At 40.3% G+C, this 72089-nt stretch overlaps 4 protein-coding genes and 3 pseudogenes across 4 annotated transcripts; 5 read left to right on the top strand and 2 right to left on the bottom strand.

The window, feature by feature from the left end:
• Nucleotides 1–3819: 3819 nt before the first annotated feature.
• On the top strand, nt 3820–4763 carry LOC133261516 (olfactory receptor 5B2-like; annotated as a pseudogene).
• A 7372-nt stretch (nt 4764–12135) lies between these two features.
• On the top strand, nt 12136–13092 carry LOC133261572 (olfactory receptor 5B2-like). The gene has a single exon (XM_061440025.1). It carries the CDS (start codon nt 12139–12141, stop codon nt 13090–13092), a length of 954 nt encoding a protein of 317 aa, XP_061296009.1. The 5' UTR covers nt 12136–12138.
• Nucleotides 13093–23719: 10627 nt separating this feature from the next.
• Nucleotides 23720–24701, top strand: LOC133261515 (olfactory receptor 5B3-like; annotated as a pseudogene).
• An 11214-nt stretch (nt 24702–35915) lies between these two features.
• LOC133261513 (olfactory receptor 5B3-like) lies at nt 35916–36863 on the top strand. The gene has a single exon (XM_061439986.1). It carries the CDS (start codon nt 35919–35921, stop codon nt 36861–36863), a length of 945 nt encoding a protein of 314 aa, XP_061295970.1. The 5' UTR covers nt 35916–35918.
• Nucleotides 36864–43963: 7100 nt separating this feature from the next.
• Nucleotides 43964–45055, bottom strand: LOC133261130 (olfactory receptor 1S1-like). Its single transcript, XM_061439682.1, has one exon. It carries the CDS (start codon nt 44909–44911, stop codon nt 43964–43966), a length of 948 nt encoding a protein of 315 aa, XP_061295666.1. The 5' UTR covers nt 44912–45055.
• Nucleotides 45056–46359: 1304 nt separating this feature from the next.
• On the top strand, nt 46360–57053 carry LOC133261129 (olfactory receptor 5B3-like; annotated as a pseudogene).
• A 12836-nt stretch (nt 57054–69889) lies between these two features.
• On the bottom strand, nt 69890–70946 carry LOC133261512 (olfactory receptor 5B12-like). The gene has a single exon (XM_061439985.1). It carries the CDS (start codon nt 70871–70873, stop codon nt 69932–69934), a length of 942 nt encoding a protein of 313 aa, XP_061295969.1. The 5' UTR covers nt 70874–70946; the 3' UTR covers nt 69890–69931.
• Between the last annotated feature and the right edge of the window lie 1143 nt (nt 70947–72089).

Here is a 72089-nt window from a genome sequence, read left to right as displayed (position 1 = left end):
ACAGGCCCATCTATTATTCTTCTCTACCATTGTACTTCTAATTGTCAGATATATATTTAATTTATTTATTCATGTGTTTATATGTATATATACAAATACATACCTCTTTTCATTTAGTCCTCAGTCATGTTGTAAGGTAGGTATTATTATTCCTATTCTACCATTAAGAGAACTGAGGATTTGAGAATTACATGAAGCTGTACAATTACATAGTTAGTATGAGGAAAGTTAAAGATTCAAAATTCAAACTCAGCTGTGATCAAATCAAAAGCCTTATTTTTTAGCCCCCTCTCTATTGGCCTTTATAAATGTGCTAGTAATAATCATGAGGATGAGGTTATTGGGGAAAGATTACAATGGAATATTGATCTTGCTAATTCAATTATAACATTTCTGTGGTCTAAAGAAGAATTATTTCACTCTGTTCTGGTGTTTTAGTGTTTTTTATTTAAGTTTCTTTTTTAGCTTCCAATAAAAGGACAAGAAATAGTAAATAAAATGAAGTAAGACTTACAGCATCACTTACATTTTTTTGCTAATTTTTTTTTTTTTAGGAAGGCAGTATAATGGATATTCCTTGTGTCACTAAATTTCCTATTGATGGAAGTTTTGACATTTAAACTGCAGTCTCAACTTACTGTTTTAGGGAAGAAAATTGTCAAAATATCTATTTCTATGCTCAAATAGTTCATAGTAGCTAAAGTTGCCCCACAGATTTTTGCATGAATTACACTCACCAAAAATTTATATGAAACATAAAGTCTTACCTTACTGCTGGAAAAAACAGTCAGTCCCAAATAGTGAGTCTAGAGTCAGCATTTAACCATGGAATAATGCATGTATATAGCGAGAGATGGATGTTCTCTGTCAGGCACTGGTCAAAAGATTCTAAGACCTCTAAGACAAATAAAGATGGAGGAAAGAACCCAGCAGTTAGAAACTTGGGAGAAAGTCCTGAACACTTCACTAATTCTTTGCTCTTGGCAGAGTCACTGTCTTCTGCTTATTTGAAAAAGAAATAATAAAATGACCTCTTCCATATATTTCACAGAATTGGGCCTATGATTAGCAAATGAAGGAAGTTCTATAAAGTGCCTTGCTGAAGTGCTATCATTTTAAAGTCAATCAATATATATTTTAAACATTTTTTTTAATTGGAGGATAATTGCCTTACAATGTTGTGTTAGTTTCTGCCGTAATCAGCATGAACCAGCCACGGGCATACATACGTCCCCTCCCCCTTAAACCTCCCACCTCCCACCTCCCACCCCATCCCACCCCGCTAGGTTAACACAGAGCACCAGGATGTTTTCTCTGGACATGATTGCAGCATCACAGCAAATCCTCAGGTTGGGGGTTCGGGAGGAGAATGCCTGCATGTACTTACAACTGCTAACAATCAGAGGAATAGATGACAGCCAAGGGACCTCAGCTAAAATGATGTCATACTGAGTCAGATGGGGATTTCAGAGACTAGCTCGTAGGAATCATGAAGGAGTTATAGATACATGGAGCTCTTCGGGGATATTCCCCATGAGGGCATATATAGCTCTCATCTCTTTCTTAGGGAAGAAAGAATTGAATTACCTGTGTGATCTAGCTGGATATGTTGATGGTTCACACATTATCATATCGCTTGTTATTTCTTTTTCTTTCTCCATTTTCTAATTAAAATATATGTGCACTCAGTTGCTCAGTCATGTCCAGCTCTTTGCGACCCCATTCAATGTAGCCCCACAGGCTCCTCTGTCCATGGGATTTCCCAGGCAAGAATACTGGGGAGAGTTGCCAGTCCCTTCTCCAGGGGACCTTCCCGACCCAGGGATTGAACCCTTTCTCTTGTGTCTCCTGCACTGGCAGGCGAATTCTTTACCACTAGCAACAACAAACACTTAATAGCCACAGTTTTTGTGGTGTGCTAAGTCACTTCAGTCATGCCCAACTCTTGGCCACTCCATTAACTGCAGCCTACAGGCTCCTCTGTCTGTGGGATTCTCCAGGCAAGAATCCTGGAGTGGGTAACCATTCCCTTTTCCAGGGGATCTTCGAAACCCAGGGATAGAACCCAGGTCTCCTGAGTTGCAGGCGGATTCTTTACCATCTGAGCCACCAGGGAAGCCCAAAACTCATAGCTTTTAGTGTGTGATTCTAATTGTTCAAATTAGAATTTCATAGATCAAATCTCATAGGTCAACTTCACCCACATGTTGACACCCTACATGCCACCACCCACATTTCCTAAACCAAGATGGAGACTGCCGTTTTATCATAATGAGAACACACAGTAAATCACTAGGATTGCGGTGCACATCCGTTTGTGGTTTTTTAAAAATGTATTCTCTCATTTAACTATTATAATAATCCAACTTTAAATGTCCTATTAGACTTTTCATTTTGTATATAGAGAAAGAAAGGCTCTAAGAAGTTATTTTATGGATAATGTCTCCCAAATAGTAAACGGTGGGGCTGCTTTTTTAATATATATGTACTTTTTTCCAGAGTCCAAGCTCTGCCTTTGATTCAAAGCTTCACTCTGTCATGTGTAAAGGTCCACAAAACACTTAACTGTTTGTATGACTGTTAAGAGGATTAAGTAGTTTTTAACATCAACCCCATGGACTGTAGCCCTCCAGGATCCTCTGCCCACAGGATTCTTCAGGCAAGAATATTGGAGTGAGTTGCCATTTCTGTCTCCAGGTAATCTTCCTGACCTAGGGATTGAACCCAGGTCTCCTGCATTATAAGCAGATACTTTTCCATCTGAGCCACTAGGGAAACCCAACATATTAAATGTAAATGTGTACTGAGAATGAGCACTATATAAATGTAAATTGTTAACAGATTCAAGTTATCGGACTTGGGAGATGAGTTTATGTAAATATGTGATTAGACAGATTATAACCTCTTTCTGCCCTTAGTTTGCTCATCTGCACAAGTGGGAAGTTGTGCAGTGCATGTACTCTGTATGGATCTTGCAGCTTCAACAGGACGTAACTATCAGTTCAGTTCAGTTCATTTCAGTCACTTAGTCATGTCTGATTCTTTGCGACCACGGACTGCAGGACCCCAGGCCTCTCTGTCCATCACCAACTCCCGGAGCTTACTCAAACTCATCTCCATGGAGTCAGTGATGTCAGCCAATCATTTCATTCTCTGTCATCTCCTTCTCCACCCAGCCTTCAATCTTGCCCAACATCAGGGTTTTTTCAGATGAGTCAGTTCTTTGCATCAGGTGGGCAAAGTATTGGAGTTTCAGCTTCAGCATCAGTCTTTCCAACGAATATTCAGGACTGATTTCCTTTAGGATTGACTTGTTGGATCTACTTGCTGTCCAAGGGACTCTCAAGAGTCTTCTCCAACACCATGGTTCAAAAGCATCAATTCTTCAGCACTCAGCTTTCTTTATAATCCGACTCTCACATCCATACATGACTGCTGGAACCATAGCTTTGACTAGACAAACCTTAGTTGGCAAAGTAATGTCTCTACTTTTTAATATGCTGTCTATGTTGGTCATAACTTTTCTTCCAAAGAGCAAGTGTCTTTTAATTTCATGGCCACAGTCACCATCTACAGTGACTTTGGAGCCCAAAAACGCAAAGTATGTAGCTGTAAGATAAATCAGTATGTAACTATAACATATTTGCTAGGTTTTTTGCTTCAAACCTATGCTCTAGATCAGAGAATTGTGAAGAATAATTTATTGCCATCATAAAGTGATAAAATAACAGGGTGTTTATATAATTCCAGTGCAAACTCTTTGCTGTTTACCAGATGCTCTTTGCTTTCTCATTACTACAGAGAATTTAGAAAATTCCCATGAAGAATGGTATAGAGGTGATGGATTTCACCTGGTGGGTCTAACCAATGCTCCAGAACTTCAGATCCCCCTCTTTATTGTGTTCACCCTCATTTACCTCATCAGTGTTTTGGGAAACCTGGGGATGATCACACTGATCCTGTTGGACTCCTGTCTCCACACCCCAATGTACTTTCTCATCATTAATCTGTCTTTGGTGGACTTTGGCTACTCCTCAGCTGTCACACCGAAAGTGATGGCTGGGTTTCTTAGAGCAGACAAGGTCATCTCATACAATGCCTGTGCTACTCAGATATTCTTTTTTGCAGCCTTTGCCAGTGTGGAAATTTTCCTCTTAGCTGCAATGGCCTGTGATCGCCACGCTGCAGTGTGTGAACACCTACATTACACCATCACCATGAAGAAGAGTGTGTGTGCCCATCTGGCCATAGGCTCCTCCATCTGTGGATTCATGAATGCCTCCATCCACGTTGGGGGCACGTTCAGCCTTTCTCTGTGTGAGTCCAAGCTGGTCCATCACTTTTTCTGTGATATCCCAGCTGTCATGGCTCTCTCTTGCTCTGATAAACATGTTAGAGAGGTGGTTCTGGTTTTAATTTCAAGCTTTAATGTCTTTTTTGCTCTTCTGGTAATATTTATTTCCTACCTTCTCATATTTATCACTGTCTTGAAGATGCACTCAGCTAAGGGATACCAAAAAGCTTTGTCCACCTGCGCTAGTCACCTTTCAGCCGTCAGCATCTTCTATGGGACAATCATCTTCATGTACTTAGAACCCAGCTCCAATCACTCCATGGACACAGACAAAGTGGCCTCCGTGTTCTATGCTATGGTCATCCCCATGCTGATCCCTATAGTCTACAGCCTGAGGAACAAAGAGGTGAAAAGTGCATTCAAGAAGGTTTGGGGGAAGGAAAAATTCTCTCTAGGATTTGCATTTTAATGTATTATACAAAATAATGTAGTTTCATTTGTCTCAGGTCATTCTATTCTCTCTTTTTAGCCATACAATGCATTTAATTCCTAAAGTTATAGCCTAACCACTTCAAAAATATGTTGTTTAGGGATAATAAAATATGTCTGGAAATGTAATACTTGAAATAGTATAGCTCAGGGAAAGAATAAGATGTTTTGGGTCTTGCTTCTCAAAAACCTTAGTCATGGATTTGATTTATTCACTTGTTACACAGGCTTTTTCTCTACCACATGTCAGTGCAAATGTACATGTAAATCAGTGAGACAAGCAAGGCTATGATGAGAAACACATACGTGCGCTCTATGTGGGCATGAGACATGTGGTCACATACATGGCAGTGGTGTAGACGTCAGTGATACAGCGTAGGTAGCTTTTAATAAAATAAGTTAGGATAACTTTGGGGTATTAGACTGTAACCTTATGTTTAATTTATTTATTTAGCTGAATATCTCTTCTACGTGTCTTAATTAGAGAAATATTTTGTAACTCTAAATGAAAGTATGTGCCTTATTGGCATACATTATTGCTGCTGCTGCTGCTGCTGCTGCTAAGTCCCTTCAGTCATGTCCGACTCTGTGCGACCCCATAGACAGCAGCCCACCAGGCTCCTCTGTCCCTGGGATTCTCCAGGCAAGAACACTGGAGTGGGTTGCCATTTCCTTCTCCAAGGCATGCATGCATGCTAAGTTGCTTCAGTTGTGTCCAACTCTGTGTGACCCTATGGACAGCAGCCCACCAGGCTCCTCTGTCAACAGGATTCTCTAAGCAAGAATACTGGTGTGGGTTGCCATTTCCTTCTCCAACACATTATTGAAAGACACATAAATATCACATTTAAATGGAGCTATATTTCTGTCTTGACTGAGTCATTTTGAAGAACCAAAAACCAAACATTTGGTTTTATGAAAGGATGAAAACCCTAGAAGAAAAATGGAGGAAAATAAAAGCATGTTCAGTTCTTCACAGATGAAGAATTTTTCATCTGTGATATTCACCACACATTTTCACAATGTTTAAAAATGTCCTGAGAGTTGTTGTTCAGTAGCAAAGACGTGTCTGACTCTTTGTGATCCCATGGACTGTAGCATGGCAGGTAGCCTACTAGGCTCCTCTGCCCACAGGATTTCCCAGGCAAAAATACTGGAGTGGGTTGTCACTTCCTTCTCCAGGGGATCTTTCCAACCCAGGGATCAAGCCCGCGTCTCCTGCATCGGCAGGTGGATTCTTTACCACTGAGCCACCAGCGAAGCCCAGTCAGTACATTTTTCTGCCTACAAATGCTGTGAAATGGTTAATGTTCATACTTTGGCTGAATTAGGTCATCTCTTGTCACTCCCAATGTCTGCTTCCCCACTCCATTCATTCTGTGATCCTCTTGCTGTTTCCTGACAAGTCTACACATGCTTCTGTTTCATTGCTTTTGTGCCTGAGGTTCCTTCTGAATGGAATCTCCACTTTAAGTGTCTTTAAGTGTTATCCTAACATGGAGAGCTTCCCTGATCATTGTTAAAAGTAGTCACTCTCTCCTCCCTATGCACACATACTCCTCATCCTGTTGAAGGAGGAAACAGAACAGGCTGTATCTTGAAAGTAGGACTCCATCTTGGGTTGGACTGTGGGCTTTGAGCTCTATGCCAAGTATCTATGGAAATGACAAACCAACTGGAAAACCAGGCCCCTGAAGGAAGAGCCCCAGGGCTCGTACCTAGACTCTCCCTGGCCTAAAAGAATACCCTAATTATTTGTGTAACCAAATAGAATCATACATTCTATTAAGCTCGTTAGGGTATGACCACAGGCCTATTGATAATTGTCCACGGTTAACTACCTAGGCTTAAGGCATATGAATCACGGGTTAACTTTGATTGTCAGGGAATTTGGGGAGGTGAGTTTGGGCACCGTACACTTAGGGTGTATAAGGTTTTCACAAAAACTGGTCGGAGTCCTTGGCTAAGAGGAGACTGCCTTGGGCCCGCCTGTGTAATAAACTGCACTCCACTATCTGCATTGTCCTTCTGAGTGAGTTTGTTTCCGAGAACGCGTGGCTACAACAATGCCTTGTACAACAGCAAGTAAGCACCAAACGAATTCTATTTGGTAAATCATAAAAATACATTAATAAGATCATATAAAAGTTTACTCAGTTAATTTGGAAAATTACTTCATACATACTGATTATACTTCTAACTGAAATGCTTCATAATATTCATATAAAAATACCTGTCAGTAATAAACATAACATACATTCTATATCATTATGCATTTAATTTGATCCTCAGGGAACTCGGTTCTATACTAAAACTTCAAAGGGAACATGCACCAGTGGCTCCTTTTTCTGTCTCTATCTGATTGTAGACTTCACCATCTCAGCATTGGTAAGATCCTACTGGAACGTAGGAAGACGATCATGCTGCTACGTGTAGGCAGTGAAGTATATCATAAGGTTCACATCTGTCTTTATTATGATGTTTCTCTGTTGAAACTTATTTAATGTTAGAGCTATTTTTGAGTTATAGCCAGTTTTTGAAGATCATGTAGAATGTTCCCATGTGAACTTGTATAGGCTGGGAACCGTGCAGCTGTGGTTATGTTAAGGGTTTCAGACTGAGCAACTGTCCTGGATTATACATGTGGGCCCTAAAGGAAATCACCTGTATCCCTGTAAGAAGTCAGAGAGAGATTGGCTCACAGAGGAGGGGAAGGCGGTGTAGCTATGGAGACAGAGATCGGAGTGGTGCAATTAGCAGAAGTGGAACAAGCAATAATGGATCCGATCCTACAGCCTCCAAAGGGATCACCACTAATTTGGCACGGTGAAACTGACTTTGGATGCCCAGCATTTGGAACTGTGAGAGAATAACTTTCTGTTCTTTTAAGCCGCCAAGTTTTTAAGTATTGATTCTGGTTTGGGGGAAGAGGAAAAACAAGAGCATTATGCCTAGAGCATTCTGTAGTGCCACCAAGTAGAGAAATGCTCAAAGAACAGAAGGCTCGTGCTATGTCAGGGAGACAAAGGATCCAACTGAAAAGAGTTTCACATGGTGAAAACAGGAGTAATTAGAGCAAAAAAATAACCTGGGATTGGATTACAACCCAAGGCATAAATGTATGAGAACACACTAAAAAAATACATGACTAAGTAATTAATAAATCAGGAAGAAGAGACAAATCTCACTAACAGAACTCTTGTTAGAACATTGCCCCCTCTAGGAGGTGGAGCTTAGTTCCACAACACCTGCAGTTCAGTAAGCTCGACTTAGTGACTTATTTCAAAGAAAATAATATAGTCACAACCTGAAAGTAAAGAGCTATTTTATTTGGTGGGAATGTTTAGGATTCCGAGCCAGGGAGACAGCATCTCAGTAGCTCTGAGAAAACTGCTCCAAGGAGGCAGGAGAGGAAGTCAGGCTATATATAAGTTTGCAACAAAGGGAGCAGGCAGCCTGAACATCAAAGATCAGGTATCAAGTTAAGGAATTTAGCATTCTATGCACAGAAAGATGCAAGCCTCTGGGCTCTGTGAATTCTTTCCTTTCATATGCACCTCCGCTCTCTGGGGCCACTCCTGTTTCCTGGCTCCCCCTAAGGGGTGGTGGATGTGCAGATGGCTGCTTCTTGCCTTCCCCAGGTCCTCAGCAATCACCCCTGAGGGGTGGAGGCATCTGGGGGATCCCAGCTTGGGGAGCCCTCATTCATATTTGGAGGCCAGAAATCACTGATGGCTGTGACATTTCTTGCTTATTGATATGGCAGGAGATATTTTCATTTCACCATAAAAAGTGAAAAGGCTAACATTGCAACAGAAAGAGCCACCATTCTACTACCTGTTTCTTTGTATTTAGTTTTCTTAGATCCACACAGAAGTGAGATCAGGCAGCCGTGTTCTTTCTAGTTCTGACTTATTTCACTTAGTATAATGTCCTCCAGGTTTATTTACGCTGTTGCAAAAGGCAATATCTCCTTTTTTAAGGCTGGATATTACTCCACTGCATGTATATATGCCACAATTTCTTTTTATATATATATACATTTTTGCTTTATTTTTTATTTTTTAACTTTACAATATTGTATTGGTTTTGCCATATATCAACATGAATCCGCCACAGGTATACATGTGTTCCCTATCCTGAACCCTCCTCCCTCCTCCCTCCCCGTACCATCCCTCTGGGTCGTCCCACAATTTCTTTATCCATGTATCCTTCAGAGACACCTAGATTGTTTCCTTAGCTTGGCTATTGTAAATAATGCTCTGAAATACACACATAGAAAACCAAGTAACTGTGTGAAAAAATGTTTATGTCGATTACATTGACAGCAACAATCATTTCACTGTGTACATGTACATCGAAACATCATGTTGCACTCAAATACACGCAACAGTTATTTTTTACATTTTAGTAAATAAGTAATACAGGATATGGAGAAAACTGGGTACGGGTTTATTAGTTTCATATGGCTTCTATTGCAGATTACATATTTTTATTGTCTGTTTTCCTTATTTCTACTCGAATCTGTACTATTTCCTGCTTTCTTTAAATTTTGGTTTTAGTGAGCACTTCTTTTCCCTTGAGATCTTTACTCATTCCTGAAATAAACACTCACAGCTGTAAGGATCTCTATGAACACTGTTTTTGTTAACTATTCAATATTTGATATGTAGCGTTTTCATTTTTATTTGTCTTAATCTATTTTTTATTTCTCTTTATTTGTAATCCTTAAACACTAGAACCAATGTAATGTCTCTGACACTACTGGTAAAGAACCCGACTGCCAACGCAAGAGTTGCAAGAATTTGACCCCGGGGTTGGAAACATCCCCTGGAATAGGAAATAGTAATCCCTTTCAGTATTCTTGCCTGGAAAATTCCATGGACAGAGGAGCCTGGCAAGCTACAATCTGTAGGGTTGCAAAAAGTCAGACATGAGTGAAGCAACTTAGCATGCATACACGCACCAACAAGGAGCTGATGAAAATGGAATACTGTTCAAAAAATTCCACTGATAGTCAAGTTAACAGCACTGATGGATGTTAATTGCATTATAGTAAGTGAAATAAACAAGACTCAAAGACCAGATATGCTAGAATTCTAATTAAGGATATCCTTGCAAAGGCAAAGTTTGTACACAAGGCATTTGTGAGGTTTCTAGGGGTCACAGGTAGGAGAAGGAGTGGATCAGAAAGAACCACAGGTTTGTCTACATGATAGAACGGTTTTATATCTTGATTGCAGTAACACATAACCATATACATTAGGCCAAATTTTAAAAACTACATACAAAAACAGTATATTTTAATATTTGTGAATTATATATTTAGAAAAACTCAAGAGGAAAGAACAAGTAATACAAAACATGCATGCACACTCATATGCAATAAGGTCCCCACAGGGTGTTCAATTGCTTCTTCCCTGGGAAGGTGGGGTGAGGAGCTGTAGATGGTCCCATGGGGGCATCCCCGAGAGCTCCATGTCTCTATAATTCACTCCTGGTTGCCTTGCACCCACATCTGAAATACCAACACTGCACGCGACATTGTTTTAGAGGGGCCTGACTGCATGCCAAGCTCCTTGGTCATCGTATACTCACCCGAATGTTAATCATCGTCATTGCACACAGGTCTCCCTACTACCTGAGGATTTGCTATGAGCCTACAACCATGGCCAAGAAAACTACCTCTATGTAAAAATTATGACAACCTTCTCTTATTTGCTATTTACAGTGACTAGATCTGTAAATTATGTAAGAGAAGTTATTTTATTATGTTTATCCTACAAATAAGGAGAGGCTAAATGACTCCTTCCAAGGCACAATAAGAATCGATCATGGATTTGAAATTTGAACCCAGGCTCCTCTGTCTTTGTTAGTCTTTTTCCTCCGTATTTCTCTGCTTTAGAGAATTCGGAACCTTTTGACCACTACCCTCTTTCATTACTGATGAACTATTTTATGGCTGAATTTCTCACTTCACACTCACTATTCAAAATTGATTGTCTCTTCTTGTCAAGGATCAAGGTAAGCTACTGTATTCCGTGTATATCAACGTGTGTGTGCTCAGTCTCTCAGTCATGTTTGACGCTTTGCAACGCCATGGACTATAACCTGCCAGGCTCCTCTGTCCAAGGAATTTTTCAAGTGGTTGCCATCTCCTTTTCCAAGGGATGTTCCTAACCCAGGGATTTTTAGTAAAAAGTACAATCCATGTAAAAGCCTTGAGGAGACTATGCATATGATGAATTATTAGAGTACAGGAGAAGATGCTTTGATTATTTTTATAATAGTAAGTAGAACCTGGAGTATAAATGTCAAAACTTTGGTTAGTAAGGGATTTGGTGATAATTATGAATCCTGCTGCTTCCTGAATAAGTGAAATTGAAAGTCACTCAGTTGTGTCCAACTCTTTGTGACCCCATGGACTATACAGTCCATGGAATTCTCCAGGCCAGAATACTGGAGTGGGTAGCCTGTCCCTTCTCCAGGGGATTTTCCCAACCCAGGAATCAAACAGGGGTCTCCTGCATTGCAGGTGTATTCTTTACCAACTGAGCTACCATGGAAGCCCTGAATAAAGAGAAGTTAAAAAAATAAGATAAATGATACTTTGATTGTGTAGGCGTTAATTTCAGCTGGTCTCCCATTGGAGGTTTAAAACAAAAGCATCCCTAGCAAGATCAAACTGCAGTGTAACCTTTTCCCCATAACCTCATCCTTATTATTACAGGCACCTTTAAATATGCTGACAATGGAGTATATAAACGCACACATATTTTTTATTATATTAAAACTGGATTTCAATCTTGAACCCCGAAATTTCTTCGAACAATGAAATTGTAGAATATCATATAACTTCTCAAATCTCTAATTCTTGCAACGGTAAAATAAACATGATAACACTACCCACCGTACACACACGTATATATACACACACACATACATATACACACACATACACACACTTGTGTGCATGCTAAATTGCTTCAGTTGTGTTCGACTCTTTGCAAGCCTACAGACTGTAGCCCGCCAGGCTTCTTGCCCTCCAGGCAAGAACACTGGAATGGGTTGCCATTTCCTACTCCAGGGGATCTTCCCGACCTAGGGATCAAACCCACACCTCTTATGTCTCCTGCATGGGTAGGCGGGTTCTTTACCACTAGCGGCCACATGCACAAACTTAAATGTAAAGCTCTTAGCATGAAATCAAGATAATTTTGAAGTACAAGTTATTAATGACATAATGTACAAGCTAATTGGGCACTTCCATTTCATTACAATTTATTATTTTGGGGGTCACTTTTCCCTTTATTTCTCGTTGCTCCAGGACATCTCATGGTTCCCAAATAGCACTAATGGAAAACAGCGCGGAAGTGACTGGGTTCATCCTCCTCGGACTATCCAGTGCCCCCGAGCTGCGGAGCCTCCTCTGTATCATGCTCACTCTCATTTACCTCGTCACTCTGGTCGGAAACCTGGGAATGATCACACTGATTCTCCTGGGCTCTCATCTGCACACACCTATGTACTTTTTCCTCAGTAACCTGTCTCTGGTGGACTTTGGCTACTCCTCGGCTGTCACTCCGAAAGCCGTGGCTGGGTTACTTATAGGAGACAAGTTCATCTCCTACAATGCATGTGCTGCTCAGATGTTCTTCTTCGTCGCCTTTGCTACTGTGGAAAATTACCTTTTGGCCTCAATGGCCTATGATCGCTATGCAGCCGTGTGCAGACCTCTGCATTATACCACAACTATGACGACAAGTGTGTGTGCACACCTTGCCATAGGCTCCTACATCTGTGGGTTTCTAAATGCCTGCTTCCATGTTGGAGACATATTCAGTCTTACTTTCTGTAAGTCCAACACGGTCCATCATTTCTTCTGTGATGTTCCAGCTGTCCTGGCTCTCTCTTGCTCTGAAAAACACGTTAGTGAAGTAGTTCTTGTTTTTATGTCGAGCTTTAATGTCTCTTTTGCTCTTCTGGTTATACTGATTTCCTACCTGTTCATATTTGTAAACATCTTGAAGATGCACTCAGCTCAGGGTCACCAAAAGGCGCTGTCCACCTGCGCTTCCCACTTCACTGCCGTCTCCATCTTCTATGGGACCGTTATCTTCATGTACTTACAGCCCAGCTCCAGGCACTCCATGGACACAGACAAGGTGGCATCTGTGTTTTACGCCATGGTCATCCCCATGCTGAATCCTGTGGTCTACAGCCTGAGGAACAAGGAGGTCAAGAGTGCATTCAAGAAGGTAGTGGAGAAGACAGATATATCTATAGGGTTGGGACTTTTAACATTGTAGTATGCACAGTAACCTCACTTAACTCCTCTCAGACTTTCCCCATGTAACTTGTTACTTTTGAAGTCTGTGAAAAAATTGAAAAGTCTTGAAAAAGTCTTGAAAAAATTTACACATTTGAGGTGACATCTTTATCTTTAAAAATCTGTCATCCAGTAAAAAATAAAACATTTAAAATCTAAAACCTGAATGAGAATGGCTAATGGCAAGCTTTAGAAATGTTAAGACCCACTTGTCAAAACGTATTGATGCTATTTGATTTATTCACTGTTTCACTTACATTTGGTTGACTACCTGTCAGTGCAAACATAAATGCTAAAACAGGGGTACAGTCAAGCCCATAAACAAAGGTGCAGGTATGTGTCTCATGTGGGCACAGACACACTGGAAAGAGAAATTTGTCACAGGTAAATGAAACGTGACTGGCACGAGAAGAACAAAATAATGCCCTTTGCAGCAACACAGATGGGCCTAGAGACTGTCATGCTGAGCGAAGTAAGTCAGGCAGAGAAAGACAGGTATGTGATATCCCTTGTATGTGGAATTGGAAAAAAAGTGGTAAAATGGACTTATTTACGAAGAAGAAACAGGTTCTCAGACTTTAAAAGCAAACTCATGGTTACTAGGAGGGAATGGGGAAGAAAGGGATAAACTGGTCAATTGGAACTGACATATGCACACTACTCTATGTAAAATAGAGAGCTAGTAAGAGCTTACTGTGCAGCACAGGAGCTCTACTTAACATTCTGTAATGACCTACATAGGAAAAGAATCTACAAAAAGTGGACATATGCATATGCATAACTGATCCACTTTTCTGTATAACAGAAACTAACAAAATATTGTATCAACCATACTCCAGTAAAACTTCTCTTAAATGAAAAAATGGACTGTGGCTAGTTTTTAATAAAAGTACTTTTAGCAGTTATTTCACATTAAATATAGAATTATGTCTATTTGTAGTTATTTCTTTTGTTGAATAACTGTTCTGTGATTCTGAATAGGAGAAAAATCATTATTTTAAATGAAACTATGTACTCTTTTGGCACATTTTATTAAAAGATATATAAACATCTTGAATTAATATTTCTTCCTGACTGAATCACAACACATTCACACTACAATTTTCAACAAGATAAAATAATCAACCCAAATCCATAGTTCACCCTAATGGTATTCTACATGCTAATGGTTTGGACAAATGTATAATGAACTGAATGCATCATTATAATACCATGAAGAGTATTTTCATTTTCCTAAAACTGCTCTTTTTAAATTTTTATTTTATATTGGAATGTGAAGCTCGTGATAAAGAATCTGCCTGCCAATGCAGGAGGTTCAGGAGACATGGGTTCAATCCAAGGAAGATCCCCTGGAGGAGGAAATGACAACCCACTCCAGTATTCTTGCCTGGAAAATTCCATGGACAGAGAAGCCTGGCAGGCTACAGTCCATGGATGTGCAAAGAGTTGAATACGACTGAGTGACTAAACACACACATAGTTGATTTAACAATATTGCGTTAGCTTTTGGTGTACAGAAAAGTGATTCAGTGTATACACATTCTTTTTCAGGTTGTTTTCCTATATAATTTATTACAGAATATTGAGTAGAATTGCAGGGCTACACAGTAGGTCCTGGTTGATTATCTGCTTCGCATATATTAGTGCGTTCATACTAAGCTGTTTCAGTCGTGTCTGACTCTCTGCGGCCCCGTGGACTGTAACCCTCCAGGTTCCTCTGTCCACATGATTCTCCAGGCAAGAATACTGGAGCGGTTGCCATGCCCTCCAGGGGCCCTTCCCCACCCAGGGATGGAACCTGCGTCTCCTTCATCTCCTGCACTGGCGGGCAGGTCCCTTACTTCCAGCACCGCCTGGGAAGCCCCATGCATAGTAGTGTGTGGGTGTTAATCCCAAGCCCCTAATTTGTTACACCACTTCACCTTTACATTCTGATAACGTAACTTTGTTTTCAGAGTTTGTGAGTCTGTGTTGTAAATAAGTTCATTGGTATCATCATTTCTTAAGATTCCACACGTGAGTGGAATAAGATTCCACACATATCTTTCTCTGTTTGACTTACTTCACTTTGTGCGACAATCTCTAGGTCCAGCCATGTTTCTGCAGATGACATCATTTCACTCTTCTTTAATGACTGAGAAATATTCCTCTGTATATACCTACCACATCTTCTTTATCCATTCATCTGTCAATGGACATTTAGGTTGTCGCCATGTCCTGGCTGCTGTAAATACTATCTCAGTGAACACTGGAGTGCATGTATCTTTTTGAACTATTGTTTTCTCTGAAATGTGCCCAGGAGTGGGATTGCTGGATCATGTGCTGGTTCTATGTTTAGCTTTCTGAGGAACCTCCATACTGCTCTCTGTGGTGTACGAATTTACATTCCCATTGACAGTGTAGGAGTATCCCGTTTTCTCTACATCCTCTCCAGATTTTTTGAAGATGGTCATTCTGACCATTATGAGAATCTAAAACACAAACAGCACAAAATGAAAACAAACTCATAGAGAAATAACTGATGGCTGCCCGTGGGGTGGGGTAAGGCTGCAAAAGAGGTGAAGGGAATGAGAGGCACAAACTTCCAGTGATAAAACACAGGAGCCATGAGAACATGATATACAGCAGAGTGAATATGGTAAATGATATTATAATACCTTGGAAAAATGACATAAGACATAAATTTAAATTTAAAAACAAATACCAAATGATGGTAAAAATGTAAAATAATTTTAATGCATTGCTGGTAAGAAATTGAAATAGTAGAACACTTCAGAAAATATCTTGGCAACGTTTCATTTAAATAAATACATAGTCACCCTATCATCAAGCAACCCATCTCCTAGATATTTATCCAAATGATGTGAATGCTTGTGTTCAAATATCTTAGGCAAATGTTTATATCAGTTTTATTTGTAATCACCAGATCCTTGAACCAACACAAATGTTCCTCAGCTACGAAGCAGGATGAACCTGTAATGTCCATTGTGCAGAGTATGATTCTGCAATAAAGCTTCCGTTATGACACACGTAATAACAAGAGTGACTCTCAAATGCTAAGTGAAAGATTACCAACTCAGAGTATGTATTCCGGGATTGCAGTGAAGGACATTGTTGCAAAGGCAAAATTCTCTGATTGTCAGGGGCACTGGATAGGAAAATGTGTTTATCCAAAGAAGTTTATAGGAATTTATTCAGGTGATAGTGGTTCTTTGACAGTAAATTTGACAAAAGTCTTGGAACTGTACACTAAAATTTTGGATATTACTGTATGTAAGTTATATGTTCATAATAAATTGACCAAAATAACAAGAAAAAAATGAGTAGTAAAAAATATGTGTGTACAAAGGAAATAATCAGAATGGTCCCCACAGACAGTTTAATTGCGCCTTTCCTGGGAAAGTAGGGTGAGAAACTGTAGATGTGCCCACAAGGGAAATTCCTGGAGAGCTCTGCGTCTCTATAACACCCTCCATGTCCCCCAGCATCAGCCTTTGAAATCCCGGTATCAATGTGACCTCACTTTAGAGGGACGGCTCTGCATGCTGAACCCATACAGCCATCATTTATTCATCTGACTATTCATACTTGTCAGTACACAGAAGCTTTACCCCAGAATTTTATATGTACCTGTACCCATAGTCAGGGAAACACCCCCAAATAAAAATGAAATTGACTGGCGCTTAAAGGATAATCTCTTATTGGGATTTGTTATTTACAGAAACAATTCTGTGAATTATATGACAGAGGTAATCTTACGAAGTTTATTGTTCAAAGGACCAGGAGATAAGGAGACACAAAGAATGCATAGGAAGTTCAGGAATTAAACTATGTTAATATTCTTTCTTCCATTTTCCTGCCTTAGAGACTTTGGAATCATAAGACCATTATTGGAAGGAGAGCTCCTCTGACAGTATTTCTGCATCATTCTACAGCTGATATCGAGGTAAGACTGGGATGCAAACGTCAAACTTCCATCAGTAGAGTTTACTGATACCCAGGAAACCCCATCCTGCTTTCCAAAAGACATGAACAGAAAAAAAACCTAGATAGATTCTCTGATTGATTGAATGGTAATTTCATCTTGTTCATCAAATATTGGCTGCTCAATAGAGGTAAGAAACAAATCAATACTAACAAATGAACAAAAAAAGCAGAGGTAAAAAAATCCGCATGTTACTGAGTCCAAGCTTGCTTGGCTTGCCGCGAGAAAAGTCAGTGAATCTGAGATGAGGTGCTGGGACCAGGAAGGGACCTTATTTGGAAGCTGGCTGGTGGAGAAGACCGCAAGCTAGTGTCTCAAAGTAATCATCTTGTCGGGGGCTTGGTGGCCAGGTTCTTTTACGGATCAGAGATTTGGGGGGCCAAGGGGAGGTGGGGAAACAAAGTAAAAAGACCGTTTAATTCCTGCAAATATCTCCTAGACTGGCAAGCCTCAGGTAGGGGGACGCGTTCACTTCACTTCCTTAAGTCATTTCATCGCTGGCGTGAAATGGAACATCGCCTGCCATATCGGCTAACAAGGATGCCACACCTATCTGTGATTCTGGCCTCCCAAAGTGAATTCTGGGGCCAAGATAGTTAGCAGCACCTGAGGGGCACCGTCACCGCACCTTGGGACACGAAGGCCTCAAGAGTGTGGCACCCTTCACGGGCGGCCGGATCAGTATTTCTCTCTGGGGCAGGCCATTGTGCATGTCTGTAATAACAAAAGCAGCAAAATAGGGGTTAAAGTCACAGAAGCAGATCCAGTGTAAAATCAAAATTAACCCTTCCTGGTTACACTTGAACTGTAACAGTACCTAGGCTTCCCTGGTGGCTCGTTGTAAACAGGCCCCCTGCCAAATGAATTCTTCAGTACCACTTTTCTAGATTCCTTATATATGTGTTAGAACGCGTTATTTATCTTTCTCTTTCTGACTCACTTCACCGTGTATAATAGGTCCTAGGCTCATCCACCTCATTAGAGCTGACTCAGATGTGTTCCTCTTATGGCTGAGTAATATTCCATTGTGTATATATCCACAACTTCTTTATCCATTCATCTGTCAACGAGCATCTAGGTTGCTTTCATGCTCTAGCTATTGTAAATAGTGCTGCAATGAACAGTGGGAGAAATGGGAGAAGGAGACATAGAGAACAGATGTGTGGATGTGGGGAGGGGAGGAGAGGGTGAGACGCATGGAGAGAGTAACATGGAAACTTACATTACCATATGTAAAACTGATAGCCAATGGGAATTTGCTGTATGGCTCAGGAAACTCTAACAGGGGCTCGGTGTCAACCTAGAGGGGTGGGGTGGGGAGGGAGATGGGAGGGAGGTTCAAAAGGGAGGGGATACATGTATACCTATGGCTGATTCACGTTGAGGTTTGACAGAAAACAACAAAATTCTGTAAAGCAATTATCCTTCAATAAAAAATAATTTTAATTTTAATTTTTTAAAAAAGAAGCTACCTGCCAATGCAGGAGAAGTGGGTTCAATCTCTGGGTCAGGAAGATCCCTGGAGAAGGAAATGGCAGCCCACTTCAGTGTTCTTGCCTGAAATCCCATGGACAGAGGAGCCTGGAGGGCATAAAGACTTGAACACATCTTAGCGACTAAACAACAATCAGATCAGATCAGTCACTCAGTCGTGTCCGACTCTTTGCGACCCCATGAATCACAGCACGCCAGGCCTCCCTGTCCATCACCAACTCCCGGAGTTCACTGAGACAGTAGCAACATGAAAGTGTCTAATAGGAATTAACAAAATCCAAACTGCATTTTGACCTTTTCTTCATAATTTCATGCTTATTATTACTAGAATGTGTACACATGTAAGCAGTGAATGGCTAAAAGCATAGACTTTTAATTTGACCAAAAGTGGATTTAACTCTTGAATCTTGACTCTCATACTAGCTGTGCAATTTTAGAGCAACACATAACTTCTTAAGTCTTTAATTTCCTAATGGTAAAGTAGAAATCATAATGCTACTTACCTTACACACACACACACACACACACACACCACTCGTTTATCTATGAAGAACTGGTTGGTAGCAGAACATAGTATATGCTAAAAGTGGTCATGTGTGTTTGGGCTGGTAAACATAATATCTTCAAGGTACAGGCTCGTAAAATGAAGTTGCAAAAGTTTTAGGACGAAAATGTTTAATTCAGTTCAGTTGCTCAGTCCTGTCTGACTCTTTATGACCCCATGGACTGCAGCACGCCACACGTCCTTGTCCATCACCAACTCCCAGAGCTTACTCAGACTCATGTCCATTGAGTCGGTGATGCCATCCAGCCATCTCATCCTCTGTTGTCCCCTTCTCCTCCCACCTTCAATCTTGCCCAGCATCAGGGTCTTTTCCAATGAGTCAGTTCTTTGCGTCAGGTGGCCAAAGTATTGGAGTTTCAGCTTCAACATCAGTCCTTCCAGTGAATATTCAGGATTGATTTCTTTAGGATGGACTGGTTGGATCTCCTTGCTGTCCAAGGGACTCTCAAGAGTCTTCTCCAACACCACAGTTCAAAAGCATCAATTCTTCGGCGCTCAGCTTTCTTTATAGTGCAACTCTCACATCCAACTCTCGCATGACTACTGGAAAACCCATAACTTTGACTAGATGGACCTTGTTGGCAAAGTAATGTGTCTGCTTTTTAATATGCTATCTAGGTTGGTCATAGCTTTACTTCCAAGGAGCAAACGTCTTTTAACTTCATGGCTACAGTCACCATCTGCAGTGATTTTGGAGGCCCCCAAAATAAAGTCACTCACTGTTTCCATTGTTTCCCCATCTATTTGCCATGAAGTGATGGGACCAGATGCCATGATCTTAGTTTTCTGAATGCTGAGCTTTAAGCCAACTTTTTCACTCTCCTCTTTTACTTTCAACAGGAGGCTTTTTAGTTCTCCTTTGCTTTCTGCTGTAAGGGTGGTGTCATCTGAATACCTGAGGTTATTGATGTTTCTCCCGGCAATCTTGATTCCAGTTTGTGCTTCATCCAGCCCAGCGTTTCTCATGATGTACTCTGCGTGTATGTTAAATAAGCAGGGTGACAATATACAGCCTTGATGTACTTATTTCCCTATTTGAAAACAGTCTGTTGTTCCATGTCTAGTTCTAACTGTTGCTTCTTGACCTGCATACAGATTTCTCAGGAGTTAGGTAAGGTGGTCTGGTATTCCCATCTCTTTCAGAATTGTCCACAGTTTGTGGTGATCCACACAGTCAAAGGCTTTGGCATAGTCAATAAAGCAGAAATAGATGCTTTTCTGGAACTCTCTTGCTTTTTCCATGATCCAACGAATGTTGGCAATTTGATCTCTGGTTCCTCTGCCTTTTCTAAATCCAGCTTGAACATCTGGAAATTCACAGTTCATGTACTGTTGAAGCCTGGTTTTGAGAATTTTGAGCATTACTAACATGTGAGATGAGTGCAATTGTGTGGTAGTTTGAACATTCTTTGGCATTGCCTTTCTTTGGGGTTGAAATGAAAACTGACCTTTTCCAGTCCTGTGGTCACTGCTGAGTTTTCCAGATTTGCTGGTATATTGAGTGCAGCACTTTCACAGCATCATCTTGTAGGATTTGAAGTGGCTCGACTGGAATTCCATTATCTCCACTTGCTTTGTTCACAGTGATTATTCCCAAGGCCCACTTGACTTCACATTCTGGGATGTCTGGCTCTAGGTGAGTGATCACACCATCATGATTATCTGGGTCATGAAGATGTTTTTTGTATAGTTCTTCTGTATATTCTTGTATATTCTGTATAATACCTTTTCGTATTATCTTCTGCTTCTGTTAGGTCCATACCATTTCTGTCCTTTATTGAGCCCATCTTTGCATGAAATGTTCCCTTGGTATCTCTAATTTTCTTGAAGAGATCTCTAACCTTTCCCATTCTATTGTATTTCTTTGCACTGATCACTGAGGACAGTTTTCTTATCTCTCCTTGTTGTTCTTTGAAACTCTGCATTCAAGTGGGTATATCTTTCCTTTTCTTTTTTGCCTTTTGCTTCTCTTTTCTCAACTATTTGTAAGGCCTCCTCAGACAGCCATTTTGCTTTTTTGCATTTCTTTTCTGTGGGGATGGTCTTGATCCCTGTCTCCTGTACAATGTCACAAACCTCTGTCCATAGTTCTTCAGGCACTCTATCAAATCTAATCCCTTGAGTCTATTTGTCACTTCCACGTATAATCATAAGGGATTTGATTTAGGTCATACCTTTGTTAGTAGTTAGCATAAGATAGATGTCCTTTCAAAGGCGTCCAATTCAAAGTAAAGTATTTAAAACACTGTTCCTGCAGCAGAAGAGATTCTAATGAAGTATTTTACAACATGGTGCTGCCACCAAAATAGTGTTGAGGGGAAGAACCGATTCTGACTCCCTGATGAAACTGTTTCTTTGACTTGTCTGTGTTGCTTTTGTTAGTAAAATCGCACATCAAGGCCTGCCTCAGAGAACCCTGCCCCTCTGCCAGACTCAGACTGAAGTGCCTTTGTTGAGAACCCTGTCCACCTGTGGATGGCAAGAAGGAAGAAATTAACACATCCCCTGCCCGGGGCTTGCCATTCTAGGAGGTATTTACAAGATTAACGGCCTAGATTAACGGCCTCCTTAGTTTGCTTCCTCACCTCTCCGCCATCTCTGATCTATGAAAGAACTTAGCATCCAAGCCCCAGTAAGATGATTATTTTGAGACATTTGTTTGCTGTCTTCTCAGTCAGCTGGCTTTCCGAATAAAGTCATATTCCTTGCCTCAACACCTCTTCTCTCAGATTCATCCCCCTGTCGTCTGATGAGCAGAGTGAGCTTGGAGTCAGTAACAGCAGCTCCAGAGAATGAAGACAGCCCGCAAACAAGGGATTTCCATGCTAGATCCTTGTGGTTCTGCTTTGAGACAACAGTAATAAGAGAAAGAATGAGGTTTTAAAAAGGGACTGTTTCAAATAAGGTATGTATCTCGAGGAAGAAATTAAGCAAAAGAATGGGTCACATGTGATTACTGATACAGTCAATCATATATGCAAAGCAAGAATAGCAGAGAAACACTGGCGAAAACAGAACAATGTCAGCAGCCCTTGTGTGTGAAAACAGGCAAATTGAGGGGGAAGGCTGTAAGGCTAGAACTTGTGTATTCCTGAAGCCCTCGAGGTCACCACCCAATTTTCACAAACCAACATATCGATGAGCATCCCATCCTCATAACAGTATAATGACTATTACTCTTAGACTGTGCTAACCATCCAGAATTTTATTTTTTTAATGTATTACTTTATTTAATTTTCACAACAATACTATAAAGTAGGGTCATAATGGTCCTAATTTTGCAGATGGAAATACGAGCTTCAGGTGAGTTAGGTTAGAGTTACTCCCAGGTAGTAAAAGGCTGGGCTCACATCTACCTCGTCTCCGACCCTCAGCTCCACGCATAATGCTCTGTCTTCCCCTCAGAGCTGCCTGATGGTTGTACAGCCCCTGCGTCTCCAGTTATCTCATCACATGCGCTGTGCACGTACTTCTCGGCTACTTCTCTGAAACATCAAACACTGAGTTCAGACCGATGAAGGCAATGAGTAACCAGGAACGGAGTTAAACTCAGTTTGATTTAAACACAATAAAGACCATTATTTCCGGAACCACTCTGTGTGGGTTCAGAGATTGCCTTTGGTCCAAAGCATGCCTTGTTAATTAACACTCATTTAAAAATAGACAAGATTACTCAACCTCTTATGCATTATAAATTAAATGAAGGCAATATCATATCAAGATATGATGTTCTTGAAGGGATATAATTAATATATATTTAGAGTCAGACACAACTTGGTGACTGCATGACCACAACAAAAAAGGTGTCTACAGAAGTTCCTGACAGAGGAACAACGTGCAAAGGTAGGCTTTTACTGGGCTTGGGAAAGAGTGAGTTGGCAGATGTATTTATTCTGGACTAGTTGTTGATCAAGTTAGTTTTCTTTTTTAAAGTTTTTATTTGATATTTATACTTTGGGCTGTGCTGGGTCTTCATTGCTGCAGGGGCTTTCCCTGGTTGTGGAGAGCAGGGGTTACCCTCTAGCTGGGGTCCACGAGCTTCTTGCTTTGATGGCTTCTCTTGTGAGCTCAGGCCACAGTGTGCACAGGCTCATAGCTGCAGCACCTGGGCCCAGTAGTTTGGCTCCTGGGCCGTAGAGCACAGGCTGAGTAGTTGTGGTGCATGGGCTTAGCTGCCCGCAGCATGTGGGATCCGCCTGCACCAGGAATAGAAGCTGTGTCTCCTGTGTTGGCAGGTGGACTCTTTACCACGGAGCCACCAGGGAAGCCCCTAGCAAGTTAATTTTCTGTATCTCAGCTTACAAACTCATACACTTTAAAAATTGAGGAGATTATCTGTGAAGACCCGTCAGATTCAACAGCATGTAAATCTCTATGGAATGAATGGACTAAGTCTTGTTGACAAGTGCATCTTTATCTGGAGTATATTGAAATACAGGCTATCACTGTAATAAAGTAATACTGTAATGAAATATTGCATGTACACTTTTCAACTGAAGTTTCTTTGTCTGTCACTGCTTCCGTTTTCTCATAGCCACAGAGCGCTTTGCAGTCCTCTTCATGATGAAGAATACGACAGGAGTGACAGTTTCTTCTCCTGGGACTAACCAGGGACCCAGAGCTACAAGTTCCGCTCTTTGTAACGTTCACCCTCATCTACCTCACCACTCTGATTGGGAACTTGGGCACCGTCACGTTGATTCTCCTGGACTCTCGTCTCCACACGCCCGTGTACTTTTTCCTCATAACCTGTCTCTGGTGGACATTTGTTACTCTTCAGCTGTCACTCCCACAGTCCCGGCTGGATTCATTCTAGGAGACAAGGTCATCTCCTATGACACGTGTGCTGCTCAGATGTTCTTTTTTGCAGCCTTTGCCACTGTGGAAAGTTACCTTTTGGCCTCAATGGTCTATGATCGCTATGCAGCTGTGTGCAAACCCCTACATTGCACCACCATCACGACAAGAAGTGTGTGCACTGGTCTGGCTACAGGCTCCTATGTCTGGCTACAGGCTCCTGGAGCCTGTAGACTCTGGAGCCTACTGGAGGCTCTGGAGACACCTTCTGGAGACACCCACTGGAGACACCTTCAGTCTCTCCTTCTGTACGTTCTGTGTGGCCCGTCACTTTTTCTGTGATGTTCCAGCCGTCATGCTTCTCTCTTGTTCTGATAGACATGTTAGTGAACCTGTTCTAGTTTATGTAGTGAGCTTCAATGTCTTTTTTGCTCTCCTGGTTACCTTGATATCCTATATATTCATATTTATCACCATCCTAAAGATGCCGTCATCTGCAGGGCACCAGAAGGCTTTGTCCACCTGTGCTTCCCACTTCACTGCCGTATCCATCTACTGTGGAACGATTATCTTCATGTACTCACAGCCCAGCTCCAGTCACTCCATGGACACAGACAAAACGGCCTCTGTGTTCTATGCTATGATCATTCCATTGCTGAACCCTGTGGTCTACAGCCTGAGAAACAGGGAAGTCAAGAGTGCATTTATGAAGCTTGTTGTAGAGGCAAAATTGTCCCTAGGATTATGATTTCAACAATGTAAAATGATATCCTGACCAATAAAAGGTCTCTTGTCCTGAAAAAAAAAAGAAACACTATGTCCAGAAATATAATACCTAAATAAGAATGGCTAAGATGTCTTGTCTCTGACTAATTTAAAACCTTATTAAGGACATTGGTTTATTCATTTATCCTGCATGCTTTTTTAACTAAAATATTTAATTCATGTATTAGAATATACACACATGTATAATAGATTTCTATTTCTTTGGTTAAATGCTAAACTCTTATCAGCGTTTAATTTAAACGTTAAATTTGAAAATAAAATGTTATACTATTAAATACAAATATACCATTTGGGGGAGCACATATTATCAAGAGATAAATAAAGCATCTTAAATACATTAATATTTCCATCTTGACTGAGTCATTTGATAGAACCAACATGCTCATTTTTACAATTTTCAAAGGATAATGTAGCCAGAGTGTAAGAAAAATGGAGAAAATGAAAAGTATTTTAAACCCGAGATTTTTTTTGAAATATTTACTTACTTATTTGGCTTAGTTGTGGGTCTTAGTTGCAGTCTCTGGATCTTTGGTTGTGGTGCACGGGATCGGTAGTTGTGGCATGTGGGTTTAGTTGTCCTGTGGCATTTGGGATGTAGTTCCTTGATCATAGATCAAACCCACATCCCCTGCATTGTAAGGCAGATTCTTAACCACTGGACCACCAGAGAAGTCCCTTAAACACAAGATTTTGATGCTGAATATGCTTCTTATATTAGAGTTTCAATTCTAGACCCTCTTTCTGCAGAGGTAGGAAGTGTACACACACATGGCTTGTATGTATTCATCAGTTCAGTTCAGTCACTCAGTTGTGTCTGATGCCTTGCAACCCCATGGACTGCATCATGCCACACTTCCCTGCTCATCGCCAACTCCTGGGGCTTGCTCAAACTCATGTCTATTGAGTTGGTGATGCCACCCCACCATCTCATCCTCTCACATCCCCTTCTCCTCCTGCCTTCAATCTTTCCCAGCATCAGGGTCTTTTTCAATGAGTCATTTCTTTGCATCAGGAGGCCAAAGTACATACTCATACTTACACTTATTTCTCTACCTATCCATCATACCCACATCAATTAAACATGAGTGCTTACTAATATCTCTGACTCTAATCTATTTCATCCCCTTTCTTATCTGTAACTTCCATCTCTGACAGTGAGAAATTTGACTCCCAACAATTTCCATTCATTAATTTACTCATGTGACTCCAATTTAAAAGAAACGCAGTTCAAAAATTGCTGATCTATACTCTCTTGAGGAACAACTTGAGTAATTAAAGAACAGTATTTTATAGATCTTTTTTTCATTTTTTCCCTTGCAACTCCCTATGAGCACACTGTTTTCCAACATTAGCTTATTTTTTCCCTTCTCTTCCATGAGGCTAAGTCACTTGTAGTACAATTAATTTTTTTAACAATCTGTGTTCACTCCTGTGATTCTCCTGTGCTCCTGGCCAACGCTTTTAAATTTGTATAGATTAAATTTCACTCTATGCTAAGCATAGTTCTATGGGTTTTAACAAACCCATAGAATGAGTCCATTGTTCCATGTCTGGTTCTAACTGTTGCATCCTGACCTTCATACAGATTTCTCAAGAGGCAGGCCAGGTGGTCTGGTATTCCCATCTCTTTAAGAATTTTCCATAGTTTGTTGTGATCCACACAGTCAAAAACTTTGGCATAGTCAATAAAGCAGAAGTAGATGTTTTTCTGGAACTCTCTCGCTTTTTCGATAATCCAGCAGATTTTGGCAATTTGATCTCTGGTTCCTCTGCCTTTTCCAAATCCAGTTTGGACATCTGGAAGTTCACAGTTCCCATACTATTAATGCCTGGCTTGGAGAATTTTGAGCATTACTTTGCTAGCATATGAGATGAGTGCAATTGTGCCATAGTTTGAGCATTCTTTGGCATTACCTTTTTTTGGAATTGGAATGAAAACTGACCTTTTCCAGTCCTGTGGCCACTGTTGAGTTTTCCAAATTTGCTCGCATATTGAGTGCAGCACTTTCACAGCATTATCTTTTAGAATTTGAAATAGTTCCTGGAATGCAAAAGTAGGAAGTCAAGAAATACCTGGAGTAACAGGCAAATTTTGCCTTGGAATATAGAATGAAGCATGGCAAAGGCTTAATAGAGTTTTGCCAAGAGAACGTACTGGTCATACCAAACAACCTCTTCCAACAACACAAGAGAAGACTCTACACATGGACATCACCAGATGGTCAATACCAAAATCAGATAGATTATATTCTGTGCAGCCAAAGATGGAGAAGCTCTATACATATACATTTTTACTATAAAGTGAACAATTGTTCTAAATTTTGACATATGTGCAGAGATAGCTGGAGGAGAATGAAAGGCAAAGGAAGGAAACTCATGATGACAATTTTTCTTGTTATCTGTCATTGTATTAGAAGTTTTCTATGTAAGCTTAAATTTAATATTTATAGCTTTGGTAAATAAGTATACTGGATATTATATGGACAGGACTTTTAACAGGAATGAAACTAGGATTCAAGGACTGGCAAGTAATATTCCCAAAACCAACTCCATCTAAGTTGCTAATTGGTCACACTTATCTGTATAATCCAGGAAAATTACTAAAGTCCATGCAGTACCCTTGGGTAAATAGTCTCTGGGTATCTTCTCCTAAATGATTATACTACACTTATAATCGGACAAATTGTTCCTTCTAATTCTTCTAAGTTACCATATTTTCTCACTTTATCTCTCTTTTGTCTCGCTCCCTCTTCTCTCTCTCCTTCCCTCATTCAATCTTTAAATGAGTTTTTGATTGTGACTTATACTTTGTTAGTACTATAATATTATCAAATTTTATATTTATAGCATTTTTATTACTTTATACTTTTATCAATACAATCCATTGCCGGGGTCCAGCCCCGGTGGATCCAGGGAATTCGAAGCGGGGACGGCGTTGGCGAAGATCAGGAAACAACTGCTTAATTAAACGTTAATTAAAGATATAAAGACTAATAGAATAAGGATAGCTCAGTGAGAAAATTTAGTGGAGAAAAGAGGCTGAATAATTCAGCCAGAAGGTGAGAGAAAGAACGACATGGGGAGACCAAGTTTCGGTGAACAAGGCCCACACTTTATTTTCCAAAGTAGTTTTTATACCTTAAGTTATGCATAGAGGATAATGGGGGAAGGGGTAGAGTCATGCAGTAAGCCAGGCTTTCTTCCAGCAAACTTATCATATGCAAAAGTTTAGGTGATTTGCATCATCTTCTGGCCCAGAGGCCTGTTAACATTTTAAGATCCTTTCTTCAGAAAACTTATTTTTCTCTAAAGGTGATTAGTCAGGCGCCAGCCTCCAAAAGCATTAGATAAAGTTGCATTCCTACAGGGCAGAGGTGTGGTGGGCTATAACAAGAAAAAGAATTAACTCAAGGGTCCAAGGTTACAAACATTAAAGCTACTACTTACACCAATTATATTAATCAATACACTGCCAGGGACATAGCAGGTAAGGGATATGGAAACTTAGCAGCAAACATCGGCCCAACAAGTGAAAAACCCTTCACCAATACAATTTCTAATCAATCTTTTAACTGATCAAAGGAATCTGTATTCAGACAGTTTAGAACATCTCATGCCTCTCACAGTTGGGAGGCTCTGAGCAATCACATGTGGCTGGAAGAACCTATTCAGGCAGGCTAGAGGACTTTCAAAGGAGTTTGTAGGTTGAAACACTGTCACACCCAGGAATTATTAACTGGAGCTGTAAGCTAACTCTTTTTTCAGAGAGAGGTAGTGGGGGACAGCCCCCCGCCCCCGCCCCCGTAAAGTCAGAGGTGTAGGTGAGAGCACAAAGCAGAAAGTAGGCAGACTCTGGTTTTGGGGGTAGATGCTCGAGAATTTCCAGGGGGACTCCTGAGGCTCGATCCCGCCTTTGCGTATGCCGAGCCTCCTTCCTCATGACCTTTGCCACGGGCAGAGCTCCTCACGCTGGCTCCCAGCAATCCATTGTCTGCTATGTTAGTTCTAAGAGCATTAATAGTACTAATAATAACAGCAGTACTATGAGGAATAGTAGATTTCTATACTACTATGGCTTAATTTACTCCACTCATCTAATTTAAGTGGGGAAAATGTTATTATTCTGATTGTTTGGATGAGAAAAGTGACTCTCAGAAAAATTATTTAATTTGAACTGCATATTTTAAAGGACAATTAAGATTATGGATTTTATACAATTTAGACAATTCTGCATGTATTCTAACATCATTTGAGAGCTGGAAATAAATGAAAGAAAAATAAGTGGTTATCATTTAGCAACACACAATATGAAAAGGAAACCAAGAAATCTTCAAAATAAAATACACATTAATAAAATATGCAGAGATTAAAGAAATACTTTTAAAAAATGGATCAAAGAATAAATCTCAAGAGAGATTTTAAGATATTTTGGGCTAAATGAAACTGATAACACAGCTTATCAGAATTTGTGGGATACAGAAGAAGTAGTATTTAGAAGGAGATTTACAGCATTGAGTGTATATACTGGGAAATAAAAGAAAGATTTAAAATGCATAATCTAAGCTTCCACCTTAAGAAACAAGAAAAGAAGAACAAATTAAATCCAAAGTAATTAGACAAAAATAAATAATAAGAATTAGAGCAGAAATCTGGTGGCTCAGATGGTAAAGAATCTGCCTGCAATGCAGGAGACCCAGCTTCAATCCCTGGGTCAGGAAGATCCCCTGGAGAAAGAAGTGGCAACACACTCCAGTATTCTTGCCTGGAGAATCCCATGGGCAGAGGATCCTGGTGTGCTACAGTCTATGGGGCCACAAAGAGTCAGACATGACCGAGTGACTAACACTTTCAGAGTAGAAATCAATGAAAGTGAAAACAGGAAGTCAATAAGAGAAAATCAAGAGAAGAGAAGAGAAGTCAATAAGAGAAACTAAAAGCTATTTCTTAGAAAAGATTGATAAAATCAATAAGCATCAAACCAGACTTACTAAAACACAAAGAAAGAGGACACAAATTATTCACATCAGAAATGAAAGCTGGGATATCATTTCAGATTCTATGGGCATTAGAATGATAATAAAAGAATAGTAGGAAGAACTCTGTGCATACAGATTTAGTTACCTAGATGAAACTGATTAATTCCTTGAAAGCCACAGTTTGCCAAAATCACACAAGAAGACATAGACAATCTCAATAGGCCTATATGTATTAAAGAAGTTGAACTAGCAATTAACAATTTTTCAGAACATAAATTTTCAGTCCAGTTTATTGAATTCTACCAAACATTTAAAAAAAATTATACCAATCCTTTGCAATCTTTTTCAGAGGGTAGAAGCAGAGGGAATGTTTCTTAACTCATTCTATGAATCCAACAATAACCTAATAACAAAACCAAACAAAAGTATTACAACCAAAAAAGACCAATATCTTTCATAAACATAGATGTAAAAATCCTCAAAAGATATTAACAGATCAAAGTCAATGGGTAAAAAGAGTTATACATCATAGCCACCTGGGATTTATCACAGGCATGCAAGATTGTCTATCATTTGAAAATCAATTAATGTAATCCATCAAATAAAGAAGCTTAAAGTGCATTATCATATCAATAGATAAAAAGCTTTTGACAAAATCCAATATCCACTCATGATGAAAAAGTCTCAGTAAATAAGAACAGAATACTTTGGCCACCTGATAGGAAGAGTCGACTCATTGGAGAAGCCCCTGATGCTGGGAAAGATTAAAGGCAGGAGGAGAAGGGGGCGACAGAGGATGAGATGGTTGGATGGCATCATGGACCTAATAGACTTGAGTTTGAGCAAACTCCAGGAGATAGTGAAGAACAGGGAGGCCTGGTGTACTGCAGTCCACGCACATAAAGTCGGACATGACAGAGCAACTTAACAACAACAAAATAAAAAAGTTTAGCCAACTCAACTTGATAAAGACTACCTACAAAATGTCTGTAGCTAACATTGTACCTAATGGTGAGAAAATAGATTTCTCACTAGGATCAGGAATGCCCTTTTATACCATTTCTTTTAGCACTGTACTGGAAGTCCTAGCTAATGTAATATGGTAAGAAAGTGATATAAAAGGGAGAGAGATTGGGAAGGAAGAAATAGAAACTGTCTTTGTTCACAGATAATGTGATCATTTATGTAGAAAATCAGAAAGAATAGACAAAAAACTCTCGGGACTAATAAATGATTAGCAAGGCTATAAGATGCAAGGTTGAGATGCAAAATGTTATCATTTTTCTATGTACTGGCAATGAGCAAGTGGAATTTTAAATTTAAAGTGCAAGATTTTTTATATTAGCACCCCAAAAATGAAACACAATCATCCTTACATCTCAACAGGGGATTGGTTCTAAGGATCACTCAGATACCAAAATACACAGAGACTCAAGTCCCTTATGTAAAACAGTGTAGCATTTGCATGTGTACATTCTTTCATTTACTTTAAATCATATTTAGATTATTTAAAATATCTAATACAATGCAAATGCAATGTAAATAGTTGCTGTCATCTGACAAATTCATTTAGCTTTTTGGAAACTTTTAGAATTTCCTGTGAAACATTTTCAAACATTTTCAATCCAGTGCACTGGTCTGTACAGCAACAATGAGAGCCAAGAGGAGTACCTTCAGAGAACCTCCAGGAGGGTGATTTGGAGGAGAAAAGAAGTCCCTCTGACTACAGATCTAACTTTCCCATTGACTTATCAGAACTAAGGCACAATATATTCTCTCTCTGACACGCATCCTATTTGTCTGCCCTTGGTAAACTTGGGAAAACACAGATAATATTTATCAACTTCTTAACATTTCTAGTAGCCTAACATTTAGTTGTAGCACATAAAAGAATGGAAAGGACACAAACATAATAAAAATGTGACAGATAAGAAAGAAATTAATTTTTAGAAATATATTTCAAGTATCAAAAATCAAACTAAATGTAGTTTTTGTACTCTTGATCTTAATTTTTTAAGCGGGAGAAGAAAAGATACCAAGATTGCAAATACATGCATGTGCTATTCAACATATCAAATTATGTCCCTGCACAAAGTTTAATTGTTTCTTCTTTATATCAAGTGGGGTGAGGAGAAGGGATTGCACACAGCTGGGCCCTCACAGGTGCTCTATTCTCCTGAGAGACACGTGCTTGTACAGTTTTCTTCTTTTTCTCATTCATTAGTCTCTGAAATCCCATCTTGACTCCACTTGACATTGTCTTAAAAGGACCAGACTGTAGGCAGATCCCACTTGGTCATCACTGATTGAAATGAATGTTTATACTTTTAGTATACACCAGCTTCTTCCCAAACTGAATATTTGCAGTGAGTCTGCAACCACAGGCAAGGAAAACACTGTAAGATAAAAGTCAAATTTATTCATGTTGAAAAAGTTAAACCCTTAAGATATTTTATAAAATTTACTTTCATCTGTTACAGGAAAAAAAAAGTTCCAAAGTGTATAGGGGAGAGAATTTTATTATCTCTATATCACAAATAAAATTAAGATCCACAGATGGTAAATACTTTTCTGAGTACCCAGAAAAATCCGCAGTAGATGTAATCCTTAAATCCAGGCTTCTAGCTCAGGGATAATGATCTTTCCTTCATCTCTTCAGCTTCAAGGAACTTGGAATTTTTTGACCATTACATAAAAAAGACTTTCTCCTGTATTATTTATACATTCTTCTAAGGTTGAATTTCTGATTTCAGATCTACATTTCAGTATTGTCTTTTCCTTCTTTTCAACAGCAAGGTAAGGGTCTATATTCAATATATGCTTCTAATGAAAAATGCAACTATGCAGAAGCAGTGGAAAACCTACATGTTCTGAGTCTTTGACCTCGTATCTGGTTGTTTGAGCACCTTTTCTGAAACACTGGTAAAAGTGTAGAATTTAAATGCATAGCATTTTAACCAGCAGAGAATATTAATATTTATTAAATTCCATGCTGCTTTCCTTGTGCTGTGCTGGGCTTAGTCACTCAGTTGTATCTGACTCTTTGCGACCTCATGGATTGTAGCCCACCAGGTACCTCTGTCCGTGGGGATTCTCCAGGCAAGAATATTGGCAGAGGTTGCCATGCCCTCCTCCAGGCTGCTTTCCTTAAGTGGAAAGACCTACGAGTGGCTGTGCCATAAAGAAGCCTCCTGCTATACAGGAGACTCAGGAGATGTGGTTTCCACCCCTGACTGGGGAAGATCCCCTGGAGAAGGTCATGACAACCCACTCCAGTATACTTGCCTGGAAAATCCCATGGACAGAGGAGCCTGACGGGCTACAGTCCATAGGCTCTCAAAGAATCAGACACAACTGAAGCCACTGAGCAAGCACTCATGCAAAGACCTACAGTAGATGACCGGCTGACTGAGTGGGTTGCAAATTCTTTTTGTTTATCACATGTTAACTTGTCACTGAAGGGACAGATAGCCAAACAGGGTGCGATGGCACTTCTTTAAAAACCAGAAAGTTTTTGGTACATCATGAAAGTACCAAAATTCTTACTGCATTTTCAGTATCATTTCCCCACAATCTCATCCTTTCACTACTTGCTTATGTAGAAAAAAATCTGTCAATGCAGTGATTAAGTGTACAGGCATTGGGATCAGTTAGACTTGAGTTTGTATCTTGGATAGCTCAAACTATTTGTAAAATTACAAGAAGCCACATTTTAACTGCAATTAGATTGTGTGTGTGTGTGTGAGTGTGTGTGTGTGTGCATGTAGTCTGCATCTCTCTGCTAATTTCTATTTACTTATCTATCATCTATTATCAGTATCATCTGTTATCTGTATATCTATCTCTCCATCTATGAGACAAACTACAAGTAAGTAGTAAATTTAAGCTGTTCACTAACTTCAGGAGACCTGTTGGCCATCACAGAACACAGCGGTTCATATGTGTGTGTAGATATGGAGATCTACGTCTATATCAATACATCTTATCTTACTGTGTGGGTGAGGTTTTGACAAACACAAATAATTTAAGGGGCAGACACGTAAAGTAATGTTTTTCAGGGCTGAAAGGAAAATGGTAGAGAATGGTGGTTTCCAAGAATGTGTTCCTTTCTCCAATCTCCTTTTAGAATGCAAAGACTTATGCTTGCTCACAAATAGATACGCAGGTTAGTATCACCCTCCACACTATGACTTTTCAACCCTCCACACCTCAGTACCTGTTTTCCAGCTAACTGTTGTTAGGAATGACAGCAAGACTGAGTCTAAGCTAGGAGGGCACTTTCAACACAAGCCAAACTGTGGATCTCAAGAAAGACATGAACAAAAAGAGGCTCTGAAGATGCCTGAGTTCTCACCCAAAATGATTGACCCAGCCAAGAGGACAGACTGAGAAATACAGGGTGAAGCAAAGTATCCAAGTTGACGGTACGTAGGAAAAGGCATATTAAAGATTAAGGTTGCTGCTGCTGCTGCTGCTAAGTCACTTCAGTCGTGTCCGACTCTGTGTGACCCCGTAGATGGCTGCCCACCAGGCTCCCCAGTCCCTGGGAGTCTCCAGGCAAGAACACTGGAGTGGGTTGCCATTTCCTTCTCCAATGCATGAAAGTGAAAAGTGAAGGTGAAGTCGCTCAGTCGTGTCCGACTCTTAGTGACCCCATGGACTGCAGCCTACCAGGCTCCTCCGTCCATGGGATTTTCCAGGCAAGAGTGCTGGAGTGGGGTGCCATTGCCTTCTCCGAGATGAAGGTTATCGGAGTTCAAAGCCCACCCATCTGCGTCTGTCACCTGAATTTCCTAAACCAACCTAGAGACCCACTGATCTACGCTAATCCATAATATTATAGCTAGCACTCATCAGAAGTGTTTCAGATCCACATGGTGCTGTTTTCATGCATGAGTTCTTTTCACTTTTACAATAATCCATTAAGGTAGGTCTCAACACCACCTTCATTTTCTGACAGATAAAATGAGATGCAGGGATAAGTTAGGACCAGTGTCTCCTAGGCAGTAAATGGTAGGTCTGCTCTGTCTAACACATGTTTTCTCAGAGTAAAGCTTCCCTGCCCAATGCTGTATCTTCTCTTCAGACCTGGCTTTGTTTGTTGCAGATACCTCTAATGCTGCATTTAGCCCACATCTAAATGGGCTTATCTACTGTGCATTTATTTGTGTGTAAATCAACCATATGACTCTATGCATTAAATTCAGGACAATAAAGATAACTAAATGTAAACTGAATGAAGGGAAAATCAATTCAAATTTTTTTTAAGGTTTTTAAAATAACATTTATTTCTTAAGAGTTAACATGTGCATAATAGGAAACCAAAAAGCACAAGAAGCAAAAAACGAAGTCATTCATAATCACAAGCAGTTTACCGTGACGTGTCCTTCTAGGTCTCATTTGTGTATCTTCACAACTAAACATCCATTTTTATGTAATTAAGACCATACAGTTATGTATCATGCTGTTTCACACATCATGAATATTTACCATTTCAAAGTCCCAAAGCTATGTGTATTTTGATAACCAAGAATACACTACAACAACTCAATCTGGAAGGAAAAAAAATGTAGTCTTGCCTTTCTTGGCAACAAAAATTTCAAAGACAAAATGGCAATTCAAATTTTTTAATGGCATTTAGGTTGAGAACCACTCAGGGTCTAAAGCTTGGCTTCATTCATTAATAGTGTAATATCTGGATAACCTTGAGTAAATTATTCCGTCTCTTTGTTGTCAACTTGCCACATGCACCAATGAGAAAAATAAATAATCAATCATAGAACTGATAAGAGAATTAAATGAATATGTACACATAAAGCATCAAATAAGTGAGCACTAGAGAAGTGTAAACTATTAGAAGACTCAAAATAACTGATTTAGGAGATGGATTCACTGTCGGCATATGAACTTAGAAAACTTTAGTTCTAGCTGCAACCCAGTTTACTCACATACAAAAACAAGAACTTGAGAAGGCGATCCATAAAGACCCTTCCTCTTCAAATGTCTGCTACTGTACAAATAAGATATCACTACACTGCGCTGTCATGCCCATGTTACAAAAATGGTAAATACTGATGAAAAACTGATTGTTCTAATAAAATAATACTGTGCATTTCAGCTTCCGTGCAACTGCTATTTGTTCATCCATGTGTCCCATTATTTCTCTTTGCCACAGAGCATCTTGTGACTCTCAAATCACATTCATGGAAAATAATACAGAGAGAGCTGATTTCATCCTGCTCGGACTCACAGATGACCCGCAGCTGCAGGTCCCTCTCTTCATAGCCTTCACCTTCGTTTACCTCCTCACTCTGATTGGGAACCTGGGGATGACCACGTTGATCCTGCTCGACTCTCGTCTCCACATCCCTATGTACTTTTTCCTCAGTAACCTGTCTCTGGTGGACTTTTGCTACTCCTCCACCATCACCCCAAAGGTGATGGCTGGGCTCCTTATAGGAGACAAGACCATGTCCTACCATGCATGTGCTGCTCAGATGTTCTTTTTTGTAGCCTTTGCCACTGTGGAAAATTACCTGTTGGCCTCAATGGCTTATGACCGCTACGCAGCAGTGTGCAAACCCCTGCATTACACCACCACCATGACCACAAGTGTGTGTGCACGTCTGGCCATAGGCTCTCATATCTTTGGTCTTCTGACTGCTGCTATCGATGCTGGGGACACATTCTGCCTCTCTTTTTGTACGTCCAATGTCATCCATCACTTTTTCTGTGATATTCCAGCAGTCATGTCCCTGACTTGTTCAGATAAAGGCATTAATGAGCTGATTCTTTTTCTTATTTCGAGCTTTAATATCTTTTTCGCACTTCTTGTTATTCTGATTTCCTACTTGCTCATATTTATCACCATTTTGAAGTTGCAGTCAGGGGAAGGATACCAGAAGGCCTTTTCCACCTGTGCTTCCCACCTCACTGCTGTCTCCATCTTCTACGGGACTGTCATCTTCATGTACTTACAGCCCAGCTCCAGCCACTCCATGGACAGAGACAAAATTGCATCTGTGTTCTATACAATACTCATCCCCATGCTGAACCCTGTGATCTACAGCCTAAGGAACAGAGAAGTCAAGAATGCTTTCAAGAAGGTTATTGAGAAGGCAAAGTGTTCTCTAGGTTTAACCTTTTAATGGTGTGAAATGCACAGAAGTTATTTCATCTCTCTTAGACCTACTCTATGTCATAACTCAATGTTCACAGCCATGTAGGGACTTGAACATAAAATTTTGTCAAATTTTGTTTATTTCTTTAGTTTTGGAACAGGTCCAAGCGTTCAGAATGCAGAAATATGATAATCATTTTGAATAAAATATTTTAATGAAGTAAATGTGGGTTTTGACACATTTTAATAAGATTAAATAATAACATCATCTTAGAAGTTAAAGTTTGAGTTGTTACTGAGGGTTTTGGTAAGAGAAAGCATGTTCACATGACAATTTCCAAAGGATAAATAGTCACGTTAGACTAAAAGTGGAAAGAATATTAAGACTTTTTTTACATTAATTTTAAGACTACCATCTCTCTACATTATGTTAAAAATAGTGCAGTGATATTATTAAGGCTATTTTCTTTCATCTTTTCTTTTTTTCAGAAATGCTTTGAAGTGGCTGATTTCACCATAATACCTAAGTTGAGCTGTTACCTTGTCTTATCACTCTCCTACCCACTCACCCCCTTTACTCACACTGATTTCTTGCTTTCCTGGACAGTGCCATGCATTCCCCTGCCTCAGAAGCTTTATATTTGCCCTTTTCTCTGCCTGGAATACTTCTCAAGTCATTTCAGATTGCTTGTTAGATGTTATCTGTTTAGGGAAGTCATATAGGCCTTCCCTGGACTACTTTATAAAATAGTCGCCTCACTCTCTTTACGGCTTCTTCCTCAGCCTGCTTCATCCTTCACAGTTGCCACCAGCACTCGGTTCTTTCATTTGTTCACCTGTTCGTCTATATCCCTCCCTGTGAGCTCTAGCTTAATCTAGTAATGTAACTGGAAATAAAACTTTGAATCTTAAATTAAAAGTCATTTTGTTTAGCATTAACAACTCATTAAATTTCAAGTTGTGTTGGTGGAAGTAAGCCATAAAAACTCTATAAACTTCAAGAGAGAGAAGGCACCCTAAAATCACTTGATAATGACTTCAAATTTTGTAATAAATTGGCATTGCCTGTCACAACAAATATTTGACACATGAAGCAAAAATATCTGGAAAACCAAATATCTATCTATAGATACAACTACTGTCTTAATCCAAAGAAATTTTCCAAAGTTTATCATTTATGTTGTCATCATTTTTCTTATTGTGTCTGTGGATTTTTTTAAATTTTATTTTATTTTTTAACTTTACAATATTGTATTGGTTTTGCCATGTGTCTGTGGATTTTGAATAATAAGAATAATATTAATGATGATGAGGATTAGGTAGAGACACAGGCAGATAGATGGATAGATTTAGATAGACAGCATATTCGTTAGGCAGTCTTTGCCTTCCAGGAATTGTGACATTTGCCGTTTCTCGTTGTTGCTGTTTGGTCACTGGGTCACGTCTGACCTTTTGCTCCCCAGGGACTGTTTAGACCCCAGGTTCCTCTGTCTATGGGGCTTTCCAGGCAAGAATACTAGGGTGGGTTGCTGCTTTCTTCTCCAAGGGGTCCTCCTGACCCAGGGATTGAACCCACATCTCCTGCACTCACAGGCAGATTCTTTACCACTGAGCCACCACGGAAGCCCATGCTTGGTATTTGCTATAGGACTTATCTCATTTGACACTCTCCAGAACTCTGTGAGGCATGTTCTACTATTATCCCTGTTTACAGGCAGATGAGGCACCTGGGACTTGAGTGCCTCATCTACCTGTAAACAGTAGTTGAGTGATTGTCCCAAGGTTGTCAAGGACATGCTAGAGTGGGGCTCCACTCTAATGCCTGAGCTCGTCACTGTCATAAACACAATCTCTTGCTATGATCTCCTACCTAACCTATATAATCACTCAATCTGACATTTACTGCTATTCCATTTTTCTTTTTCCTTTTACGTAGTAAAGAAAAGATAAAAGTTCAATCTGTAGAGACAGGAAGCCATCAACACCATGTATTTTGCAGCCCTGATGTGCTGGCACTTTGTAACATGTGCAGCACATGCAACTCACATACTCGTAGTTGTATGTGAGAAAATGAAGCTCCTAGATTAAATGGATAGTATCTTTTGAACTCTAGAAACTTTCATTTTGAGGACATAAAAATTTTAGAAAAGTGTTGCTTGGATGTGTCTAAGAAAAAATGTTGAGAAAAATCACACTGGTGGCCAAGAGATTGGGATTCACAAATCAGCCTTTGTTTTCTTTTTCTTGCCTTATTGCACTGGCTTGAACCATCAATACCAGGTTTATTTGTTTTTTATTCCAAATTTGCCCACCTGATGTGAGGAATTGACTCCTTGGAAAAGACCCTGATGCTGGGAAAGAATGAAAGAAGGAGAAGAAGGGGATGACAGAGGATGAGATGATTGGATGGCATCACAGACTCGATGGACATGAGTTTGAGCAAGCTCCAGGAGTTGGTGATGGACAGGGAAGCCTCACATGCTGCAGTCCATGGGGGTCGCAAAGAGTCATAAATGACTCAGTGACTGAACTGAACTTAATCCAAGTTTGCTACCATGAGTTCTCCTTGGGTACTTCTTTCTGAGCCTCTGGGATATTATTTTGTCTTACATGTCTTAGTTAATATTTTTATTTATTTACTTAATTTTTATAGTTTTATCGAGATGTAACTGACACATGACAACAATTTAAAGTGTACAAAATGATTTGATATATGTGTATATAGTGAAATGATTGCTACAATTACTTAACATCCATCACCTGACATAGTTACAAAATTTTTTCCTTGTGATGAGAACATCTAAGATGTAGTCTATTAGCAACTTTCAAATATACAGAACAGTATCGCAAACTGTAGTCAACATGTTGCGCATTACATCCCAGGACTTATTTGTCTTACAACTGGAAGCCTGTGCCTTTTAACCACCCCCACCCCAGTTCCCCCACCCTTCATCCTCACCTCCAGTGCCCCCGCCCTCTATCCCTTGCCTCTGGAAGCCACAAATATCTATTTCCGTGAGTTTGAGTTTTTTAGATTCTACTTATAAGTGAGATCAGATAATATTTGTCTTTCTCTGGCTGACTTATTCACTTCTAATAAAGTATCGAAGAGAAGTGATGAGAATGAAAATCCCTTTCCTGTTCTTGACCTTAGGGAAATCTTCAGTCTCTCGGCTTTCATTATGCACAGATGACTTTTTACCAGGTTAAGGGAGTTCCTTCTGATTCTTAGTTCGTTAAGAGTTGTTGTTTTTTTCCCCCTGAAATCAGGGATGAATACTAGGTTTTGTCCAAAATCAATTTCTGCATCCACTAGAATGATCAAACAGTTTAATTTTTTGCTTATTAATGTGGTAAATTAAATGGATTGCTTTTGAAATGTAAATAGTGTTAATTTTCTCTGAGAGAAACCATACTTATTGCAGTGTACTAATACTTTTATTGTCAAAGAAAGCAGAGGATGTTCCTGAGTATTCTTGGCTGGTTAAAAATGGTCACCAAGGGTATTGCCTAGAGCCATAGGCCAGTTTTAAAAGGGATTTGGAGTTCTGAGTCGTCTAAATTCCTCTATTAAAAAGAGACTACAGAGAGAGAGACATAAGCCATGGAAGGAAGACAGAGGCAAATGAGAAATCTGAGATGTTTCCATCTTCTGAGAAATGTGTTCTGAAGGGGGCATTCCCAATCTGAATTCAACCCTGAGGATGTAGATGTGGTGGGGAGATGGCTAAGGACGAGAGCAGCATGGACTGAAGAGGGCAGATGAGCATGTGTGGTTTCGGGAGTGATGGTGGCCCCTGTGGTATTTGAAACAGTTGATCCCCCCTTTCTTTGGAAGAGCTCTCACTTCCTTCCTCCATCTTCCCGACTCTGTTCTGTCTCCTGCCTCCGGGGCTGCCGTCCTCAGCCTCCTTTGCTGGCTCCTTATTTCTGAATATCAGAGGCATCCAGGACTTAGTCATAGGCCCTACTCTCCCTCTGAGGCCACTCCTTGGGTAGTTTCATCTCATCTCATGGCTTTAAGTGCTTGAGGTATTTGAATAAAATTCAGACTCTTTGTCATGACCTCCAAAATTCAACCAGGTTGGGCACCAACTGCCTCCAGGACTATATTTACCTCCCCTTCCCCCTAGTCCTACACACTTACAATCCCTTCAATATATCAGACATGGTCTCATATCAGGATCTTTATTTATTTATTAAAGGATCTGCTCTTCCCTTTTCTTGGAATGTGTTTTTCCAGATCTTGTCATGGCCACTCCCTAATTTTATTCAATTCTCAGCTCAAATACCTGAAACAAGCCTTCCTCAACCCCTGAACTTCCTTACTTAAAATAGCTGTTTCCGCCAGCGACACTGTCTGTCGCCTGACCTCACTTTTCCTGCCACGGGCCGTCCTGTCCCCGCGTATGAAGGCCAGCCCTGTGAGCCCATCATCTAGCTCATGTACGACGAAGCAACAGCCAGGAAAGCAGCGCTGCTGCCGCTTCCCTTGACTCACTATGTACTCAAAAAACATTTGTTTGGTGAAGAAATAACAAATATTTCCTGACACTTTATGCATTAAGTTTTACAAATCATTTCTACTCAATGTATCGATTTTTTTTCCCCAGATATTTCTCTTGCAATTGTGTTACTTACACTTAGATGGCAAGGTTTTCTATTAATTTATTCAGAAAGATTAAATTTGCTTTTCTCAGGGATAGTGAACACAAAAGAACAAGAATGTTATAAAATTTGGTTGTCTGTCTCTTGCACAAAATATTTATGCTTTCTAAATCTAATGAGATGAATTATTGATTAAATGCCATCTTTGCTTCTCAAGTCTTAAAAATCCTTAATTTTTTTTTTCAGTTTCTCTCTTTAGTTTGTGAGTGCATTAAAGGCAGAGACTGTGAATTATTCATTCTTTTAGTCCCAGGGCCAGACTTAGAGCCTGGTGAATAGAAGGTTTATAATAGATGTTCCCTGAAAATAACAGAGGAATGATTCAGGGAAATATAAGAATTTAAGTACAGATTTATGTCTTTCTTCTGTAAAAATTGTCAAGGTTTTCATAAAAGTTTGATTCCTTATCTTCTTAATTAGTTGTCTTTTGTGTCCTAAACTTGATCTTAATTTAATTTCTCAAAAAACTCCCAACCTGCACTTAAATCTATTTCTAACCAGCCAACTTCCCCATTACTCACTGCAGATGGAGCGATATCTTAGAATGAATACACCTTCTGTAGGATCTATAAGACAGAAGTAACAGAGGTCCAGGACAGGTCCACAGGGATGAGGCACAATTCAAACCAAATGAGCAAGATCTGATCATCACGGTTCTTATTCCATCAAATATGGGCTTAATGGAATCACAATAAAGAGAGAAATTTATATCTCTGCCTAACTGATGTTTATGCAACCTAGAAGATTCTGGCATGATGGTTTAGTACGCAAGACAGCCTTTATTCCTTAAAATTAAATTTAAAAAGTGCTCTATTTCTTCCTAGAGTGATAGTCACTGTAAAATGTTAAAATGATACTATTAATACCATAGTATTAATAGATATAGTATTAATCACTTTACCCATGAAACAAAACCACCATTTTGGTTACATGCTGCTGTATAACAAACCCCAAATGTAAGGGGCTTAAAATAATAGTAGTCATTTGATTGTTGTGTCTCAGAGTTCTAGGAATTGACTGAAGACAACCAGGCAATTTTCACTTAGAGCTGTGAAACGTGACATTTTTGCCATCAGTGTTGAGGCTAGAATATCAGCCAGAGTCTCACTCCCTCCTGTGGCGGGTGCCTGGCAGGAGACTCAGAGGCTTGTTGGCTGAAACACCTGGGATACCTTGTGCGTCTCTCTCTGACTCTCTGTGGTCTCTCCAGCAGGGCGACCTCAGAGTAGAGGGACTACTTCCATGCTAATTCAGGCCCCAGAGTGCATTCTTGAGACAGTGCTACAGGAAAGTGTACAGGGTTTTCTAAGAGCCTCAGGGATCATGCAGCACCACTCTGGGATCCTCTGTTGGTCAAAGCCACCCCCACAGTCCTCCAGGTTCAGGGGAAGGGCCTCAGACTCCACCTCTTGATGAGGAAGTGGCAAGTCCTTCAAAAGCATGTGGGACGGAAATGTTGCTGCATCCATTCTTGGAAAACATAACCTGCCATGGCCACTGTTAATATTTTGCTGACTCCTCCCAAGCATCTCCTTCTGCATATTCTGTTTTACATAAGTGGATTTTAATGATGCACACCATTATAAAACCTTATTTGCTGTTATTAGATCCCTTGTTACATTGCAACTCCAGTACTCTTGCCTGGAAAATCCCATGGATGGAGGAGCCTGGTGGGCTAAGAGTCGGACACAACTGAGTTACTTCACTTTCACTTTCACTTTTCACTTTTCACTTTCATGCACTGGAGAAGGAAATGGCAACCCACTCCAGTGTTCTTGCCCGGAGAATCCCAGGGACGGGGAGCCTGGTGGGCTGCCATCTATGGGGTCACACAGAGTTGGACACGACTGAAGCGACTTGGCAGCAGCAGCAGTTACATTGCAGGTTAGTAATATGTCTTGTCACACAGAGTTAGCAGCAGACTTGGGCCAGATCCGAAGCCCCTTGAGGAAAAATCTAGGTCTCATGTTGATCCACGAGGAATAAAGAAAGCAGAGGTCAAGTGACAGTTCCTGTTGGAGCTATGGGATAAGGTGGATATTGAGGTACTCGAGGAAGGATGTTAAGAGGATGTTTGGTAACCTATAGAAAAGCAGGTGGATTTTACACCTGCTTTTTAGTAATGTAGTTTGAAGGAATTGGTAACAACTGTCCTCAAAGAGGCACTAGCTAAACTATAGGTACTACATGCACGTCTTACTGTCTAAGTCATGAACAATTTTCACAGAATTCTCTAGTTGCATAGATTATAATCAGTATGTATGTTACTGTTGTGAGTCACCATGGGCATCAGGCACTTTGTTTCCAAGACCAGTGCTGTGTGGAAAAGCCCCAGCCCTGCAGTGACTGGAATAGGAAGCAGATTTCTGAAAGTCCACTAAAAGTTAAACCATCGCATCTATGCCATGAACTCTGAGCAGAATCATCCATTCTGCAATGGGGACAAAGGAATTCAGATGCTCAGGGCATCACAGAGAGAGCCCTTCTTCCATGGAGGAGTCTCCTCAGGGCCCCTTTCATGTCCTTGTTCCTCAGGCTGTAGATGAAGGGGTTCATCATGGGGGTCACCACAGTGAACAGCACTGCCCCAATCTTGTCTCTGTTGTCAGGGTCAGAGGATGAAGGGAAGAAGTAGACCCCTGCGATGGTCCCGTAGAAGAGGAACACGACTGTCAGGTGAGAGCCACAGGTGGAGAAGGCTTTCCACCGCCCCTCTGTGGGTGAGAGTCTCAGGACAGCCCTGACGACGCAGACATAGGAGATGAGGGTGAGGGCGAAGGGCAGGGTGATGACCCACGAGCCCACGACAAAGAGCACGAGCTCATTGGCCGTCGTGTCTGAGCAGGACAGCCTGAGCAGCGGGGCCAGGTCACAGAAGAAGTGCGGGAGAGCATTGCCATCACAGAAGACCAGTCGAAGGAGCAGAAGGGTGTGTGTCAGGGCGACAGCATTACTGAGGACCCAGGGGATGGTGGTCAGCCAAAGGCAGAGCCCGGGTCCCACGATGGCCGTGTAGTTCAGAGGGTGGCAGATAGCCACAAAGCGGTCACAGGCCATGACCCCCAAGAGGAAGTTGTCAATGACAACAAAGACAATAGAAAAATACATCTGTGTGACGCAGCTCTCATAGGAGATGGATGGACTCTTGGTCTGAATATTCATCAGCATTTTGGGGACTGAGGCGGAAATGGAGGAAATATCAGCAAAGGCTAGGTTGGCGAGGAAGAGGTACATGGGGGTGTGAAGGTAAGAGTCCGAGCCGATGGCCAGAATGATGAGCCCGTTCCCCACCACGGTGGCCAGGTACATAGCCAGGAAAAGCGCAAAGAGGAGCTCCTGCTGCTCAGGTTGGGTGGAGAGTCCCAGGAGGAGGAATTCGGAGACGCTCGTTTGGTTTCCTAGATGCATATTTCTGCTGATCTGGAGAAAGGACCGCAAAGTCTTCACCCCCACAAGGAAACCCAATGTGGTACTATTCAACTGGGGTCACGGGGAAGCCTGAAGGGGAATGAAGGGTGGAAAAAGGTTACTTAATAAGGGAACTATTTCAGCTGTGCAGAGACTCAGGAAATGCCTTAGAAAGAAAAGACAGGGACATGATAGATACTTCTCGATGAATATGTTTTAAGCTCTAACATGGTTCTGAATGTGATTTTTACAGTTGGCTCCAAATTAGTGACAAGCCCTGAACTGAGGACAATATATGAGGTATGTTCCATTCTCTAAAGATGTGAGATAGCTCTGAAGGAATTACTTAAAAATGAACTAACCAGTCCCAAGACCTTCCCCACCACTCACCTGCATCCTTTTGAAGAGTCATTAAAGTGAAGAGTTTGGGAGTAGCCTACTGAGTGTTAGGTGTGCTCGTGAGAATACACTATATGTGGGTTCTTCTTCCCACTCAAATTCAAGGGACAATCCCAAAAGAACTGTTCTCGGAGAAGGTGTACAAGAAAGGGAGACCAGACAATTACTTCATTTATGGTTAGATGTTAGGTGAATGGAGAAAGTTTAGGGGACACATAAGAGCCTAAAGTCTTGTGTTTTCCTCTCTGTCGGAAGATGGGAGGCACAGTGCATCAGCTCACTACTGATACGGCAGGACCGTCCTGCATCCTCACAGGGGACACAGCTCGAGTTGCCCACAGGCCAAGTGGTGGCTGCAGGAGGTCGTTGTTGGGACTCCAACCAGGAAGAAGCCTTTTGGGGAAGAGGAAGTTATAGAATAAGGGATCAGGGAGGGGCTGTCTTAGGAAACGGGCAGTCATAGAGAGATCAGGGAGAAAGCTCATCACCTTTGTCAAGGAAATGCTTCATGGACCAGTCCCTGAAAGGCCTCTGAAGAATCCCAAGTGTTCTCATGGTGGAGCAGTCCTGCCACCTGCAACTCACCGCCCCCTAGTATTCCATGGCACCAGACAAAGGATGTCCCTTTCCACTGCCAGCCTTCTCCTTGCGGCTCCCTGCGATACACCCCCACACTGCAGAGCAGACTCAGCTCAGAAGGGAGGACACAGACTGCGAAGGATGTGAAACTGAAGTTTCTAATTGGGCCAGGCTTTCGGCCACCTGGAAGTGAGCCTTTAGTTCTAAGGTAAAACTTATTTTTAAATAGTAAAAGTGATCAGAAAATGACGAGAACCTCCCAAGGTGTTACCCGGGGCAGGGGTATTGGACTGAGTATGGTTTTCCTTGGGAAGAACACTGGCTTGAGAGCCAAGAGGTTCGGGTCTCATCCTCTGCTCTCATAGTATTGTCTCCCTCTCAGTTTTTCTCTCTCTTCTATTATCTCCAAAATCTTCATCCCTCAAAGATTAGAGAGAGAGCCAAGTCTTCATGTAGGTTTTCTTTCCATGATGGAGTCAGAAGAACCCCAGGATTCTGGAAAACTGAAGGCAGTGAAGACTGGAGTAGGAGGTCTGGGGTCTCTTTGCCCCCATGAAGCATGGCTTACAGACTCAGAGAGAGACAGAGAGAGAAGCTTAGAGTGGAGGTGCCAAAGCAAAAATAAAGAAAGACAAAGAAACAAGCAGGCCAGACACAGACCAGACATCTAACCTCAGGGCCAGACACGGAGCAGCCTTCGAGTGTCCTGTGAGGGTTAAGCCCTGGACTGGTTTGGGATCGACTAGCATGAGCAAGTGTGTATTTTGAGTGACAGTCTCACCTTCCTGCCTTTCCTGTCCTGCCACCAGAAGTCCTGCAAAACTCGCCCGAGTCCCTGGGGCCCCTGCCTAACTAGCTGAGAGCCGCAGTGCTAGTCTAAACGGGCTCACCGCTGAAAGACGCTAGGACCTCAGGATGTCACTGGGCTCTAGACCCAGCAGCATAGCTTGTTGATGACAGGGCTGCAGCGGGGAGACAGAGAGCAGGTCTCATGTACTTCTCAGAACCAGGCTCTTTCCCCAAGCACAGAACTGATAAAGTCAGGGTGCCAGGCTCACATGGGACAGTCAGCTACTTGTAAATCCCTGGGGACAGTGTCCCTGAAGGCTTTCCTCAGGACAGATGGTTGTTTTCACACCCCAGCTCAGTGAGGTATACAGGGAATAGACGGGCTGCTCGGCTTTTTTGTTTGTTTGCCTTCAGATGCCTCTTCCCACCTGTGATTCCAGGTTTGTAACTTAGTCGCTTATTACCTTTGGTAGCAAGTGAATTGTTTGCTGTGTGTCTTATGTTCCTAGTGAGATAGATGGTAAGAATTTTGAGAGTTCCTTCTCTGCTTTCTCACTAGTGCCAAGTAGAGGGAAAACAGTAAACATCTCAAGAGCCAACTGTAATTCCTGCACTAGGGATTATGACTCCAAAGAGATGCCATGTCTCGTGGAAGTGGGTAGGCTACAGTCTTCTTCCCACTTGAGTGAATGTCAGTGTTGGAAGGGAATCTAGGGACCCAGTGATTTGGCCCCTGGGGCTCGTAGTTGCAAACTAAAGAAATAAACTCTGGGTTTTTAATGTTGAAAGGAAACATATTGCAATGATATTCGGTTGTTCACAGATACACTGGGAAGGCTGGAAAGATAAGACCCTGAAATAGACAGGAAAACGGAAGGCTGCATATACAGTGAAAGTGAAAATTGCTCAGTTGTGTCCGACTTTTTGCGACCCCATGGACTGTAGCCCACCAGGCTACTCCATCCATGGAATTCTCCAGGCAAGAATACTGGAGTAGGGAACTACCATTCCCTTCTCCAGGACATCTTCCTGACCCAGGGATTGAACCTGGGTCTCCTGCATTGCAGGCAGATTCTTTACCGTCTGAGCCACCAGGGGGGCTCATATGGTTAGAAAGACAACCAAAATTAATAGACTCCTACTTCTAATCACTGCACGTGCTTCATAATCTAGTTTGGTTACTTCTCACCCAAACCAAGAACAGTCATCTCCTCCTCAACAGGAATCAGTGTAACCTATGGACTAACTGTATAGATATTTGTGACTAATATTTAAAATAACTGAGTAATGGAGAAAAAAAGGCAAATTATTCTATCTGTCTGGTCATGACTAGGAAAAAAATGTGTGTGGAGCCAGAATCCTTATTTCTATAACTTGACCACGAGGCATATTTTTGAGTTCTTTCTCCTACTACTGCTATGGTCTGAATATTTGTGTCCCCTTGGACATGGAACAACATACTGGTTCCAAACAGGAAAAGGAGTACGTCAAGGCTGTATACTGTCACCCTGTTTATTTAACTTATATGCAGAGTACATCATGAGAAACGCTGGACTGGAAGAAACACAAGCTGGAATCAAGATTGCCGGGAGAAATATCAATAACCTCAGATATGCAGATGACACCACCCTTATGGCAGAAAGTGAAGAGGAACTAAAAAGCCTCTAGATGAAGGTGAAAGTGGAGAGTGAAAAAGTTGACTTAAAGCTCAACATTCAGAAAATGAAGATCATGGCATCCGGTCCCATCGCTTCATGGGAAGTAGATGGGGAAACAGTGGAAATAGTGTCAGACTTTATTTTTCCGGGCTCCAAAATCACTACAGATGGTGACTGCAGCCATGAAATTAAAAGACGCTTACTCCTTGGAAGGAAAGTTATGACCAACCTAGATAGCATATTGAAAAGCAGAGACATTACTTTGCCAACAAAGGTTCGTCTAGTCAAGGCTATGGTTTTTCCTGTGGTCATGTATGGATGTGAGAGTTGGACTGTGAAGAAGGCTGAGTGCCGAAGAATTGATGCTTTTGAACTGTGGTGTTGGAGAAGACTCTTGAGAGTCCCTTGAACTGCAAGGAGATCCAATCAGTCCATTCTAAAGGAGATCAGCCCTGGGATTTCTTTGGAAGGACTGATGCTAAAGCTGAAACTCCAGTACTTTGGCCACCTCATGCGAAGAGTTGACTTATTGGAAAAGACTCTGATGCTGGGAGGGATTGGGGGCAAGAGGAGAAGGGACGACAGAGGATGAGATGGCTGGATGGCATCACTGACTCAATGGACGTGAGTCTGAGTGAACTCCGGGAGTTGGTGATAGACAGGGAGGCCTGGCGTGCTGCGATTCATGGGGTCGAAAAGAGTCAGACGATCTGATCTGATCTGAAAATTAATATGCTGAAACATGACCCCAGCTGATGGCGTTAGGAGGTATAGTCTTGGAAGTTGATTAGGTCATGGGTACAGAGCCCTCAGGAATGGGATTAGCATCCTTATAAATGAGGTCTGAAAAAGCTCCCTTTGCCCTTCCACTTTGTGATGATATAATCAAAAAATGGCAGTCCATAAACCAGGAGGCAGACTCTCACCAGACACTGAATTGCTAGAGTCTTGGTCTTGGACTTCTAGCCTCCAGGACTGTAAGCAATAAATTTCTGTTGTTTATAAGCCACCCAATTTATTTTGTTATAGCAGCCCAGAGGGACTATGATAACTTCTATCTCATCACAGGTCTTCTCATTTCTAGAGCCTGAAAGGAAGAATTTAAGTCTTGATATTTTATTGGGCAGATGAAATCCCAGGGGTTTAAGGAGGAGGCCAGTAGAGGATGCAGAGGCTAGGCTAAATGCAACACAGTGCAAAGAAAGACACTGTTGCAAGGGTGATTGTTCACCAGGAGCGTGGTCTCCTTAGATATATTCAATCAACATACTCCTTGGAAGGAGAAATCCTAGCTGGGATCAGTCCAGGGAGAGAGGAAATGGATATTTATGTGCCCTGTTCCTTTTCGTCTCTTGCTTCCCATCAGCCAACGTCCATCCCATGGGGGCTTGACAATCTCGAACTTGCAAGTTGCATCACCTGTCCCCCTGGTGGCCACACAGGAAGTCAGGAATCCAATTCCACGAGAAGACTATTGGAGTCCAGAAGCTGAGGGAAACTCTGCATGAGCATATAGGCTTAATGTGGGTGTCAGCCAGTGAGAGAGCTTGGAAAAAGATGGCAGAGTTCCACAGGGGAACTATGCCAAGAAAGACGAAGGCAATATAAGCCTTGTGTCCAAGACCATCCATCTCTTGTGCTACTCATATCTATTCACATCCTCTCATTATCTCTAGCTCTCTGGTATAATTTTTGCTAAACAATGAACATACTCTGAGAAGGGAAGTTCAAGCCCATTTAGTCTAGAGCAAGGCTTCTCGTTCTTTTACCCATTGTTGCCCAGGCACGTCCTTAAGGAGCCTTTATAGATCCTTTAGTCTCACTTCTCACAATCTCCCATGAAATCAAACACGATGACATAAGATTTTGTCAGACAGGGTTGAGGTTTGGAAAGGCACAAACAATGAAAATGTCTGATGTTTTCACCCCCGAAGGACTTTTACCCTCTTGAGGGTGAATATCATCCTTGTTGAGACCCTCCCAGGGCAGTGGCAAGTCTTGATCTCCTGCAAAATTAAGTCAAAAATGTCATCAGAAAATACTGCTGTCCTCCTGTCTGTAGCTGGCACTCCCTCCCTCCACCAATGGTCTCCCTCCCGCCACCATCACTCAGTAGATGCCCTCGCTCAGGGCTCATCCTGTGGCGGGTCTAGATGGTTTCCTGGGGAACCCAGAACTTTCCCCTAGCTCCGCCACAGTGTGAGCCATGAGTGAGGGAATTCACCAAAACAAAGCCTTTGTTCACACACACAAAAATTTAGCCAATCTTTAGGCCAGCTTTCTTTATAATCACCAAGCATCAGAAACGGCACAAAGGTCCTCACATGAGGAAGGGAACAACCACCACAGCAACGACGAGAAAACCACTGCATAAAATGCATGTTACGGAATGCTACTCTGCACTTTAAATATTCTACTATGGATACCAAGTAACAAAATAGGTGGACCTCCAACTGAATTATTCTAAGCGGAAGACATCACAAGGACTGCCTCTTCCGTGATTCTAGTTAGGGACGCATTCGCAAAGGTCACAAGGACTGCCTCTTCCATGATTCTAGTTAGGGACACATTCGCAAAGGCAAAATTACGTGGAAAAATTATGGGCTACGAGGGGCAATGGTTGGTGACTGGGTTAACTGCAAAGAAACTCAGGGAAATTTACAGTGGGTGACTGTGGTAGTGGTTACCTGACTGCATTTGATCAGATTCTTAGAGTTATACAGTAAAAAGTATGCATCTTACTGTTTGAAAATTATGTGCCAATTAAAAATGAAAATAATATAAAGTAACAAAAAAAAACATGTACACACTCAAAATATCCAATGTGGTCCCCACAGATAGTCTAATTACTTCTTCCTAGAAAAGTAGGAAGAAATACTGTGGATGTTCTCATGGAGACAGCCCTTGGGGGCATCATGTCTCTGTAAGTCACTCCTGGTTCCCATGCACTAGCTTCTGAAATCCAACACGACTCTTGATGGCCTCCCTTTAGAGGAACCAGACTGTGGTCCTAGGCTCTGTGATCACTCTGTGTTCACCTAAATGTCAATAGTTGTTTGTACCTACAGGTCCTCTTCTGGCTGTTAGGATTTCCTATGACTCTGCAGCCATAGCCGAGGAAATACTCCAAGGTAAAAATGACATTGAGTAAATATAATAAGCTTTACTTATATTTTGTATAATTTAATTATATTAAAACTATAAACCCTCCTCTCAAGTTATTTTATAGACATTTCTTTATTTGCTGTTTATAAACACAATTCTGTGGATTTGGGGGGGAAAGTAATTCTATTACATTTATTTTACAAATAAAGAGGTAAATGATTTCTCCAAGAGCACATAAAGAATGCATGGAGAAATCTGAACTTGAACCCATATTAACATAGTTTCCACTATTATTCCCTGACTTAGAGACCTTGAAATCTTTGAACAGCACTTGAGAGAGCTTCTCGAACAGTACTTATGCATTATTCCATGGCTGAATTATTTATTCCAAACAACTCTTCAGGATTGGCTGCTGCTTGTTTTTAAGCAGCCAAATAAGCTTCTATACTCAATTGCTATTGTTTAGTAACTAAGTTACATCCAATTCTTTGCAACCTCACAGACTGTAGCCCACCAGGCTCCTCTGTCCATGGGATTTTCCAGGCAAGAATACTGGAGTGGGCTGCCATTCCCTTCTCCAGGGAACCTTCCCAACCCAGGGATTGAACTCATATCTCCTGCACTGTCAGGCAGATTCTTTACTGCATTACACACTTTCAGGGAAAACCATAATTCATGCAAAAGCAGTGTGGCAGCTACACCCAGTGATTTACTAAGCACAGATACGTTAACAGATATTTCAAAAAATTTTTTAAACACGGAGGAGTTTTCTTTTAAGAAGCTGCATATTAAATATCAAATATTAAATATCGGTAGGAAGTTAGGTGATACTTAGAAACATTATCATGATGTTCCTCTAAAAACATTATTGAAAAAAGTAGTCTAGGTGATGCTCTGATTAGGTACTAATTTCATCTTGTTCACTATATGTGAGCCTCTTATTAGAGGCAAAGAAAAAAAAAAAAAGGAGAGTTATATGACCCTTCTTTAAATTACAGAAGAGACCAAAGCAAGTTAGTAAGATCCAAATTTCGTTTTAATATTTTCCCAGAATTTTATTTTTAATATTTCTAGCATAGCTATCCATGTTGGCAGTGATGTGGATAAAAGTATAGGCTTTTGATTAGGTTTTAAATGGGTTTAAATCTTGAATCCTCCTCATATCAGCTGTGTACTTGTAGAGCACCACATTCCTTCAGAAATCCTCAATTCTCCAACAGTAAAATAAGAATAAGAATGCTACCTATCTTGCACACAAACACACTTTTATGTCTTACGCTCTTAGCATTTGTTTCAGAACATAGTACATAATAACATAATGTGTACGTTAAGTTTGGCAAGCATAAAGCCTTCACAGGCTAGGCTTGTAAAGTGCAGTTGCCAAAGGTTTAGGTGGAAACTGATAGAGAATAGGAGATAGCATCGGATGGCTGTCTGTCCAGAGGGTTCTGATTCAAATAAAAGGAATTAAAATATTGTTCCTACACAAGAACAGATTCACATAAAATATTTAACAACTTGGGGTTTGCTGCTAAAACAGACCTGCAGGGTAAAGGCAAGCCACAAATAATTATTCACCTTCCATCTGTGGTGCAAATATGGGATTATTGTACTGAATAAAGAATGAGTTTAAGGAAAGGAGCAGAGAACGCAATGGCAACCCACTCCAGTACTCTTGCCTGGAAAATCCCATGGATGGAGGAGCCTGGTAGGCTGCAGTCCATAAGGTCACTAAGAGTCAGACACGACTAATCGACTTCACTTTCCTGCATTGGAGGAGGAAATGGCAACCCACTCCAGTGTTCTTGCCTGGAGAATCCCAGGGACAGGGGAACCTGGTGGGCTGCTGTCTCTGGGGTTGCACAGAGTCGGACACAACTGAAGCAACTTAGCAGCAGCAGCAGCAGCAAAAGGAGACTCTTTAAACACAAGTTAAAATATGTATTTCAAGAAAATTTTTTTTTTTTAAGAAAACTAGCCACATGAAAGTACCAAACCAAGCAATTGTATGAGTGGAGCAGGAACAGAGTGAAACTTACAGTGACTTTATGGTGCGACAAAAGGCAAATTGAAGAAGAAGCTTCAAGATTTCACAGCTCACACATAAAGCACCACATATTGCACCCACCCTGCCAAATCAATGCAGAAACCATCATTCTCTCCTAACAATATTATAGCTGACACTAAGCAGGCCATGATAACACGTTTACTCATTGGTTTTTAACGCAATATCTCATTTAATTATTCGATAACATCTTGAGTTAGATCTCATTACTATTTTTATTTTGTAAATGGAAAACTTTAGGTTCAGGGGACTTATGTTAGGATTCATGATTTCTGGACAGCAAACAGTAGGGCTGATCTGCACCTCATCCCAGAGTCCAAGCTCTATATGTGATGTTATGCTTTCCCTACAGAATCACTAGCTGTATAAGTCCCTACTGCTCGGGTTATCCCACCACTTACACTATGTATATAAGTCTCAGTAACTACACTGGGGAACTCCAAACACAGGATTTGAACCAATGGAACGAATGAGCAATTTTAAACTAAGTTAAATTTAATTTGATTTAAATTCAATTTAATTACAGTTAAATTTACTTATTTACAGTTAATACTTTGGCCACCTGATGTGAAGAGCTGACATTGGAAAGGACCTTGACGCTGGGAAAGACTGAAGGAGGAGGAGAAGGGGACGACAGAGGATGAGATGGTTGGATGACATCACCGAGTTGACGGACATGAGTCTGAGTGAACTCAGAAAGATGATGAAGGGCAGGGAAACCAGGTGAGCTGTGGTCCATGGGGTTGCAAAGAGTCGGACACGACTGAACAACAACTTGATTTAAATTCAATTAAGACCATTTTGCTTAGCAATCACTCTATTTGGACCAGAAACTTGGCTTGCCATCCATACTTACATAAATATGAATCAAATCAGTCAGTCCTAAAGGAAATCAACCCCGAATATTCATTGGAAGGACTGATGCTGAAGTTGAAGCTCCAATACTTTGACTACCTGGTGTGAAGATTTGACTAACTGGAAAAGACTAACTCTGGGAAAGATTGAAGGCAAAAGGAAAAGGGGGTGGGAAAGGATGAGAATGTTAGATAATATCACAGATTCAATGGGCATGAATCTGAACAAATTCCGGGAGATAGTGAAGGACAGGGGAGCCTGGCATGCTGTGGTCCATGGGGTCACAAGGAGTTGGACACAACTTAGCAAAATTGAACAACAATGACAACAACAAAATATGAATAAATTACTCACCATCTTGTTCCTCACTATTTAAATGAAAATAAAAACTAACCAACCTCTAGAAATTGCTGAGATGAATCATGAATGGATATATATGCAAAGTGTCTAGAGCTATTGTGGCAGTTGAGTAATGTAATAGTGTAAGCTTTTACTAAGATAGAACAAACTGAATTAGCAGAGACAGAGTATCCCAGATATGTCATCTTGGACAAATCATTAAAATTTCCAAATCTCAGTTTGCAAATATACAAAATTTTAAAACTAGAGAGATAGGGTCTCTGTTGGTTTGGGAAAGTTTACAATTTAATAATTTTTTAAATCTAGATAATTAATGTATTAAATTTTGTAATTCGATATCAACAATCTTGAAATATGTATTCAGTTCAGTTCAGTCACTCAGTCGTGTCTAACTCTTTGCGATCCCATGAATTGCAGGATACCAGGCCTCCCTGTCCATCACTAACTCCCAGAGTTCACCCAAACTCATGTTCATCGAGTCGATAATGCCATCCAGCCATCTCATCCTCTGTCTTCCCCTTCTGCTCCTTCCCCCTAATCCCGCCCAGCATCAGAGCCTTTTCCGATGAGTCAACCCTTCGCATGAGGTGGCCAAAGTATTGGAGTTTCAGCTTCAGCATCAGTCCTTGCAATGAACACCCAGGACTGGTCTCCTTTAGGATGGACTAGTTGGATCTCCTTGCAGTCCAAGAGACTTGCAAGAGTTTTCTCCAACACCACAGTTCAAAAGCATCAATTCTTTGGTGCTCAGCTTTCTTCACAGTCCAACTCTCACATCCGTACATGATCACTGGAAAAACCATAGCCTTGACTAGACAGACCTTTGTTGGCAAAGTAATATCTCTGCTTTTCAATATGCTATCTAGGTTGGTCATAACTTTCCTTCCAAGGAGTAAGCGTCTTTGAATTTCATGACTGCAGTCACCATCTGCAGTGATTTTGGAGCCCCCAAAAATAAAGTCTGACACTATTTCCACTGTTTCCCCATCTATTTGCCATGAAGTGATGGGACCAGATGCCATGATCTTAGTTTTCTGAATGTTGAGCTTTAACCCAACTTTTTCACTCTCCACTTTCACTTTCATCAAGAGGCTTTTTAGTTCCTCTTCACTTTCTGCCATAAGAGTGGTGTCATCTGCATGAAATATGTATTAGCTATAATGAAATAAGCATGTGGTATATATGACAGAGGATGAGATGGCTGGATGGCATCACTGACTCAATGGACATGAGTTTGAGTAAACTCTGGGAGTTGGTGATGGACAGGAAGGCCTGGCGTGCTGCAGTCCATGGGGTTGCAAAGAGTCATACATGACTGAGCAACTGAACTGAGCTGAACTTATATAAACATTTCAGTTTCACTGCAATTTTTATTCCACTTAACACTCTTGTCCTTACTTTCACTTGCTACAGGACATCTCACAATTCCCAAAGAACATCAATGGACAACAGGATGGAAGTGACCCAATGTGTCCTCATGTCCAGCTCTGCAACCACAGGGACTGTCGCCTGCCAGGCTCCTTTGTCCATGGGAGTCTCTAGGCAAGAATACTGGAGTGGGTCACCATTCCCTTCTCCAGAGGATCTTTCTAGTCCAGGTTTTGACCCAGGTCTCCTGCATTGCAGGCAGATTCTTTACTGTCTGAGCCATCAAGGAAGCCCTCTTTGCAGTTTACAAGGTCATCTCCTATAATGCTTGTGCTGCTCAGATGTTCTTTTTTGCAGCCTTTGCCACTCTGGTGAATTACTTTTTGACCCCAGTAGCCTGTGTTCACTACACAGCAGTGTGTAAGCCCCTAAATTATACCACCACCATGACACCACGTGTGTGTGCACATCTGATCATGGGCTATGTTTGTGGCTTCCTGAAAGCCTCCATCCATGTTGGGAATACATTCTGTCTCTCTATCTGTAGACCCAATGTGGTCCATCACTTTCTGGGCTATTCCAGCCATCATGGCTCTGTCTTGTTCTGACAGGCATGTAAGGGAGAGGGTTCCTGTTTATGTAGCCAGCTTCAACATCTTTTTTGTTCTCTTGGTTATCTTCATAGCCTACATATTCATATTTATCACCGTCCTAAAGATGCACTCCTCTGCAAGGTACCAGAAGGCTTTATCCACCTGTGCCTCCCACCTCACTGCAGTCTCCATCTTCTATGGGGCATTCATTTTCATGCACTTAGAGCCCAGCTCCAGCCATTCGATGGACACTGACAAATGGCATCTGTGTTCTACAGTAGGGTCATCCCCAAGATCAATTCTGTGGTCTCTAGCCTGAGGAACAAGGAAGTCAAGAGTGCCTTCAAGAAGGTTCTTTAGAGGCAAAACTGTCTCTAAGTTTGTGATTTTTTATGTCATAGGATTCATGTCAACCTTGTTTTATTTTTCTCAGGTCTTCTCCATGTATGCAATCACATTTAAAGGCCACACTGAATTAAATTCCTGAAGGGATATCCTTCTCAAGGAAAATTTATGTCCAGAATAATAAAACCTGAATGCAAATGGCTAAGATGAAGCACAACATATCTGTGTCCCACTTGTCAAAAGCTTTGTCAAGGAGATTTTTTACTAAATAACTCATTCTATATGCATGTCCTCTACCACACGCCACTCTAAAGATACGTGTGGAACAGAGGCACGGGTGACCCCGTGAACCGAGGTCCATGTATGTGTCTCACATGGATGCATGTATATGGGCGTGTGAAATTTGCCATATATGATGGAATGTGTCTGGTTTCTTTAAATAATTCAAGTAATTAATTGGAGTATTAAAACATCAATTTAACTTTAATGCTACTTATTTTTTGTTGAATTTCATAAGTGTTATAGCACTTATAAATGTTATGTGTCCTAAAATTGAAAATAAAATGATAAATTTTAAATAAAAGTATTGCCTTTTTCACCAGCACTTTTATGTGTAGATTCATAAGTATAGCACATTAACTTAATTTTTATGAGTTGACTGAGTCATTTTATACAATCAACACGTTCACATTAAATTTTCCAAAAGAATAGAAGAGCCAGAGTCCAATAAGAATGGAGAAAAAAAAAAAAACATTTTTAATTAGAAAATCACTGCATATGTTATAATTGACTGAAATTATTCTGAATGTTCATATAAATATAAACATGACATATCTGTCAGCATGTTTCTCATCTTGGAACCATTTCTAATTATTATTTTAAATGGTTCTTTAATTTAAGAACTATTTTAGATTACATAAAATTATCAAAAATAGAACCAAATGCTTCTATGTAATATTGTGGCAGGCTGAAAATAGCCTGCCTAAAGATCCAAGGCTTAATTACTGGAATCTGTGAATACTAATTTATATGGCAAGAAAAATGACTATGTAGAATGACTATTAAGAATTTTAATTTGAGAGGTTATTCTGAATTATCTCTTTGTATGCTAAACCCTAAGGAAATCCCATGTATTATTATAGGAAGGAGTTAGAGAGGATAGGATTCTGGGAAAATGCAGGAAGAGAATGCAGAAAGACCGGGAATATGGGTGCTTATTTAAATAACAACTGCACAGGCAGAATCTGTCTAATGTAAACATTTGGGAACTCTGGACTCTGAAGACTTGCAACCTTCAGAGGAAGATTTTGATGATAAATTTTGCTTGATTTCAGCTCTTAGAAACCCATTCCCCACCCCTCGTGGTGTTATAGACAGCTGTGTTTGTGTTCCTAGCGCAGCTTTCAGCAGCCAGAGTGGCAAAAAGGACTCTCATCTTCCCAATATTGGGAACTTGTGCCCTGCCTTCTGATCATTGCTTCTAATCACAAAGTTGCAAAGAGATAGGCAGCCATTTTTGCTGCAATAGAGATCTCCTCAAGAAAATTAGAGATACCAAGGGAACATTTCATGCAAAGATAGCACTATAAAGGACAGAAATAGTATGGCTCTAACAGAAGCAAAAGAGATTAAGAGGTAGCAAGAATACACGGAACTGAAATGAAATGAAAGTCCCTCAGTCATGTCCAACTCTTTGTGACTCCATGACTATACAGTCCATGGAACAACTCTCCAGGCCAGAATACTGGAGTGAGTAGCTGTTCCCTTCCCCAGGGGATCTTTCCAACCTAGGGATAGGACCCACGTCTCCCTCATTGCAGGCAGATTCTTTACTGTCTGAGCCACAAGGAAAATCCAAGAATACTGGAGTGGGTAGCCTATCCCTTCTCCAGCAGCTCTTCCCGACCTAGGAATTGAACCAGGGATTCCTGCATTGCAGGTGGATTCTTTACCAGTTGAGCTACCAGTGAAGCCCAGAATACACAGAACTATACAGAAAAGATTTCAATGACCCAGATAACCATGATGGTGTGATCAGTAACCTAGAGCCAGACATCTTCGAGTGCAAAGCCAAGTGTGCCTTAGGAAGCATCACTATGAACAAGGCTAGTGGAGGTGATGGAATTCCAGCTGGGCTATTAAAAATCCTAAAAGATGATGCTGTGAAAGTGCTACACTCAGTATGCCAGCAAATCTGGAAAACTTAGCAGTGGCCACAGAACTGGAAAAGGTCAGTTTTCATTTCAGTCCCAAAGAAAGGCAATGCCAAAGAATGTTCAAACTACCACACAATTGCACTCATTTCACACACTAGCAAAGCAATTCTCAAAATTCTCCAAGCTAGGCTTCAACAGTACATGATCCGATAACTCCCAGATGTTCAAGATGGATTTAGAAAAAGCAGACAAACCAGAGATCAAATTGCCAACATCCATTGGATCACAGAAAAAGCAAGAGGATTCCAGAAAAACATCTACTTCTTCTTCATTGACTATGCTAAAGCTTTTGACTCTGTGAATCCTAACAAACTAACGAAAATTTTTCAAGAGATGGGAATTCCAGACTACCATACCAGCCTTCTGAGAAATCTATATGCAGGTCAAGAAGCAACAATTAGAACAATGGACTGGTTCCAAATTGGGAAAGGAGTACGTCAAGGCTGTATATTGTTACCGTGCTTATTTAACTTATGTGCAGAGTACATCACGAGAAATGCTTGGCTGGATTAAGCACAAGCTGGAATAAAGATCGCTGGGAGAAATATCAGTAACCTCACATATGCAGATAACACCACCTTTACGGCAGAAAAAGAAGAGAAACTAAAGAGCCTCTTGATGAAGTTAAAACAGAAGAGTGAAAAAGTTGGCTTAAAACTCAACACTCAAAAAACTAAGATCATGGCATGCGGTTCCATCACTTCAAGGCAAACAGGTGGGGAAACAATGGAAACAACGACAGACTTTATTTTCTTGGGATCCAACATCACTGCAGATGGTGACTGCAGCCATGAAATTAAAAGATGCTTGCTTGGAAGAAAAGTTATGACCAACCTAGAAATTATATTAAAAAGTGGAGACATCACTTTGCTAACACAGAGCTATCTAGTCAAAGCTATGGTTCTTCCAGTAGTCATGTATGGATGTGAGAATTGAACCATAAAGAAGGCTGAGCACTGAAGAACTGATGCTTTTGAACTGTGGTGTTGGAGAAGACTCTTGAGAGTCCCTTGGACTGCAAGAAGATCAAACCAGTCAATCTTAATGGAAATCAACCCTGAATATTCATTGGAAGAACTGATGCTGAAGCTGAAACTCCAATACTTTGGCCACCTGATGCAAAGAACTGACTCATTGGAAAAGATGCCAATGGGGAAAGATTGAAGGTAGGAGGAGAGGGAAGGCAGAAAATGAGATGGTAGAATGACATCACTGACTGGATGGACATGAGTTTGAGTAAACTCCAGGAGATGGTGAAGAACAGAGAAGACTGGCATGCTGTAGTCCACGGGGTTGCAAAAGTCAGACACGACTGAGTGACACCCCCCTTCAGCTTAAGTGATTTCCAGGGAATTTAAAAAAGATGTGTGTGTGTTAGTCACTCAGTCATGTTCGACTCTATGTGACCTCATGGACTGTAGCCCACCAGGATCCTCTGTCCATGGGATTCTCCAGGCAAGAATACTGGAGTGAGTTGCCATTCTCTTCTCTTGGGGATCTTCTCACTCCAGGGATTGAACTTGGGTCTTCTGCATTGCAGGTGGACTCTTTACCATCTGAGCCACCAAGGAGCTGCATTTAAAAATACAGTGCTCTTTTCATTTGATCACATTATTTTTCTCTTTTTCCCCTCTTTGTGAGCCCTAAATTAAAATCGAGGACATTCAAAAATGACTACATATATGGAGACATTGGAAAGTGACCACAATTACCCAGGAAAAGTTCAGAAAAGATCTGAAAAGACTTTAAGTTTACATTCCAGGCTGATTGTTGGCATCCTACAACAATAAAAAAGCAAAAACAAGTAACAAAAGCAATAACAGAAAGCATCAAACCCTAGGGAAAGAAGAGAATCTTATGTCCAGAATTGTAGATTAAATTGCTTAGTTTTAAACAGTAACAACAACAAATCACTAGGCAAACAAACAAACAAGAAAGTCTATCTGATTCAAAGGGAAAAAAATAAACAGAAACTGTCTCTGAAAAAGACCTGATTTTAGATTACTAAACAAAAACATTAAAACAGTTGTCTTTAAAATGCTCAAAGAACTGAAGGAAGATGTGCAAAAAGTCAAGGAAACAACATGTGAACAAAATGGAAATCTCAATAAAGAGATAGAAAACCTAACAGTAGAAGCTATCCCTGAGGAAAACCAGATGTTACTCTAACAAGAAAAAATTTAAATTAGATAACACAAATTTGGTCAAAGAACTAAAGGATACGAAGTCTGAAAATTCAAAGGAAAATGTGAGAACAATGTCTCACCAAACAGAGAACATCAATATAAATATACAAATTATTTCAAAAACCAAATACAAATTTTAAGTTGAAAATAAATGAAATATAAAATTTACCAAAGTTGATTAGTAACAAATTTAAGCTGACAGAATAAAAAATTAAAGAGTTTTAAGATAGCCAGTCTGAGGAACAAAAATTCAAAAGTAATGAAGAAAATTAAACAGTCTCCGAGACAAACAGGATGCTATCAAGAGTACCAATATATGTATAATGGGGGATCTTAAAAGAAGAGAGAAACTGCAAACAGAATATTTGAAGAAGTGATGCCCAAAATGTTCCCAAGTCTGAGGAAAGAGTGAAATATATATAGATTCAGATATTTTAGCCAAGTGAGACTTAAAATATTAATGACAAAATTATTAACATATTTATAACATTAAATATAACCTGTTATTGCTTCAAGAATCCACCTACAATGCAGGAGACCCCAGTTCATTTTCTGGGTTGGGAAGATCCCCTGGAGAAGGGATAGGCTACCCACTGCAGTACTCTTGGGCTTCCCTGGTGGCTCAGTTGATTAAAAATCCACCTGCAATGCGAGAGACCTGGGTTTGATCCCTGGGTTGGGAAGATTCCCTGGAGGAGGGTATGGCAATGCATTCCAGTATTCTTGCTTGGAGAATCCCCATGGACAGAGGGACCTGGCAGGCTGCAGTCCAGGGGGTTGCAAAGAGTTGGACATGACTGAGCCACTACGCATAGCACATCACCTTGTAATTCTTGGTGCTTAAAAGTTTTAAATCAAACATTATATATTTAAGTCCATTAAAGTATGCCTTCAACTCTCCCTATCTGATCTGATCTGATCATATTAATCATTCTTTTTTTTTCTTCTTACAAGATTACATTGCTTTACACAGGCATTTATTTTCCTAACTAAATTTCCATCTTAATAAATTATCTAAAAGTAATATATTTTACATGATAATTTTAATTGAGGAAACATGTAAAGCATGGAAAGAAATATAACTTTAGGCCTGCCCACCCAGCGCTGTAGGAGCAGGTGCACACAGTCTGGCTGTATTGCAGCAGCCAGGCCTTGGCTGATAGGGAGACCTGCAGTGACATGGACTAAGCTTTTGTTTATTTCTTAGGTTTTATTTGTTTATTTCTTTATTTGTTTATTTCTTAGGTTTTATTTCTATCAAAAATAAAACTGCTCTAAGAGGAACAAGATGGCGGAGGAGTAGGTGGATGTGGAATACATCTCTCTCCACAGACACATCAGGAATACACCTTCAGACACAGAAGTGCATGCAGAACGCCAGCTGAGAGCAGACAGGAGTAACTGACCAGCAGAAAAGAATATATAGACCCACGCAAAACTCGAGATCAAGCCCTGAGCCTTCGGAGTAGGAGCGCTGACTCCAAGACCCTAGACTACCAGAGAACTAACCCTAGGGTGTATCAAATAGTGAGAACTCACACAAAGGAAACCACTGGAATACAAGACCCAGCATCACCCAACCACCAATAACAGCCTGCGCAGGACACTTCATCTAAACAACAAACAAAACAAAAATACAAACCCAGTCATCAGCAGGCAGGAGTACTACCTCACTGAGCCTTGCCCATCAGAGGAAAAACAAACAAATAAACAAAGTGAAAGTGAAGTCACTCAGTCGTGTCCGATTCTTTGCCACCCCGTGGACTCAGCACAAATCTCACCCTATAAGAAGCTTACACAAACCAGTGGACCAACCTTAGAGGGCAGAAACCAAAAGGAAGACAGAATTCAGCCTTGAAGCATGGGAAAAGGAGACCTCAAATACAATAAGTTAAAAAAATAAGAAAAGGCAGAGAAATGCTACACAAATGAAGGAACAAACTAGAAACACAGAAGTCCAAATAAATGAAGAGGAAATAGGCAAACTACCTGAAAAAGAATTCAGAATAATGATAGTAAAGATGATCAAAAACCTTGAAAGCAAAATGGAGAAAATGCAACAATCAACTAACAAAGACCTAGAAGAATTAAAGAATAAACATTTAGAGACAAACAACACAATTACTGAAATTAAAAAGTCCTCTAGAAGGAATCAACAGTAAAATATCTGAAGCAGAGTGAATCAGTGAGCTGGAAGATAAAATGGTGGAAATAACTTGTGAAGAGCAGAATAAAGTAAAAAGAATGAAAAGAACTGAGGATGGTCTCAGAGACATCTGGGACAATATCAAACACACCAAGGTTTGAATTATAGGGGTCCCAGAAGTAGAAGAGAAAAAGAAAGGATATGAGAAAATTTTTGAAGAGATTATAGTTGAAAATTTCCCCAGCATGGAAAAGGAAATAGTCAATCAAGTCCAAGAGGCACAAAGAGTCCCATGCAGGATAAACCCAAGGAGAAACACACCAAGACACATACATAATCAGACTAACAAAGACTAAACACAAAGAAAGAATATTAAAAGCAGCAAGGGAGAAGCAACAAGTAACATACAAGGGAAGCCCCATATGCTTAACAGCTGATCTTTCAGCAGAAGCTCTGCAGGCCAGAAGGGAATGGCAAGATATATTTAAAGTACTGAAAAGGAAAAATTTACAACCAAGATTACTGTACCTGGCAAGGATCTCATTCAAAATTGATGGAGAAATAAAAAGATTTTCAGACAAGCAAAAGTTAAGAGAATCAGTACCACCAAACCAGCTTCACAACAAATGTTAAAAGGACCTATATAGTCAAGAAATACAAGAGAAGAAAAAAGATCTACAAAATTAATCCCAAACAATTAAGAAAATGGCAATAAGAACATATATATCAATAATTACTTTAAATGTAAATGGATTAAATGCTCCAACAAAAAGTCACAGACTGGTTGATGGATACAAAAATAAGACCCATATATATGCTGTCTACAAGAAACCCACTTCAGACCTCAAGATACATATAGACTGAAAGTGAGAGGATGGAAAAATATACTCCATGCAAATGGGAAGCAAAAGAAAACTGGAGTAGCAATCCTCATATCAGACAAAATAGACCTTAAAATAAAGACTACTAGAGATAAGGAAGGACATTGCATAATGATCAAGGGATCAATCCAAGAGGAACACATAACAATTGTAAATATCTATGCACCCAACACAGAAGTACTTCAATACATAAGACAAACACTAACAGACATAAAAGGAGAAATTAACAGTCACACAATAATAGTAGGAGACTTTAACACCCCATTCACACCATGGACAGATCATCAAAACAGGAAATTAATAAGGAAACCCAAGTCCTAATTAATACATTAGATGAGATGGATCTCATTGATATCTTCAGGACATTCCATCCAAATGCAGAAGAATATACCTTCTTCTCAAATGCACATGGAACATTCTCCAGGATAGACCACATCTTGGGTTGCAAATCAAGCCTCAGTAAATTTAAGAAAATTGAAATCATATCAAGCATCTTCTCCAACCACAATGCTATGAGACTAGATATCAATTACAAGGGGAAAAAAAAAACGGTAAGAAACACAAACACATGTAGATTAAGCAACACACTTCTAAATAACCAACAGGTCACTGAAGAAATCAAAAGGGAAATAAAAAAATATCTAGAAACAAATGACAATGAAAACATGACAACTCAAAATTTATGGGATGCAGCAAAAGCAGTCCTAAGAGGGAAGTTTATAGCAACAATCCGACCTCAAGAAACAAGAAAAACATTGAATAGACAGCCTAATATTACACCTAAAACAACTGGAAAAAGAAGAACAAAAAAAAATTTAATATAAGGAAAGAAACCATAAAGGTCAGAGCAGAAGTAAGTGAAAAAGAAATGAAAGAAATAATAGTAAAGATTAATAAAATTAAAAGCTGGTTCTTTGAGAAGGTAAACAAAATTGACAAACCTTTAGCTAGACTCATCAAGAGAAAAAGACAGAAGAATCAAATCAACAAAATTAGAAATGAAAAAGGAGTGGTTACAACAGACAATGCAGAAATACAAAGGATTATGTGAGACTATTATGAGCAATTCTATGGCAATAAAATGGATAACCTGGAAGAAATGGATAGATTTTTAGAAAAGTTAAATCTTTCAAGACTGAACCAGGAAGAAATAGAAATTATGAACAACCCAATAACAAGCACTGAAATTGAAGCTGTGGTCAAAAATCTCCCCAAAAAACAGAAGCCCAGAACCAGATGGCTTCACAGGAGAATTCTATCAAACATTTATAGAAGAGCTAGTGCCTATCCTTCTAAAACTCTTTCAAAAAATTTCAGAGGAAGGAACATTTCCAAACGCATTCTACGAGGCCACCCTGATACCAAAACCAGACAAACACAACACTAAAAAAGAAAACTACAGGCCAATATCACTGATGAACATAGATGCAAAAATCCTCAACAAAATTTTAGCAAACAGAATTCAGCAACACATCAAAAAGCTCATACACCATGATCAAGTTGGGTTTATTCCAGGAATACAAGGATTCTTCAATATACAGAAATCAATCAATCAATGTGATACACCATATCAACAAATTGAAAGACAAAAACCATGTGATCATCTCAATAGATGCAGAAAAAGCCTTTGACAAAATTCAGCACCCATTTATGACTAAAACTTTTCCAAAAATGGGCAGAGAAGGAACCTACCTCAACATAGTAAACGCCATATATGATAAGCCTACAGCAAACATTATTCTTAATGGTGAAAAACTGAAAGCATTCCCTCTAAGATCAGGAACAAGACAAGAGCGTCCACTTTCACTACTATTATTCAACATAGTTCTGAAAGTTCTAGCTACAGCACTCAGACAAGAAAAATAAATAAAAGGAATCCAGATTGGAAAAGAAGAAGTAAAGCTCTCACTGTTTGCAGATGACATGATACTGTACATAGAAATCCCTAAAGATAGTATCAGAAAACTACTAGAGCTAATCAGTGAATTTAGCAAACTTGCAGGATACAGAATCAATGCACAGAAATCACCTGCATTTCTATATACTAACAATGAAAAATCAGAAAGAGAAATTAAGGAATCAAACCCATTCACCATTGTAACAAAAAGAATTAAATATCTTGGAATAAACTCACCTAAGGAGACAAAAGAACTGTACACAGAAAATTATAAGACACTGATGAAAGAAATCAAAGATGACATAAACAGATGGAGAGATATTCTATGTTCCTGGGTAGGAAGAATCAATATTGTGAAAATGACTATACTACCAAATGCAACCTACCGATTCAATGTGATCCCTATCAAATTACCAATGGCATTTTTCACAGAACTAGAACAAAAAATGTCACATTTTATATGAAAACATAAAAGACACCAAATAGCCAAAGCAGTCTTGAGAAAGAAGAATGGAACTGAAGGGATCAACTTCCTGACTTCAGATTACACTACAAAGCTACAGTCATCAAGACCACATGGTACTGGCACAAAAACGGAAATACAGACCAAGGGAACAAGATAGAAAGTCCATAAATAAATCCATGCAACCTACGGGTACCTTATTTTTCACAAAGGAGGCAGGAATATACAATGGGGCATATTGTATATAAATGGTGCTGGAAAGCTACATGTAAAAGAATGAAATTAGAACACTTCCTAACAACATACACAAAGATAAACTCAAAATGGATTAAAGACTTAAGTGAAAGACCAGAAACTATAAAATCCTTAGAGGAAACCATAAGCAGAACTCTCAATGACATAAATCAAAGCAAGATCCTCTATGACCCACCTCTTAGAGTAATGGAAATAAAAACAAAAGTAAACAAGTGGGACGTAATTAAATTTAAAAACTTGCACAGCAAAGGAAACTACAAGCAAGGTGAAAAGACAACCCTCAGAATGGGAGAAAATGACAGCTAATGAAACAACTAACAAAGGATTGATTTCCAAAATATACAAGCAGCTCATATAACTCAATACCAGAAAAACAAACAACCCAATCAAAAAGTGGGAAAAAGACCTAAACAGACATTCTCCAAAGAAGACATACAGATGATTCACAAACACTTGAAAAAAATGCTCAACATCACTTATTATTAGAGAAATGCAAATCAAAACCACAAAGAGATATCACCTCACATCAGTCAGAATGGCCATCACCAAAAAGTCTACAAACAATAAATGCTGGAGAAAGTGTGGAGAAAAGGGAACACTCTTGCACTGTTAGTGGGAATATAAACTGATACCACCATTATGGAAGACGATATGGAGATTCCTTTAAAAACTAAGAATAACACCACCATATGACCCAGCAATCCTACTCCTAGGCATATACCCTGAGGAAACCAGGGTTGAAAACGACACATGTATTCCATTGTTCATTGCAGCACTATTAACAATAGCTAGAATATGGAAGCAGCCTAGATGTCCATCGATACATGAATTGATAAAGATGTTGTGGTACATATACACAATGGAATATTACTCAGCCATAAAAAGGAACACATGTGAGTCAGTTCTGATGAGGTGGATGAACCTAGAACCTATTATACAGAGTGAATTGAGTCAGAAAGAGAAAGGTAAACATCACATTACAATGCACATATATGGAATCTAGGAAAAACAGACATAGAGAATAGACTTACGGACATGGGGAGAGGGGAGGAGAGAGTGAGATGTATGGAAAGAGCAACATGGAATCTTATATTACCATATGTAAAATAGATAGCCAACGGGAATTTGCTGTATGGCTCAGGAAACTCAAACAGGGGCTCTGTATTAACCTAGAGGTGTGGAATGGGGAGGGAGATGGGAGGGAGGTTCAAAAGGGAGGGGATATATGTGTACCTATGGCTGATTCATGTTGAGTTTGACAGAAAACAACAAAATTCTGTAAAGCAATTATCCTTCAATAAAAATATAAATTAAAAAGAAAAGAAATTTTATTAAAAACAAGAACGAAAAGGCAATAAGAAAGCAATACTCAGATCTTTGGAACTATTTTCATAAAGGTTAATTTTTTAAAATATAAAACCACAATGAGGTACCATTTCACCCCAGTCAGAATGGCTGCTATCCAAAAGTCTATAAGCAATAAATGCTGGAGAGGGTGTGGAGAAAAGGGGACCCTCTTACACTGTTGGTGAGAATGCAAACTAGTACAGCCACTATGGAGAACAGTGTGGAGATTCCTTTAAAAATTGGAAATAGAACTGCCATAAAACCCAGCAATCCCACTTCTGGGCTTTCACGCTGAGAAAACCAGAATTGAAAGAGACATGTGTACCCCAATGTTCATCGCTGCTGTTTACAATAGCCAGGACATGGAAGCAACCTAGATGCCCATCAGCAGATGAATGGATAAGAACGCTGTGGTACATATACACAATGGAGTATTACTCAGCCATTAAAAAGAATACATTTGAATCAATTCTAACGAGGTGGATGAAACTGGAGCCTGTTATACAGAGTGAAGTAAGCCAGAAAGAAAAACACCAGTACAGTATACTAACGCATATATATGGAATTTAGAAAGATGGTAATGATAACCCTGTATGCGAGATAGCAAAAGAGACACAGATGTATAGAACAGTCTTTTGGACTCTGTGGGAGAGGGCGAGGGTGGGATGATTTGGGAGAATGGCATTGAAATATGTGTATTATCCTATGTGAAATGTCACCAGTCTAGGTTCAATGCATGATACAGGATGCTCGGGGCTGGTGCACTGGGATGACCCAGAGGGATGGTATAGGGAGGAAGGTGGGGGGGGGGGGTGGTTCAGGATGGGGAATGCATGTACACCCGTGGTGGATTCATGTCAATGTATGGCAAAACCAGTACAATATTGTAAAGTAAAAAAAAAAAAGAAAGAAAAATAAATAAATAAATAAAATAGAATTTAGGGAAAAACAACAACAACAACAAATATAAAACCTGCTGCATTTTCATATGTGAAAGGACAAGGTGAAATATAATTTTAAAAAACTAAATAGATAATATTTATATACATTATATATACTAACATAGTCTATTTCCATAAGTCAAAATATTTATATTAACACTATATTCTCAGACACCAAAATATAGTTCCACATACTATAATGGTAGATCTGTCTCATATCTGTCTTAAGTTTTTCCATCTGTAGTTGTTCGGGTTTCATGAGTTTCTCATGAATGACATGCATGTGTGCATATGCTAACATATGCATGTGAATATACAAGTTCTTGTGAGAGTGTAGGTGAACATGTTTATTAAGAAGAATTTTTGTAACATGAACTCCATGTTCATGAGTGATTTTTCTTAACTTATTACTCCTAGGTCTGATTTTATTTTTACGATTTTGGGTTTGTAGACTTAATCAACAGTTGGCGAAACTACTATAAGAAATTAGAAAATTGGAAATAAACAGTTACATATTTTTCTCAGATGAATCCAAAGTGGATGGACAGTGCCTTACTGTAAATTCAAGGTTTTTAAAGTCTTCCTATAGAAGACTTTGCCTTCCCCACAGCCGTCTTAAAGGCACTCTTGACCTCCTTGTTCCTCAGGCTGTAGACCAGTGGATTCAGCATGGGGATGACCATGGCATAGAACACGGACGCCATTTTGTCTGCGCTCATGGAGCGGCTGGAGCTGGGCTGTAAGTACATGAAGATGACAGTCCCGTAGAAGATGGAGACAGCAGTGAGGTGGGAAGCACAGGTGGAAAAGGCCTTCTGGCGTCCTTCAGAAGAGCGCATCCTCAGGATGGTGATAAATATAAACAGGTAGGAGATGAAGATGACAAGGACAGAAAAAAGAGCGTTGAAACCCACCACAAAGAAAATAACCATCTCACTGACGTAGTTGTCTGAGCATGAGAGAGCCAGCAGAGGAGGAGCGTCACAAAAGAAGTGACTGACCACGTTGGCCCTACAGAAGGAGAGCCTGAAAACGTTCCCAGTGTGGACGGAGGCATTCAGGAAGCCACAGCAGTAGCAGCCTATGAGCAGACGTGCGCACGCTTTGGTCGTCATGGCCGTGGTGTAGTGCAGGGGTTTGCACACGGCGGCATAGCGGTCATAAGCCATTGCGGCCAAGAGGAAACTTTCTACGGTGATAAAGGCTACGAAGAAGAAGAACTGGGTGACACAAGCCTTGTAGGAAATGGTTTTGTCTCCTGTGAGGAATCCAGCCATCACTTTGGGAGTGACAGCTGAGGAGTAACCAAAGTCCACCAGCGAGAGTTGGCTGAGAAAGAAGTACATGGGCGTGTGGAGACGAGAGTCCAGCAGGATCAGCTCGGTCATCCCCAGGTTCCCAACCAGGGTGAGGAGGTAGATGAGAGAGAAAGTGATGAAGAGCAGGATCTGCACTTGCGGGTCATCGGATAACCCCACAAGGAGGAACTCAGTCACCTCTGTAGTGTTTTCCATGGAGATCAACTGGGAATTGTGTGGCTGCTCTGTAGCAATGGGAAAATAGAATGAAAATAATAAATGAAAGGAAGGCTCCATTGAAGTCAATTATCATGATCACTCTGTGCTTTATTTCAGTATTAAAATAACTTGTTTCCAGGAGTGTTTAGATTTAAAGCCTGACCACAACAGCTAAATTATGTTATTTAAAGGTCATAGAGTATCCCAGTTAAAAGGATTTGGAGGTAATGCATCCCAACCTCCTAACTTCATTTGTCACTCAGCTGTGTCCAACTCTGTGACCCCATGAACATTAGCCGACCAGGCTCCTCTGTCCATGGGATTCTCCAGGCAAGAATACTGGAGTGGGTTGCCATTTCCTTCTCCATCTTAACTTTATAGAAGACTGAATTAAGTTAAAGGCAAGAAAAGAAAGAATTTATGCTATTTCATCAGATTGGTTGCTAACTAGAACAGCTCTGGCTCCCAATTCAAAGTTTCCAAAACAAAAACAAAAATTATTCTTTAAACTAAACTAAACTTAGTAAAATACATATGAAATTGGATTAATTTTACTTCAGCTTACTTTTTTTGGCTTTCCATTGTGTCAAGAACAGTGTTGTATATAGCCTAAAATGTTCTCACTATACTGTACAATAAATAGGGTATATAATTTACCCCATAGTAGAAAACAGTAGAAATTCGTGCCCAGGGAATAAAGACATCTATAAAATAACAGTTTTTAACTTTTACTAAATCCATGCAGCTTTTAACTTCTGCATTCAAATGTTCCTGATCTGGATTCATGTTATAGCCATATTAAAAGATGCAACTTCCAGCATCACCATGTACAGAACTGACGAACTTCTTTTCTGGTGGCATGCAACATCACTTGGCTGTCAGTTATCCCATCAACTTTTCCCAGCAGCCAACGAGGTTGGTAACGCAAACTCAAACTCTGTCAGTTGCTAGATATTATAATTCAAACAGCGGGTTTGATCTATCTGTACTGGAGAGGTGGATGGCCTAAGATATGACTTGCCAATAAGGGTGAAATCAAGGGACGGATAGCATCATTCATGTCGTTTTCCCTGCAAATTCCTTCTACTAAATGATTTTAAATATGGTGGTCTGGGATAGACTCATTCACAAAAATGAGAGTTTTTAGCAAATGCCTGAACGGAGTAGGGGAGCAGGCCTTGAGGATACGTGGGGGAAGAGCACAGCCCAGGCA

Source organism: Bos javanicus, chromosome 15 (genome assembly GCF_032452875.1).
Source record: "Bos javanicus breed banteng chromosome 15, ARS-OSU_banteng_1.0, whole genome shotgun sequence".
Classification (NCBI taxonomy): Eukaryota; Metazoa; Chordata; class Mammalia; order Artiodactyla; family Bovidae; genus Bos; species Bos javanicus.
The sequence above is the reverse complement of the archived record's forward strand: the minus strand, read 5'-3'. Positions and strand labels throughout refer to the sequence as shown.

Excerpts from the sequence above, each read along its gene's own strand:
- LOC133261572 (XM_061440025.1), top strand. The coding sequence starts at position 12,139 with ATGGAAAACAGCGCGGAAGTGACTGGGTTCATCCTCCTCGGACTATCC.
- LOC133261512 (XM_061439985.1), bottom strand. The coding sequence starts at position 70,873 with ATGGAAAACACTACAGAGGTGACTGAGTTCCTCCTTGTGGGGTTATCC.
- LOC133261130 (XM_061439682.1), bottom strand. The coding sequence starts at position 44,911 with ATGCATCTAGGAAACCAAACGAGCGTCTCCGAATTCCTCCTCCTGGGA.
- LOC133261513 (XM_061439986.1), top strand. The coding sequence starts at position 35,919 with ATGGAAAATAATACAGAGAGAGCTGATTTCATCCTGCTCGGACTCACA.